The 72,089-nt window shown below is 45.2% G+C and overlaps 1 pseudogene across 1 annotated transcript; it reads left to right on the top strand.

Annotated features, from left to right (window-relative positions):
* The first annotated feature begins 6,829 nt into the window (after positions 1-6,829).
* LOC147667582 (phospholipase A2 inhibitor 25 kDa subunit-like) lies at positions 6,830-58,065 on the top strand (annotated as a pseudogene). The gene is made up of 5 exons (XR_015304165.1): positions 6,830-6,881; positions 11,474-11,593; positions 39,701-39,856; positions 42,772-42,921; positions 57,412-58,065. The product of XR_015304165.1 is annotated as a phospholipase A2 inhibitor 25 kDa subunit-like (transcript).
* The last annotated feature ends 14,024 nt before the right edge of the window (positions 58,066-72,089 follow it).

Raw genomic sequence — 72,089 nt, forward strand, 5'->3', positions numbered from 1 at the left:
AGTATTCTGGTAATAGGGGGTCAAGGTTAGGCTTCTTTACTGCCACTCTCTCGTTCATCACTGCCACCATCTGGTTCGCCACTGCAACTCTCTGGATCATCACTGCCACCCTCTGGTTTATCACTGCCACCCTCTGGTTCGCCACTGCCACCCTCTGGATCATCTCTGTCACCCCATGGTTCATCACTGCCACCCTCTGGTTCATCAAAGCACCCTCTGGTTCACCAGTGCCACCCTCTGGTTCATCACTGCCACCCTCTGGTTCACTACTGCCACCCTCTGGTTCACTTCTGCCAACCTCTGGTTCATCACTGCCACCCTCTGGTACATCACTGCCACCCTCTGGTTCACCACTGCTACCCTCTGGTTCACCACTGCCACCTTCTGGTTCATCACAGCACCCTCTGGTTCACCACTGCCACCCTCTGGTTCACCCCTGCCACCATCTGGTTCATCACTGCCACCCTCTGGTTCATCACAGCACGCACTGGTTCACCACTGCCACCCTCTGGTTCACCACTGACAGCCTCTAGTTCATCACTGCCACCCTCTGGTTCATCACTGCCACCCTCTGGTTCACCACTGCCACCCTCTGGTTCACTTCTGCCAACCTCTGGTTCATCACTGCCATCCTCTGGTACACCACTGCCACCCTCTGGTTCACCACTGCCACCTTTTGGTTCATCACAGATCCCTCTAGTTCACCACTGTAGATTATGGGGAGAAAGCACACCTGTCCAGCCTCAAAAGTTCAAGCTGACTTTTGTAACTCTTTTAGAATGGCGCCAGCAAGCTGTCAGAGCCATTCTAAAATAGTTACAAAAGTCAGCTCCAACAGGAAGCTCTAATAGATAAAGTAAAGCAGGTGCTGCTCAAATTCAGTTACACAATCATTAATCACCCACAAACTTGGGGTGATTAATGATTGTGTAACTTAATTTGACCTTCAACTGGAGCACCTGCTTTACTTTATCTATTAGTGCTTCCTGTTGAAGTTATTTCTAGCTATTTTAGAACGGCGCTGGCAGCTTGCCGGCGCCATTCTAAGTGGGGCTGAGGGCTGAAGGGCACAAAAGTGGGACAGAGGGCAGAAGGGGACAAAAAATGAGTGGGTCAGAGGGCAGAAGGGCACAGAAACAAGTGGTACAGAGGGCAGATGGGCATAAAAAACAAGAGGGTGGCAGTGATCAAGCAGGCAACAAAAAAAAAAGTGAAATTGCAAAGCGCCTCGCAAACACCCGCGAGCACGCAAAGCGCCTCGGGAACACGCAAAAATAAAAAAATCTGCAAATTCGCGAGAATTCTCGAATTTTGCGGATTGCCAATTCGCAAATCCGCAAATTCGCAAATTGCCAATTCGCAAAATTCGCCCATGCTTAGACGATGTATGTCAAAACCGGTCTGTGGTTGCTATTGTTCCCTTCTGGAGGAGACATGGCAGTGTAGGCTGGACTGTTTCCACTTAAGCAGAACCAGCAGTGGTCTGGAAAGTGGCTCCAGACAGTTGTCAGTGGGTGATAATATCTCAAGCATTGCTTCCATCAACTGGTTGTTTTTACAGTAGACACGCAGTGCAGCGGGCATGTTCAGGCATGGATTCCATTCACACTGTGCCACAGAACTCAAGCCACACCTAACGGAGAGACCTAGAAAGTTCAAAAGCAGTCTTGGATGTCTGTATTCCCAACTGAAAGAGACCTGGGCTGGCAGTTTTGGCTGGATGACTCCAAACTGATCAGAACCAAGGCTGATTTACATAAGTCGTGTATCTGTTTAGAATGGTGCAGGGGGGTAAAAAGGGGGGAAAGTGGCCAAAGTGACTGCCCATGGCCGTGATTAACTCAAGCATTCCTTCCATAGCCTTGCTGTTTTTGCGGTAAACGACCTAGTGCAGCAGCTATATGCCCAGATGTGGAGCCTGTGCTCACTGTGCCATAGGTCACAAGCCATAGGACTCAAGCCATACCTCACCAAGAGACCTAAGTAGATTGAAATCAGTCTGGGGTTGCTTGTGTTACCATCTGGTTGGAACCTGGCCCTGTTGTTTGTACTGGACTATTCCCATTGGAACAGGGCCATGACTGATTTGCTTAAGGCGGGCCTCTGTCTAAAATGGCACAAAGTGCAGAAAAAAATGGCATTGACCCCCTTTCACAAGGATCTGGGTTTAATCCATCATTCTTTTGCTCACCACACCACACCAGTGTTGACCCAGCCATGTTCAAATCAGTCTTGACCCAGTCCCTTATGGGAACAGTCCAGCCCGAACTGCCAAGCCAGGTTCTCCCTGGAGCAGAAACAATCATCTTGGGACCGGTTTCAGGGCATCACCCTTCATCATCGGGCTAGCTTGAATTCAGTGGTGTAGTGAGCGTGGGAACCACATTTGGGCATACTCTTCCCACGCAGGACGACATTTGCAAAAGAAACAATTGATGGGCGGAGTGCTGGATAATGCAAACATTCACCCCCAGTCACTAGGATCTGGGGTTAATCCAACATTCTTTTGCTCTCCACACCACCCTAGTTTGGGCCAAGCCATATGCAAATCAGTCTTGACCCTGTTCCTTATTGGAACAGTCAAGCTTGAACTGCCAAGCCAGGTCCTTCCTGGACCTGAAACAAATATCCTAGGACTCAGTCTATTCCAAGCATTTGCTATTTTTCCTCAAGCCTTTAAAAATTATTATCTTATTGAAGTGTTGTCATTTTGGTATTATTGTATTTATCACATTAACTCTATTTGAGTAATTTGGTTTGGGATTTTATTATTTGATGTACTGTTCCTGCACAACACTATGTACTGTTCCTCCAAATCACTTTGTCTACTGCTCCTGTGCAGCACTCTCTACTGTTCCTACACTCTGTACTGTTTTTTGTGCAACACTCTGTACTGTTCCTGCACAGCACTCTGTACTGTGCCTACACAACATGTTGTTCTGTTCCAGCACAGCACCATGAACTGTTCATGCCCAGCACTCTGTACAGATCATGCCCAGCAATTAATACTGTTGCAGCACTCTGTACTGTTCCTTCACAGCACCCTCTACTGTTCCAGCACAACACTCAGTACTGTTCCTGTGCAGCACTCTATACTGTTCCTGCACAACACTCAGTACTGTTCCTTCACAGGAATTTGTATTGTTCCTACACAACACATTGTTCTGTTCCAACACAGCACCATGAACAGTTCATGCACAGCAATCTGTACAGTTCTGCCCTGCGCTCAGCACTGTTCCAGAACTTTGTACTATTCCTGCACATCACTATCTACGTTACCAGCACTTTGTACTGGTAACGTATCACTATGTACAGTTCCTGCAAAGCACTCTACACTGTTCCTGCACAACACTCTGTACTGTTCCAAGCACTCTATACTATTCCTACACAGCACTTTGTACTGTTCCTGCACAGCACTCATTACTGTTCATACACAACACACTGTACTATTCCTGCACAACACTCCAGCACTATGTACTGTTCTTGTGCAGCACTCTGTGCTGTCCCTGCACTGCACCGTTTCTGCACAGCACTCAATAATGTTCCTGCACAGCAATGCATACTGTTATAGCACTTTGTACTGTTGCTGCACAGCACTGTGTACTGTTCCTATGCAGCAGTCTGTACTGTACCCGCAGTCTCTACTGTCCCTGTGCAGCATTCTGTAGTGTTCCTGCTCAGAACACTGGACTCTTCCTGCACTCCGCATTGCTCATTCACAGCGCCCTGTACTGTTCCTGCAGTATTTATTGTTCCTGTGCAGCATATTGTGCTGTTACTGCACATCACTGATCCTGCACAACACTTCTCTGCACAACACTTTGCACTGTTGTCTGCCCAGCATTATGTATTGTTCCTGTACAGCACTCTGTACTGTTCCTGCACACAATTTATACTGTTTCTGCACAGCTAATTTGTAGAATTGTTGCACATCACTGTACCTGCAAAGCACTCTGTACTGTTCCTGCACAGCAATCTCTATTGTTCCTGCACACTACTCTGTACTGTTGTTCATGCAGAGCACATTGTACTGTTCCTCCACAGCACTCCGTATTGTTCTAGCACTCTCTACTGTTCCTGCTCAGTAATCGTTATTGCTCATGCTGAGCACCCTGTACTGTTCCTCTGCAGCACTCTGTACTGTACATGCAATCTCCACTGTCCCTGTGCAGCGCTTTGTACTGTTCTTATGCAGCATTCTGTAATGTTCCTGCTCTGAACTGTGTACTGTTCCAGCACTCTGTGTTGTTCCCTCACGGCACTCTGTACTATTCCTTCGGTCTGTATTGTCCCTGTGCAGCACTTTGTGCTATTCCTGCACATCACTGTTTCTGCAAAGCAATGTTCCTGCACAGGACTCTGTATTGTACCAGCACTCTCTACTGTTCCTGCTCAGTAATTGGTACTGCTCCAGCTGAGCTCTCTGTATTGTTCCTGCACAACACTCTCTACAGCACTCTGTACCTTTCCTGCACAGTACTCTGTACTTTTGTTACATAGCACTATGTACTGCTCCCGTGCAGCACTCTCTACCATACTTCCAGAGCACTCTCTACTGTTCCTGCACAGTACTCTGTACTGTTCCAGATCTGTGTGCTGTTCCTACCCACCACTCTGTACTGTTCCAGGACTCTGTACTGATCCTGCACAGAAATCTGTACTTTTCCTGCACTTCCCTCTGTACTGTTCTTGCATAGCACTCTGTACTGCTACTGTGCAGCACTCTCTATCACACTTCCACAACACTCTCTACTGTTCCTGCACATTTCTTTCTACTCTACCTGCACAGCCCTCTGTAAATTCTGAAATTGTCCCGTCAACCTCCTTTTCTGGCCTTCCAATTTATGCACCCTAGACTGTGCAGCAAATATATGTCCTGATCTCTGAAATTACATTGCCCAGAAATCATTATTGTATTTGAATTTTACTGTGTTAGAGGATTTTGATCTACACGTGAATGACCCTAGCTATGCCCAGGAAGCTCAGTTTGTCTCATCCCTTTCTGGGGCCAATCTGATTCAACACGTTACCCTTCCCACACACAAGGTAGGCCACACTCTTGACCTCTTGTTTTCCAACATCCCGTCCCTGATCACCGAAGTCCCTAGCCGATTGGCTTGGTCTGATCACTGTTTAATTCCATTCTTTTTTAGTTTGGATAAACCTGGTCAGAGCAGGGCTAACCATTATTTTGTTAAAAGAAGTTGGGAAACATTGACAGCTGCATCAGAAGGGTCAGCTCTATAGGCCGGTCAACCACCAGTGTCCAAAGATCCAAATGCAGATACTCTGGCTCTAAATAAGTGGATTGCTGCGGCTGTGGAGTCTGTTGCCCCTGCTAGAGTTACAAGATCAATGAGGCATTGTCCTCGGTAGCTTTTTTCTGGTCCAGGGAAGGCATGGCTTGGCAGTTCGGGCTGGGCTGTTCCCATGAGGCACAGGGTCAGACTGATTTGCATATGGCCATGTCTGAACTGGGGTGGCAGAGTGGGCTAAAGAACGGTGATGGATTAAACCCAGATCAGTTGACTGGGGGTGAGTGCTTGTAAGAGGCTATCAGCAAATGTACATGAAGAAAGGGCAGAGAGGACACAGCTTGGCATGCAATGAAGTTCCTCAGCTGCACAAGAATCATGAACTGTGATGAAGCTAGTGTATATCCAGGGGCAGCCCCTATTGTGAGAGAAAGGAGACAAAGGGGTGGAGGAGGATTGTACAGTATCATTACCAGTGAAGAGGTTCCAGGGATGACCTGGAGGACTAGGAGAAGGCTGCAAGAGGAAAGAAGGAAACAAGACGGAAAAGCAATTGCACAACCACAATGTAACCAGATTGACCAGGAGAGCATAGACAAGCAGGTTTAAGAGTGAAACACCACTACTGAGAGGAGCTATGGAATGGCCATGATGAAGGATGTAACAAATATTAAAACAACTGAAACGTTAAAAGCGAAGTATTCTCAGGTGAGAGTGAATTGAACTTTGATTTAGGACTAATGTATGTGCTGGACCAAACTCATCATATAACATCCCTCTACTCGCCACATGATTAATTACGATGGTGCATTCACAGTGTAGTTTCCCCCTACTACAACAGAACAAATACCAGAGCTGTAGTACTCAGATAGGACAGAAGCGACATCAGCAAAGAGGGCACAGATGCAGATCAATCACCAAGCATATTGAAAAAGCACAATCGAGACTTTAATTACTTCTAACAAAATTGATTACATAATTAAAACCTATATTGTCAGCCAAACATGTCTAAGGACGGTCATCAGATAGCAACTTTAGATGTAAAAACTATAATTATTGACATTCTAAAAAAAAAAACTAAAGTAGAAAAAATACAAAACTGTCTCCTTAACTAATATTTTTAATGAAGCACATTTTGTTCCTGCTTAGTAACCAGAAAGAAGGGCTCTCCAGGTATTTTAGCACTCTGCATCTCAGGTGGAAAAGCCTTAGGTTTTCTTTGAATGGTTTACCTATGAAATATATCAGGGCATTACTGAGGTAACTTACAACAACATTTAAAGGTTACAATGCTGCTAGAAGCCCTCATCTGAAAATAGCTTTTAGGATGTATTTACTCAAGATGTGTGCATTACATCAGCTCACGAACTCTGTTTTGCCGAAGGGCTGTCTGTCTCAGGAGCACACAAATCACAGTGAGGGTCATCAGTTTTTTCACCCTGTGGGCGGTTTGAATAGCCCCTGACCTGCCCCTTTCTGCAGTATAAAAAGCCCTGTCCTTAGCAGTGGATGTGTAGAATACAAGCTAAGCTGCTCCATCTAACACTCTGCCACCCAACCTACTCCAGTGCACCATGAGGACTCTCCTCACAGCCGCGGTGGTGATCTGCGCACTCATTGCTGGAGGTAAGAGGACTCATTCATTCATTCATGTCCCCCACAGTCGCCCAGGAGCTCCAAAGAGACAAATTATTAATTCAGTGATGTCTGAGAAGCTCTTGAGACAGCCAGAGAGGTAGGGTTTCCCTCTCACCCCTTTAGGAACCTTTAAACCTGTACCTCTCATTCATACCCACTTCAAGGTAATGGTGAGTCCTGCCTTTGGCATCCAAAAGGCTCTTTTCAAATTTAAAGCCCCGCCCTTTATATTATGTGAGGGAAAGTCTTTACTCTTGATATGTGCTCCGGCTGAGCTCCCATGGAGTCAAATTAATCTGGCTCCAAGAGGTGAACTGGCGTCAGTGAGGAGTCCAAGCTTACTCTTGGTACTCTGGCTTTATCAAGCCCCCTTTAGGATCACACATGTTGGCCTTGCTTGTCTTGATAAATCACATTTTAAGGGCTATGTTGCTTTTGCACCATGCAACGTGGTGCAAAAGCAACACAACCCTTGATAAATATATGCTGTGACTCTAAATGCCAGGATACCATCACTGGAGACCCCCCAGCACTGCATTGACTTGCATGTCCCTTCACTGTCCACCAGGGAGGGTCCTTCCTGGATGGCACCTCAGACTGATCTGAGCCTGGGTCAGTGGTGTCTAGTTAGCATTCAGTTTCCCGCTTGGAGTAGTTCCCCCTTCATGTGGATGCTTCAGAGTTTGCCTGACATGTGTTGTTGGTGATTTGTGGTTGGTGGGAGCTTAGATCAACTGTTAAAAGTTAATTGTCAATAAATCTCAGTGTAGGATCCATTCGGACTCTCTGACTTATGCTATGTGACTGGTCATGTATATTGTCCAATCCCCATGGGTAGCATTTGTGGACTGCTGAACAGTTCTTCACCCATCACCCTCTTTTCTCTTCCACTCAGACACAATATTTCCCCCCTGCCTCTTTGCTATCTCTTCCATGCTGCCCAACTCTATTCTCACCTGTGAGGCTGGGTTGGTCGAATCAATATTTAAAGTGCAAACATCTGCACGGCTTGAAATATTTTCAGACTTCTCTTCCCCATACATATTTGGACAGGCCTAACCTGCCAGAATCTATCTGGGGAAATAGTGGGGGTGCAGTAATTATCGCACAACTCATAATTCAAGAATAAAATGTACAACCCTGTATGTAATTAGTGCCACAGGCAGTGTACTGCTTAAATAATTCAGGTCTCCAGGGGTCTAATGTTCAGCACCTTCAAAAATCTGTTTCTAACAATGGGCAAAAAATGCAGAATTCGATGCATTATGCACCTAAATCCCTATATCCGGGTATTTCTCATTCATTTTCCACCTGTCATATTTCAGCAGGTTTGAGCTGCTGAATTACAGTGGAGTGTGTGGGGTTTGAAAGTCAGGGCCAGCTCTGGGTCTGTGCGACTGATGCCACCGCACCTGCCGCTGATTTCAGGTGGAGGCACCGTGGGCAACATTTACTAATTATTGGCATAGAGCAGCACCGCAAGCCTTCCTGCACCACTCCCCTCTGTCTAAAGAAAAGAGCAGGAATGCACTGCATAATTAAGAAATGGTCCATTTGTGTTCACTTTTACTCCGCGGGTGCAGAAATGGCTGTTGAGCAACAACGCAGGCACCCTTGCACAATAGTGCATGTGTGTCTGCACTGGAATCAGATTGATTTTGTGCAGAAAGGGACACCTTCCTTCACAAAGACAACTGTTGTGCCACCCCTGAGGAGGCCTAGGCTTTTAATGCAGTCCCAGGTTTACAGCATGTTATAAACCTGGGAATATGTCAAAAGCCAGGGGTGCTATATGGAAACACCCCTGAAAACTTCCATGACATCACTCCCTATCACTATGTGAGGTAATGCAGCAACGTACGCCGCGTTTCCTCACAAAATATCTACGAGGCCATGAAAAGCCACGCAGTGTGGTTTTCAGTGGCTTAGTAGATATGGCTCTGCAGTGTGCGCTGCCGTAGCGTCATTAAAAGTGGCGTTCCGGCAGCATGCGGGGCTTGTAAACAAGCCCTAGTGTCTTTCAATATCCTAATGTTGGGAAAAGGGTTCATTTGGGTAGACATCATTTCTTTTTATAATAGAGAACTCCCAACCATGATGTTGATTTTTAAATTCTGAGTTTGTGCTTCTCCAGACAAAGCACTCTTAAACTATACTGTCTGCCTTGTAGTCCTCTGAATCATGTAACATTTCCTATGAACTGAGTTAAACACAATGGATTCATTGTCTGTGTGTAGTGTGTGTGTGTGATGTATAGTGCTCTGAGACCCTTCACTGGCATGATTGACGCTATAATGCTAACACAATTAATCTGAGAGTGATTATGGAGACTTGAGGGGCTCTGTTAAAGGGTGGTAGTGAGTTAATCTGTGGCAGTGGTGGTTACTGGGGGCGACAACAAACATTGGCGCACTGGGGGCAACTAGCGCTAAAGCCAGCCCTGTTGAAAGTCTGGGACTCTTAACTTCACTACACCTGTTTTACTTGTGTACCCATTTGGAGCAGGGCTTTCAGCTATGATCCCAAACTCATCAGTTGCCTTAGTGACAGGGAATGAGGCATGGTCCAAGGAGGTGCCCACTGATGCCCCGCTGACACCTCTTTTCTTTATCTGTGATTCATTGTTGAATTGTTACAGTTTAAAAAATGTAAGAGTTTCTAATTTGGAACAAAATAGTTTGTAAATGCCCTTTTTTAAGATACATTTTATGTTAGAATAAATAAAAACATTATGTACAGAAATGTAGAAAAATCTTGAAAAAATGATGTTTATGATATACATATTTTACATCTGTCTAGCATTGGCAGATGTAACATCATTAAAATATTATTTTCCCCTACATTTTTATATCTTTTACGCGCAATCCAGCTTGAAATTACCACCAATTGTCTAAAAAAAATTGAAGATCTATTTTCCTGGTTTATCTGGTTTATCTGGGCATACGCTAAGACAAGAAGGGCATATAAGTATCTTTTTTTACCTAGGGAGAGGGGAGGACTGGCTCTACCAAGTATAAGACTCTATTATTGGGCCACTTCACTAGTTTAGTTCTAATGCAAGAGAAGCCAAAAGTTAGCATGTTTGAAGAAGTACTGAGCCCTTTCTAATAATAAGAATCGACATTTTGTAAAGCGCAAACAATCACCCGTAAGGGTCTCTTGGCGCTGGGGGCCATCAGGAAGATTAAGCAAGCTATTGCCCAGAGTCACATGCTGGGCTAATCTGCGGTTGGGGATCGAACCGTAATCCCCAGATTCCAGCGTCAGTTGACCTGCCCGCGGCGCCACACCTCCGCCCTTGAATTTATAATGGGGGTGGAAGCGTGGGGCTGGGCTTGGTGATTCTTAAATGAGAGCCACTGTAAGAAAGTTCGTTTTAAAACTGTACAAGGGCGGCTTAGAATCTGGAAGTCAGTTTGAAAACTAATCAGTATGGGTCGGCTCAATTACTATACACCACTCTGCAATAATCCTAATTTACCAGACATTTTTAAAGACCCAATCATTCAAAGATGGTGCGACGCAGGGCTGACCAAGCTCGGAGCTTTTTTCTCTCTAATAGGTCTGGCCTCTTTCGATAATCCCAACAAATGGTTTGAGCTGGATCGGGGGGATTTTTACAAATACCTCCAAATTAGAGATTTTCTATATAAGAAAGGTGGGGGGCCAATCGGATTTGCTAATAATAATATTATTGATAAATTGAGAAGGAATGGAGACCTATCTATACAAGTAGTTTATAATTTAACTCACAAATGAAACATGGTATGGGGAGTCGAACCTGGAGTCTCAGAAAACCTATTTATTCGCTCAGTCGAATTAGCACCGAATATTTTACTCCCGGCCCGACTCCAGGCTCAATACTAAAAAACATACTTCTTGCTTACATACACCCCTAAAAGAATTGCCAAATGGACGACTGAGGGAGGAACCTTTTCCCCTGGTGTGCCTTATTTCTTGCAGATCTGATTCAGATCGTTGCCTCCCACAATGCCTTTAGTAAACTCAAATAAGAGATTACCAACTTTTCTAAGGAGTCGACTGTGTCCTCTCTCCTACCTTGATAGGACTTGGGTAGCCCAGAACACTCCGGGGAAGCTTGGAGAAGAACTGGTGTTCATCGGTATGGCAATCCTCCATTTATGTCTTGCATACCCCGGGTTCCAGCAATGTCTCTCTCTTTTATTAGCAAACTATATTCTGGAAAAAGCCAAGAAGGGGACTATGCTCCCGAACAAAGGGCCTAAACATCTGGGAACCATTGACCAGATGGATTGAGAAGAAAAGGTCAATTATTAAGTGGAAAACAAGTAAGAATCCAAACTAAGGATAACAGATCGAGGCCAACTCCCACGGGGTGGGTAGAGTGGGGGTTGAGTGGGTGGGTTTTTGTGAGGAGGGCTCAACCAAAAAAAGGGTTTCAAGTGGCGGGGAAGTAATGCATAATTGTGATTTTCCTTGTGCTTTTTCTTTTCAGCTTCTCTCTGACTATGAATCTTAATTGTTCTGTATATTATCATTTACATTTCATTCTTAAAAAAAAATGAAATCTAGAAAATAAGGATTATTTTTCATTTTAGTGAATTGCCTACTTTGTGAGAAGTGTTTCTCTGTGGGCACTGCCACCTGTTCCGGTATTTACAGTCTTTGCCCCGCTGACGTCACTCACTGCGTTCAAGGTCTCGAGAACTCTACAATAGGTAAGTGTCAAGAGCCAAAGAGTGGGTTTGTGAAATGTAGAGGCACCCTTAATGCCGTGCACAGCTCTGCTGCAAGCTCCTGTGTGATATTCAGCATGCACTGCTGCTTATCTGTGTCATGCCTGATGTGATTGGTTGATATGCACTTTGTGGTTGAAATCTTTCCTTTACAGCACACAGTTCTCGCATTACCTCAGGGTGAGGTATTTACTGCACATGGTAAATCTCTCCTATGCCGAGTTTTCAACAAGAAAAGGAGGCATACCGTCAGTAGTCCTCAGCAAGCCACCATCACTGTGATGGCCGCCATTCCTAATGGGTCTTGAATTGTGACCTACCTCATTAATATTCCTGCAAAAGGTCTCTTTGTGACCCATTAGATATCGCTAAATATAAAATTAAGTATGGGCAAAATTTGCGAATTCGCGTTCCGTGAATTCGCGAAAAAACAAATTTGCAATCCGCAAAATCCGCGAATTCGTGCGAATTTGCGGATTTTTGTTTTTTTGCATGTTCGCGGGCCGCTTGCATGGCAAAGTTACCCATGCAGTTGTGTATTGGCACAGCACCCTCTGGTTCTCCACTGCCAGCCTCTGGTTCATCACTGCCACCCTCTAATTCACCACTGCCACCCTCTGGTTCACCCATGCCACCCTCTGGTTCACCCCTGCCACCCTCTTGTTCACCACTGCCCCCCTCTGGTTCAGCACTGCCACTCTCTGGTTCACCCCTGCCACCTTCTGGTTCAGCACTTTCACCCTCTGGTTCAACCCAGCACCTCTGGTTCACGACTGCCACCCTCTGGTTCATCACAGCTCCTCTGATTCACCACTGCCACCCTCTGGTTAACCACTGTCACCCTCTGGTTCAGCCCTGCCACCCTCTGGTTCACCACTGCCACCGTATGGTTCACCCCTGCCACCCTCTGGTTCACCACTGCCTCCCTCTGGTTAATTACAGCACCCTCTGGTTCACCCCTGCCATCCTCTGGTACAGCACTGTCACCCTCTGGTTCACCACTACCACCCTCTGGTTCACGACTGCCAACCTCTGGTTCATCACAGCACCTCTGGTTCACCCCTGCCACCCTCTGGTTAACCACTGTCACCCTCTTTTTCAGCAATTCCACCCTCTGGTTCAACCCTGCCACCCTCTGGTTCACCACTGCCACCCTCTGGTTCATCACAGCACCCTCTGGTTCACCCCTGCCACCCTACGGTACAGCACTGTCACCCTCTGGTTCACGGCTGCCACCCTCTGGTTCACGACTGCCACCCCCTGGTTCATCACAGCACCTCTGGTTCACCACTGCCACCCTCTGGTTAACCACTGTCACCCTCTGGTTCAGCACTGCCACCCTCTGGTTCATCACTGCAACTCTCTGGCTCACCACTGCCACCCTCTGGTTCACCCATGCCACCCTCTGGTTCACCACTGCCACCCTCTGGTTCAGCCCTGCCACCATCTGGTTCATCACTGCCACCCTCTTGTTCACCCCTGCCACCCTCTGGATCAGCACTGCCACCATCTGGTTCATCACTGCCACCCTCTGGTACACCCCTGCCACCCTCTGGTTCAGCACTGCCACCCTCTGGTTTAGCACTGTCACCCTCTGGTTCACCCCTGCCACCCTCTGGTTCATCACTGTCACCCTCTGGTTCATCACTGCCACCCTCTGGTTCACCACTCCCACCCTCTACCGAGACCTGTTGTGACGCAGCAGCAGCACAAAAGATGCACCATGGTGCTGGGTATTAACAACGTGACGCATCTGAGAGATGGGTCACGTTGTAAAGCCCTGCGCCATCAGGAGGCGTTCCGGCGCAGGGGAGGGCGTTCCTGCGCAGGAACGCCTCCTAAAAGTGGCTGAGTGAAATCTACAAGAATTCACTCAGTCACTTTTAGGCCAATGCTGAGTCAAAACCCTGTGCCTGCTTGAAGCAGGCAATGCTTGATGCAGCATTGGGTAGATAGGGCCCCCGAGAGCATTGCTGGAGCTGCGTCGCAAGCTCGAAGCAGCTCCAGCAATGCGCTGCTTTTACGGCACAGATGCTTGACGCATCTGTGCCATTTTCGCCACATGGTGCGCTGCATTGTCAATGCGGCACACCATGGGTGGCGGAGCTGCGGCGCACAATAACTGGCGCATCCCTGGGGATGCGCCAGTTATTGTAAATCTGCCCCTATACATTTAGCCAACGAGGGAGCACTTACTGATTAGACAGTAGAAAGTACTCCAGTTGAGTAGAGGTATTGCACAAAAAGGTGGCATCTTCGTGGACAAACACGCAGGGCCGGATTCATTCTGCCCCCTGTTAGACTCGTTTTTTGTGCCCTTCTGCCCTCTGTTAGACTCGTTTTTACCTTGTTTTTTTGCCCTTCTGCCCTCTGTTAAACTCGTTTTTCCCTTGTTTTTCAGTCCTTCTGCCCCCTGTTAGACTCATTTTTTGTGCCCTTCTGCCCTCTGTTAGACTCATTTTTCCCTTGTTTTTCTGCCCTTCTGCCCTCTGTTAGACTTGTTTTTTGTGCCCTTCTGCCCTCTGTTATTCTCTTGTTTTTGGTGCCCTTCTGCCCTCTGTTAGGCTCGTTTTTCCCTTGTTTTTCTGCCCTTCTGTCCTCTGTTAGACTGGTTTTTTGTGCCCTTCTGCCCTCTGTTAGACTCGTTTTTCCCTTGTTTTTCTGCCCTTCTGCCCTCTGTTAGACCGCTTTTTTTGCCTTTCTACCCTCTGCATCACCACATCATCACTAAGCGCTACCCCAGCATCACTCAGCACCACCACATTATCACTCAGCAGCACCACAGCACCACTTAGTGCCACCACAGCATCACTCAGCGCCACCACATCATCACTCAGCACCACCACAGCATCACTCAGCACCACCACAGCACCAATCAGCACCACCACAACACCACTCAGCACCCCCACAGCATCACTCAGCACCACCACAGCATCACTCAGCACCACCACATCACCACTCTGCACCACCCCAGCATCACTCAGCACCATCGAGTATCATTCAGCACCACCACAGCACCACTCAGCATCAAAACAGCACCACTCAGCACCACCACAGCACCACTCAGCGCCACCCCAGCATCAATCTGCGCAACCATTCAACAACAACTGGTTCAAATATGTTCTCTCAATGTTTCAAACTTTATTACAAATGTCACAAAAAGATGTTAATATTTCACTTGTGTTCTTAGATTTTCGTCACAATAAAATACACTGAACATAATCTTCACAAAAGCTATTTACAAAAGTGTAAGCGATTGCCATTATAAATTAAAATCACTTTTATTGAAGTATTAATTATTTAAACAAATTAAAGGCCATTGTAATTTGTAATATCAATACAGCTAAGTCACGTAAATACAAAACATGTTGCATTACAAATGCTATAGGTGTCACATTTGCAAAAGTTATAACTAATGGCATTGTAAATGACAAAGCTATTAATTTAGCTATTTTCAAAACCAACACATAAATAAAAAAAAATGTCATTTACAAGACCAATAACTCAAACTTTCCTAATGCGAGACCTATTGCATTGCAAATGCTTGTTTTTATATCTATCAGTGCTTCCTGTTGAGGTTTAATTTTCGTGACAGCCGCCTCATTGCCTACTTGTAACTATTCTCTGACCCTGCTTTAAGTGTCAGAGCAGGGTCAGAGAATATTTGTAAGTAGGCAACGAGGCGCCAAGAAGCACTTACAGGCTTACAGCAGCAGGTGCCCAAGTTGAAGTTAATTAGTTTGTAACCCTTTTGTAAAAGGTTACAAAAAATTAGCTTCAACTTTTGCACCTGCTGCTGTAACCCTGTAAATGCTTGGCTGAAAATTCGTCCCCGCTGAGTCGCGGATTTTACCGCGATTTTGTGAGATTCGTGGATCGTGAAATCGCGAAATCGCAAAAAATCTGCAAATTCCGCAAACGGAACAAACTTTCAGCCCATGCATATATAAAATACATGGTTCATACATTAGGAAACGTGATTACCCAATATCCATTTGGAAAAAAAACACCATTTGGAAAATATCGTTCTTAATGTTCCTGCATCTGGCCCTTAAGAATCTTTCCTTGCTGCTGTTCCACTGCTCCACCACTAGGGCACACACAGCTCTGTTAATGCATCTCATCCCTTCCTTACAGCACCTGCTCTATTCCGCCACTGGGACACATGCAGCTCGGTCAACGCATCTCATCCGTTCCCTACAGCAGCAGCTCTGCTGCTCCACCACTGAGACACATGCAGCTCTGCACATGCATCTCTTCCCTTCTCTACTGCAGCAGCTCTGCTACTCCACCGCCAGGACACACGCAGCTCTGCCAATGCATCTCCTCCCTGCTTTGCAGCTGCAGCTCTGCTGCTCCACCACCAGGACACACATAGCTCTGTCCATGCATCTCATCCCTTCCCTACTGCAGCAGCTCTGCTACTCCACGTCCAGGACACACGCAGCTCTGCCAATGCATCTCCTCCCTGCTTTGCAGCTGCAGCTCTGCTGCTCCACCACCAGGACACACACAGCTCTGTCCAGGCATCTCATCCCAGCTTGCAGCTGCAGCTCTGCTGCTCCACCACTGGGACACACGCAGCTCTGCCAATACATCCCATCCCTGCCTTGCAGCTGCGGCTCTGCTCCTCCACCACCAGCACACACACAGCTCTGTCAATGCATCTCATCAATTCCCCACAGCTCTGCTACTCCTCCACCACCAGGACACACACAGCTCTGTCCATGCATCTCCTCCCTTCCCTACTGCAGCAGCTCTGCTACTCCACCGCCAGCACATACGCAGCTCTGCCAATGCATCTCCTCCCTGCCTTGCAGCTGCATCCCTGCTGCTCCATCACTAGGACACACATAGCTCTGCTGAGGCATATCACTGCAGTGCCCCAACTGGAACACACTGTCCTTGTGCACAATAACACTAGAATCCTAACTTGCACTGTCCCTATTATTTCAAGGAAGGGAAACTTGCATGTCCCCTCTTCCAGAGCATCTGACCCCTTTGCCGCCTGGAACCCCTCCTATCCCAGAAGTGGGGCATGTGAACACACTGAGCTATTGGTACACGATAAGTCAGAGCTCCTCTTTTTTGGTTGCGCTCCTGAACCTAATTGGAAATCTTGGTGGCCGCAAGACATGTTTCCCCCCGATAATGTGTCCTCTAAGGCCAAAAACTTGGGAGTGATAGTGGATTGTGAACTATCTTTTGGGCCTCACATCTCGTGTCTTTCAGGAAAATGCTTTGGCATTCTGCGGATGTTGAGGACATTTCTACCCTTAGTATCACTCAAACATAGGAAAATGTTATGTTATGTTATTGCTTATTTGTATAGCGCCTATCACCGCCGGTCTCTAAGCGCTTAGAAACAGAACAACACAACACACTGTTAACCCAAGTAATAATCGTCCAGGCCTTGATTGGCTCTCGACTGGACTACGCAAACGTTCTTTTTCTGGGTCTACCGAAATATCTTTTGACCCGTTTGCACGTAGTTCAGAACTCGGCAGCCCGAGCCATCTATGGACTCCTAACGGAGAGCTGGTGCCACTGTTTTATTGAACACCGTACACTGGCTACCTATCTCAAAGAGAATTCTTTTCAAGAGCCTGACTGTGGCCTTTAAAGCTCTACATGGCACAGGCCCCAAGTATATTGGGAAACGTCTCTCCCGGTACTTACCTAGCAGGACCCTGAGGTCATCCGGTTTGTCCATGATGACAGTTCCAGCAATTCGGCGTGCGAGAATAGGAGGTCGGTCCTTTCGCTATCTAGCACCAAAGGCTTAGAACGATCTACCATTGTCCTTGAGACAAGCTCCTAGTCTTCTTGCTTTCAGGAAAGACCTGAAAACGTGGCTCTACACGAAATAAACTTCTTTTTCATTTGTCTCTGCTTTTTGTTGTTGTGTGGTTGTTTTTTATTTGCTGATATTCTTCGCCAAAGCGCCGGGATGCTCCAAATGGAGTAGCCGTGCGCTATAGAAGAAATAAATTAACATAACATAACATAAAATAACATATTGGGCACTATTTCAGGAAAGACTCAGAGGTTCTGTATGCTAGCCCCCTTATTAACCCAGGAATAGGCAGATAAGGTTGTCGGGTGCACAGTGGTCCTGAGTCCTCAAGATGGGTCTGGCCATGAACTGTTGCTGCAGTGTAACCTAAATCCATTTCAAAGAGTCAGTTTAAAGCATTGCAATATAATGTTTATGAGGGTCGTTCGATTCATTTTCAAATTGAAATTTGTCCAAATAAATTCCTGTCCGGCTGGACAAAGGACATAAATACTATTCCAGTTTGTGTCTATTCTTACCCAGATCACCCAAACTACTAGGGTCCACTGTTTTTTGTAATAAGTTAAACGCCCAAGGTCCCTAGTGTACTACCTTCGGGTTCCCTTGTTTCCTATAAACAAGATCCCATGTATAGCGAGGTCAAGTCTCTTAGCAACGTTTATAAGCAGGAACGAGGCTGCTTTAGTGCTTCTACTAGCTGAGTTTCTACTGTGGACTGTCCTAGGGCCACACAGAAGCAGCATAATCAGTCTGAGATTTGGAAAGTGAAGAGAGTGAGGAGCTCCTGCACATCTCAAGACCAGATTGACAAATCCTGGTCTAGGAGGCTGTAGACTCTGTGTTGTCAGAGCCCAGACACAAGTGCCTGATAGAGGCAGAGGATGAACCTGAGAAGGTTCAAAGGGGAAAATATGTCCAGGGGTCACAGTCCATGACCATATCAGAGACTCCCTCGGTTTTGAGCATAAAAGCCAGCAAGAAGACCGATTTTGTTCCCAATATTGTTTTTAAATGCAGATGAGTTTCCCCACCATCCTATTATCAAGGGCATATTACTGATAGAATAGAAAGATCCAGATTCATCAACCATTCCCCATTTTCTCAACAAGAGATGCCTCTTCACACAATTTGATTCGAAATTTCCTCATACTCCTAAGTTTAATACCATCCTACCTTCTGTGACATCCACCTCAAACCTTGCATCTAAAGAGGCAATACTTTACAGATGTGGCTGATAAGAAAGTTGAATCCTTCTTTAAGAGGACAGCTGATGTGTCTCAATTGTGATTTGAGAAAATGTATGTGCTGCTTATGCCACGCTAGTCCTTCTGAAGTATTTCCAACTCTTGTGATTGTAGTCAAAATGTTGGAAAATATGGAATTGTGTCTAAATTCCTTTCAGATGTCTCTTTTGATAGTCTCTGGGCTTCAAAAGGTTCAGCAGGAGCTGCATTTTCAAGGACATCCACTCCTGTAGTTTCATTTCCTCATTTATCTGGTGTCTCTCTGTTGCCTTATCTTGGTGACTGGATGTTGCCTGCTTCCTCTTTCATGAAGGCTCGGGAGGATGTCCAACTGTTTTTAAAGGTACTTCAAGAACAAGACTTATTGGTGAATTCCCAAAAGAACAAGCTTTAACCATCACAAGAGAACAACTTAATCAGAGCCTACTTCAATACCCGACTTGTTTGTGCTTTTTTTACCTCCATTGAGGATTGTTGTTCCTCAGGACTTACTCAAGAACCTCCTTGCTCAGCCGATGTTTTCAGCAAGAACATGGCTCAGAGTGCACAAAGTGTAAGGACTGATGGCGGCACCAAAGGCAGTGGTTCTTTGGGCATGTTTCCACCTCAAACTGGTGATGAGTCATGTCCACAATTGTTGATTCCCTAACACATGCAATTGAAAAATGTTGAAATATGTCACTCTTCAAATTTGCCAGACCCTAAAACGGGGGTGGGTGTGGGTCTATTTGGAAAGGGTGTATGTTGGGTCCTGATTGGAGCATTCTTTGTAGGATCCTTCTATCAGAATGGAATGGAATGTGGTTGCAGGATATGGTATAAAAGAAGAAGGCAGGTGCTTACCGGTAACACATAAATAAAAATACAAAATTATGATGGACGGAATTCTGAAATTATCAAACACTCACCCACAGTCACAGATCTGTGTTATATCCATTGTTTGTTTTGCTCCCCATCCCACTGCAGTTTGGACCCAGGCGTGTGCAATTCAGTCTTGACTCTGCTCCCCATGAGTACAGTCCAGCCAGAACAGCCAGGCCAGGTTCATCTAGACCAGAAACCAGCATCCTTGGACCGGTATCTAGGGTGTCACCCTTCATCAGCGAGGCTAATTTAAATCCAGTGGCTTAGTGAAGACGGATTCCGTGTCTGGACATACCCTTCCCACCCAGGGTGAATGTAGGAACAGAAGAATATAATAGATGGAATTTTGAACATTGTCAAACATTCACCTCCAGGCACAGATCTGGGTTAAACCCAACCATATGCAAATCATTCTTGACACTGCTGCCCCTGGGAATAGCACAGACCAAACTGCCAGGCCAGGTGTTCCCTGAAACTGAAACAAGCTTCCTGGAACTGATTTTGGGGTACCACCCCTCATCTGCCAGGATAGCTTGAATCCAATGAACATGAGACCACGGTTGGCAGATCTTTCCCACTTGGGGCATCTATAGCATCACAAAAAATCCAGCCCTGCCAGTAGTCTCTAGAACATCAGGAATTACAAAAATTGGCTGTCCTGTGATCTTTCCACACTTTTCAGTTGTGACAAGCTGGCCTACAGTCACATTGTGGCTTTGATCTAATACCAGCTGGTCAGTTGTTGCCCACAGAACGACAAGAGCAGAAAATAGGGAGGCCTGTTTCTTCTCTAGGCACTGCAACCTCGAGTACAAATCAGGATCCTGCACAGGAATTTCCAGATATGTGCATAGAGCAAGGGAGTCCTGGTGCCAGTGTTTTCCCTATAAAATGTGATGTGAGGAGATTAACACCACACTGCAGGCAGCACCATCTTGGATTGGAAGCTGACATGTTTCAAAAGTCAGTTCACAATGGGCCAATTTGCATCACACGCAGTTGAGCGGACGCCGAGCACAGTTGTACGCCATCTTGGATCAGGCATTCTGCTCTATAAGGATGACAGTTTAGAGCTGCATCTTTGATTGGGTGCTCACCATCATCAAGAGCCATCTTTTATTGGGTTTCCACTTTATACATTTGGACATCAGGTGCCACTATTGGGCGTCGAGGGCGTGCGTAGCACCGTTTTGAGGGAGCATTGATACATTAGGTCACTGTGAGCACATCCTTTGGTGATCTGGGCAATCTTCTCGTCATGGCTCAGAATGGACACAGTGACAAAGCTTTAAGCTTTGAGGTGACAGTTATCTCTTTGGTTGAGTCTGATAAACTTCACTGGAAGTGAGAACTCTACATCACCGGTGGTTTACACTCTTAAGATGTACTCTACTACAACAGTGAAGACCTGGGGTTTCTTGTGAGCCACAGATACAAGCAGTGGTGTGGCACCCATTTGCTTACATACTGTTTCTAGTCTTCCCCTGGGAGGACATTTACACTTTCACCATGTGTGGGTAGCAATTAAGCATTAGCTGAAAATTTGTTCAGCTCGCGGAATTTGCGGATTTTCCACGATTTTGCGATCCGCTAATCTCGCGAAATCGCGGTAAAGTCCGAGAATGAGCGGTGACGAATTTTCAGCCAAGCACTTACAGGGTTACAGAAGCAGGTGCAAAAGTTGAAGCAACTTTTTTGTAACCTTTTACAAAAGGGTTACAAAGAAATTAAGTTCAACTTGGGCACCTGCTGCTGTAAGCCTGTAAGTGCTTCCTGTCACCTCGTTGGTTACTTGCAACTATTCTCTGACACTGCTCTGACCCTTGAAGCAGGGTCAGAGAATAGTTACAAGTAGGCAATGAGGCGCCTGTCACGAAAATTAAACCTCAACAGGAAGCACTGACAGATATAAAAACAAGCATTTGCAATGCAATAGGTCTCGCATTAGGAAAGTTTGAGCTATTAGTCTTGCAAATGACATTTTTTTTTAATTTATGTGTTGGTTTTGAAAATAGCTAAATTAATAGCTTTGTCATTTACAATGCCAATAGTTATAACTTTCGCAAATGTGATACCTATAGGATTTGTAATGCAACATGTTTTGTATTTACGTGACTTAGCTGTATTGATATTACAAATGACAATGGCTTTTAATTTTTTTAAATGATTAATACTTAAATAAAAGTGATTTTAATTTATAATGGCAATAGCTTAAACTTTTGTAAATAACTTTTGTGAAGATTATGTTCAGTGTATTTTATTGTGACGAAAATCCAAGAACAGAAGTGAAATATTAAAATCTTTTTGTGACATTTGTAATAAAGTTTGAAACATTGAGAGAACATATTTGAACCAGTTGTTGTTGAATGGTTGTGCAGATTGATGCTGGGGTGGCGCTGAGTGGTGCTGTGGTGGTGTTGAGTGGTGCAGTGGTGATGCTGAGTGGTGATGTGGTGGTGCTGAATGATACTGGTGTGGTGCTGAGTGATGCTGGGGTGGTACTGAGTGGTGCTGTGGTGGTGCTGAGTGATGCGGTAGTGGTGCTGAGTGATGCTGTGGTGGTACTGAGTGGTGCTGCGGTGATGCTGAGCGATAATGTGGTGGTGCTGAGTGATGCTGTGGTGGTGCTGAGTGATGCTGTGGTGGTGCTGAGTGGTGCTGTGGTGGTGCTGATTGGTGCTATGGTGGTGCTGAGTGATGCTGTGGTGGTGCTGAGTGATGCTGTGGCTATGCTGAGTGGTGCTGTGGTGGTGCTCAGTGATAATGTGGTGGCGCTGGATGATGCTGTGGTGGCGCTGAATGATGCTGTGGAGGCGCTGAGTGGTGCTGTGGTGGTGCTGAGTGGTGCTGTGGTGCTGCTGAGTGATGCTGTGGTGGTGCTGAGTGGTGCTCTGGTGGTGCTGAGTGATGCTGTGGTGGTGCTGAGTGATGCTTGGTGGTGCTGAGTGGTGCTGTGGTGGTACTGAATGATAATGTGGCAGTGCTAAGTGATGCTGTAGTGGTGCTGAGTGATGCTGTGGTGGCACTGAGTGGTGCTGTAGTGGTGCTGAGTTGTGCTGTGGCATGCTGAGTGATGCTGTGGTGGTGCTGAGTGATGCTGTGGTGGTGCTGAGTGATAATGTGGTGGTGCTGAGTGATAATGTGGTGGTGCTGAGTGATGCTGGGGTAGCGCTGAGTGATGATGTGGCGATGCAGAGGGCAGAAAGGCACAAAAAGCAGTCTAACAAAGGGCAGAAGGGCAGAAAAACAAGGGAAAAACGAGTCTAACAGAGGACAGAAGGGCACAAAAAACAGTCTAACAGAGGACAGAAGGGCAGAAAAACAAGGGAAAAACAACTCTAACAGAGGGCAGAAGGGCACAAAAAACGAGTCTAACGGGGCAGAAAGGCACAAAAACGAGTCTAATAGAGGGCAGAAGGGCACAACAAACAAGTCTAACAGGGGGCAGAAGGGCAGAACAACAAGGGAAAAACGAGTCTAACAGAGGGCAGAAGGGCACAAAAAACGAGTCTAACAGGGGGCAGAATTAATCCCGCCCTGCGTGTTTGTCCATGAAGATGCCACTTTTTTGTGCAATACCTCTACTCAACTGGAGTACTTTCTACTGTCTAATCAGTAAGAGCTCCCTCGTTGGTTAAATGTATAGGGGCAGATTTACAATAACTGGTGCATCCCCAGGGATGTGCCAGTTATTGTGCGCCGCAGCTCCGCCACCCATGGTGCGCCGCATTTACAATGCACCGCACCATGTAGCAAAAACGGCACAGATGTGTCACGCATCTGTGCCGTAAAAGCAGTGCATTGCTGGAGTTGCGTCACGCTTGAGAAGCAGCTCCAGCAGTGCTCTGGGGGGCCCTATCTCCCCAATGCTGCTTCAAGCATTGTGCCTGCTTCAAGCAGGCGCAGGGTTTTGACGCAGCATTGGCCTAAAAGTGACTGAATGAAATCTTGTAGATTTCACTCAGCCACTTTTAGGAGGCGTTCCTGTGCAGGAACGCCCTCCTCTGCGCCGGAACGCCTCCTGATGGTGCAGGGCTTTACAACGTGACGCATCTCTCAGAATCGTCACGTTGTTAATACCCAGCACCATGGCGCATCTTTTGTGCTGCTGCTGCATCACAAAAGGTCTTGGTAGAGGGTGGCAGTGGTGAACCAGAGGGTGTCAGTGATGAACCAGAGGGTGACAGCCCTGCGAACAAGCAAAAAACCCCTCTAACACGCAAAAAAAACCACGAACACGCAAAAAAAATCCGCAAATTCGCAGATTTTGCGGATTGCGAATTTGATTTCGCGCGAATTCGCCAAACGCGAATTCGCAAATTTCCCCCATACTTAGTAGCAATCTGTTAGGCTAATTTCCTTTGTACTTTGCCATTGTGGAGTTTGCACATCTAGTAGGAGTATGCGTATTCCAGTTTCACCCTGCTATTGGAAATGTAGTAGTGCTAAACAAGATGCAATTCAGTATAGTTTCTCCTCCTATTTGTCATTGCCGGGTAATCCCCTTGTAGAATGGGAACCCTGGTTTGAAGGATTTGAAGCATATCTAGAAGCCATTTAAGGGGAAGTATAGACACAGAAAGAGAAGCTAGCTTTATTGCACCATTCCTTGGGTACTGAAGGGAGGAAAGTAGAAAAACATTTACCATTACAACTGTGATGGGTGAAGGCGATGCAGTGAGCGAATATACCTCTGCCATTAGGATGACGACAGGGGGTTTAGTGAAACATGGAATGTCATAATAGAGAGGCATAAGATTTTCATGAGAAAACATTTACCTTGTGTACAGGTGGAGAGTTTCTTAAGCGATCTCAGGGTGCAAGCTGCAATGTGATCAAAAAACGTGTGAGGATGAGATGATAGGGGATCAGTTGGAGGAAAAGAAAAATAATTGGAAATCTCAGGAGAAATTGTTAACTATTGATATTTTACCTTTCGAGAAAGCTGTGGAAATAGCCCGAAGTGAAGAGACAACAGCAGTATACAGGAAACAAATAGCCTTAGAAGCACAAGTGCATGCTGTGGTGATCGCGAATGTGTTGAAAAAGAATTTGGGAGGAAGGTGAAAGGAAAACAGAAAAGTTTTGTAAGTGATCTTAGTGTGCTATCTGCAGCATATCATTACATGGAAGAAATGGCTTTACAAACATAAGGGCATACTTTGGTGACAGCAAATTTGTTTAATAAAGCAGGGAGGAAGGAAAACAGAAAACCTCTGAGTATTACAAATGTGGTGGCAGAATTCCTTTGGGCAATCTCACCTTTTGTCCTGCAGGGGACAAATGTTGCATGAAATGCAACAGAAGGGGGCATTATGGCAGAGTTTGTGTATCCAAGGTAGCAGGCATTAGACCCCACCCTAAGAAGATTTTCACTATTGAAGTCAATCCTAGTGTTGGGGACTCTGAAGAGGGAAATGTGATGATGGTGAGGAATGAATCTGAGGAGTAATGTCTGACTAAAGGGAGCATACGTGTTGGTGGTATATTGAGAGTGGATATAGGCTTATTCAAAAGACAATTTTTGCCAAAACAAAATTTCAAAGGTTCCTATTTCAATGATAGCAGAATACAGTTAACTTTTCACTCTACTTGGTCCAGAGTAAGCCTGGGCAGAGTTAGCGGGTTCTGCATTAAGGTTATGCCGTTCACAGCGATTTTGAGCACCAGGTGTTTATCCCACGCTGTAAAATCATCACAAACTGCACCATGCACAATGCAACAGAGCGCAGGCTCCTTTCTGCTGCTTGAGAAGATTTCCTACTCAAGTAGCAGCTTTCGCAACCTGCCGCAACCACTCGCATTGAGAAATTCAACTACTAGCGTGAAAAAATCTGACAAGGAAGCTGATTTACCTCGCTTGCCAATTAGACTTTGGCGAGCACGAGCAAGGAAAAATCTTGCCAGGAGATGGATTTTCCTTGCCCGCCAACTTGCCATTGATGAGCGTGAACGAGGATGAAAACTAAGCAGATCAGAGTGTTTGGGAGCTCCGCGTGCTCTGCAGAGTGTAGACAACTCCACATACTTCATGTACATAGTGGCGTTCACCGGCCCATGGTTAGTCCAGAGGAGTGGAAGACATCTGATAATGTCACATTGAGGCAATCTCATGCAAAACCACTTGCCTATGGGAATGAACCAGTGGACGTTTGGGATGAATTTGATGGCACTATGAGTTTCAAAGAAAACAGCAAATATTGCATTATTGATTAATCTAAAGATAGGTCTTGTCTGCTGGAGTGTTTAGGGCAAATGAATTTGGCCTTATTTTTGATCTGAACAGCCCTGAGCAGACCATGTTGAAGAACGAGTGCATGTCTGTGTGGAAGCATTTCTAGAGGTGTTTAGTGAGAAACTTGGTAGGGTAAACAGCTTTTCCTGATGTTTTGTCTGGAATTTTGATGCAGGTGTGGTTGTGCATAAACCTACTCCTCACTAAGAGAGAAAAATTGAGACAGGAGTAGGATTCTTTGTGTGAAGAGAGTATTATCGAGCCCATCGAGGGTTCGGAATGGCTATTGCCAGTGATGTTAACTAGGAAAAGCAATGAGATTCTGAGGAATGAGAGAATATGGGTGGATAGACAATCCCTGCCCAATATCACTGAGATGTTGAGTTCCTTGAAGGGCGCTAGGATTTTTGTGTTAAATTTGTCATCAGCATATCACCAGATTACATAGTGAGAGTCGCCATTTAACATCTTTTGTTACCCGTGCTGGAGCAAAATTTGGTTTGGCATCTGCGATTTTCCAGAGAGCTGTTGAGCTGATGATCAAGAGTGTTTCCCACGTAAAGCGTTTTTAGGACTATACTTTGTTCTTTTGAAGATATGAAGAGTTGCATGACAAAATGTTGGGAGTAGTATTGACCATTTTGATAAAGAGAGTGGTTACTCTGAGGGCTAGTAAGTGTAGGTAACCAAAGTAATCAGTGGATTATCTTGGTAATAAGCTCTCGACCTAAGGTATGGAACCAAAGGAGAATCTTGTTAAAGCAATCAGGGACTTCCCTATACCAGAGACCCGAGATCAATTGCATTTGTTATATAGAATGCTATAATTCTATGCATATTTCATCCCCAACTGTAGTGAGAAGAAAAATCTTATGAGGTCTTGTTGAGCGAGAACTTAAATTTGGAATTTGATTTCATCAAAAAGGAGTTGGTGAATTTGATTCCCTTTAAACAGTTTGAAATACATGAACTGTCAGGTGTGTTGACCAATACCAGTTAACATGGTTTGGAGGTTGTTTTGTGGCAGGTAAGGAAAGAAAGAGAACTGGGGATAGCTTTTGCTTTGCGTGCCATCTGAGGTTATGAGTCGACCTACTCTGTAGTAGAACGTGAGGTATTGGCTAGCTGGTCGGGCTTGGGACACTTTTGAAAGTACTTGGAAGGATCAGATTTTACCTTTCGCATGGTTCATAAACTGTTGCTTAGCTAGTTTACAATTAAGGGGCCAGCAAAGCAACTTCCTGCATTGCCGAAAGGCATTATAGGCAGCAAGAATTTCAGTTCTATTTGGAATACATACAAGGTGTGAAGAATATTTTCACAGGTTTTCAATTAAGGAGGAGGGGGAGGTGAAGGATATGCTTCCCCTTCACCCGTCACACATACAGGAGTCACAGAGAGCAATGATATGGAAGAAATTTCCTCAAAACATGTTTTTTATACATATGCATGGATTTGATGATCCACTGCGGCGCTCATCGCAGCTCCCTTGTGATTTGGCAATGAATTTTCAAATCCTGCCTTAATGAAAAAAACACCCAGTCAACACACACTCACAGACCCACTCAAACTTCGCCAATGCACTGCCAATGTACTGCCAGTGGACAATATCCTGCACCAGGACTGGCCCTCCCGCCACCTGACAGTACACTGCTAGGATTTCCTGTGCCAGGACCCCGGACATTGACACAGTTGTATCTCCTCCTCCCCATGATCCACCAAAGGACTATTCACCTGCCGATACTGCCACTTCTCCTGTGACAAATAACCCTCCGGCCCACAAGACCAAGAGCACCCTGTAACCGCTCCACTGTATCCTTCTCAAATCCCGCTCACTTTGCAAACACGCCACAGAAATCTGGAACACCATCAGCACTCTCTCCATGGTTGTTGACTTCATCAATGAAACACGGCTCAACCCCTCCTTGAAACCTGACATCACCACCGCCACTCCAGAAGGCTATAGGATGATACACCATGACTGCACCAACAAAAGAGGTAGAGTCATCCCCGGCATCTTCAGGAAAACCATCAGATGCACCATAACCAATGATATCCCCACACCTCTCATAGAACACCTCAACTTCCTACTACCAATGGACATGAAGATCACGATAAGAAGCACACTAGCCTACAGACCCCCAGGACTAAGAGTACTTTCTGTTAAGCCATCCCAAATCTCATCAACTCCTCTCCAAGCAATTGACTTACATCACCAACTTCTACTCGGCAGTTCAACTTCCACATTGACTAACCCAACAGCGCCAACTCCGTACCCGCCTGGAGAACCTGAACAGCATCTGCCTCAACCAATGGGTCACTGAACCCATGCACAAAGCTGAACACACACTCAACACTGTCTTCACGTCCAGCAACAGAATTGAATTAAGCCACACGACAGAACTCAACTGAACTGATCACACCTTGTACACTTCACCCTCTCCGACGCCTAAGCACCTGTAAACCTGGGGCCTCAACAGACTTTGACCAGGCTGTGCAGAACTTTTCCACCTGGATCATCGACTGTACCGACATAGTCACCCCGCTGAAACCTACAAAAACAAATAAGAGCCCCAAACATGCCAGCTGGTTCATTTCAAATCTCAGGACCTCGCTGCACACTAAACAACCCCCCAGCAACTATCACTGGCACATCAATGAAGCCAAGAAAGCAGCCATCACCACCCACATCAACTTTGCTTGCAACCATACAAAGAAACTCTTCAAAATAGTCAAATAATTCTCCAACCTGACAGCCATGGAAAACGCCATCCACCCCTCCCAAGAACTCTGTGACACCCTCTCATTCTACTTCCACCGCAATATCACCAACAATTTCAACATCCAACCTGCCGTCATCAACCCAGATGAGGTAATTCAACCAGCAAAGACCAGCCAAACCATCACCAACTTGTCACCGCTCACCGCACTGACAACTGGACAATATCCTGCGCCAGGACTGGCCCTGGTGATGGACGGAGCATCTGAATCAATCATAAGTGTGGCAGGGTATGTTCAGACGTGAGTCCCTTGCTCACTTTGCCACTGGATTCAAGCAAGCCGGGCTGAAGACGTCTGGAATGCCAGACACCGGTCCTCGGAAGCTTGTTTCCGGTCCAGGGAAGGCATGGCTTGGCAGTTCGGGCTCGACTGTTCCCATGAGGCAAAGGGTCAGACTGATTTGCATATAGCCATGTCTGAACTTGGGTGGCAGAGTGGGCTAAAGAACGGTGATGGATTAAACCCAGATCTTTTGACTGGGTGTGAGTGTTTTTGATTGGTTCAGATGCTCCATTCATTACCACCCCCTTTTGTACCGCTTACTAAAGCCTGGGCTGAATTGTTGCTAAAACACAAAGTCGATACTTCCCTACAGTGTCTCAGTGATTGTTCCCGAAAGACGGATCAGTAGGCGGCGTCGGTCGGTAGCAAAGAATGGGCAGCAGCAAAGCAGATGGAGCCTGGACTCGTGTATGTAATTGCAAAGCCTGCAAATGGGCTGCTCCTTCCACCAAGCCCACTGTGGGTTAAAGTCAAAGATTGGTAGGGCTAGCAGCCTCATGTATAATATTTTGTTGCGAGACTGGGGATTGATGGAGTAGTTAAAGTATAGCTGAGGTTTCCCTTTGATATATGATTCATTCAAAGCGGTGAAAAGTTCGTTTTTAGATAGCCCGGCAACGTCTGTCTGAAATGAAACTGAGATGAGTGTTTTTGATTGGTTCAGATGCTCCATTCATTACCACCCCCTTTTGTACCGCTTACTAAAGCCTGGGCTGAATTGTTGCTATAACACAAAGTCGATACTTCCCTACAGTGTCTCAGTGATTGTTCCCGAAAGACGGATCAGTAGGCGGCATCGGTCGGTAGCAAAGAATGGGCAGCAGCAAAGCAGATGGAGCCTGGACTCGTGTATGTAATTGCAAAGCCTGCAAATGGGCTGCTCCTTCCACCAAGCCCACTGTGGGTTAAAGTCAAAGATTGGTAGGGCTAGCAGCCTCATGTATAATATTTTGTTGCGAGACTGGGGATTGAGGGAGTAGTTAAAGTATAGCTGAGGTTTCCCTTTGATATATGATTCATTCAAAGCGGTGAAAAGTTCGTTTTTAGATAGCCCGGCAACGTCTGTCTGAAATGAAACTGAGATGATTTGTTTTGTTATTGTTTTTTCCACACTGACAGGGGGATAGTTGGGTTACTGAGAGAGGTTGGTTCAATCTTTAGTGTGGAACTGGCGAGGTGCAACTGTTTATGCCAAAGGGAGTGTTCGTCCTTGAACACAGCTTGTAGTTGCTCTTTCAGAGATTGTCCTGGTGCTCATAAGGTGTGTATGTAGAATTTGATTAGGTCTCACAGGCAGTAAAGGTTTGCACATGTCAGTCCCAGCTCGAGTCTCATCCTCGATCTCCTCGCGTTCTGCGGGACAGAGAAGATTTTCTTATAAGCTTTTATTTGTAAGTTTCCCAGAAATGCATCCATTTTCCCGGGAAAGGCCAAATGGCCGTAGGTCACTGCAGGTAGTAGTTTGGCCCGTAGCACCCTTAGGATTGGTTCGGTTGAAGGGCTGTGCAAATGACGATTCAAGCGCCTCAGGCTGTGAATGATCCCCATACCCTTAGGCCTTAAGTGTCTAAGGTGTGCTGCTTGGTTTGCCCTGGCGTTGAAACAAAAACTCCTAAGTAGTTGTAGCTGGTGATGGTCACTATTTGTGATCCCCCTGCTCTCCAAGTAAAATTTTTCTTTTTTTTTAGCTCCCAAAGATAAAAATTTTGGTTTTGGATTTGTTCATCACGAGATGGTTCTTTGTATTATATTTATTGAGAGCAGTGAGCGATCTTTGCAATCTGATTTTCGTGTGGTCCATGATGATGATGTCGTCGGCATATTGCATTGTCTGTAGACGCAGCCCGCCCAGTTTTGGGGCAGCCAGGGCTGCACCTGCTAATTCCTTTGGTAAGTCAGCGGTGTAGAGGTTGAATAGTAGCGGGGCAAGTACACAGCCTTGTTTTCGGCCGGTTTCAGTTGCAATTTTTTAGATAATGTTTGTGCGCTAGTTTTAATCCTAACCCAGGTTTTCTGGTGCAAGGATATCAAGGCTAGAGAAGAGGAGATGGGATTCCCCAGGAATTTAATTTGTTCCACAGCGTCCCTCGATTGACTCTGTTGAAGGCTGCGCTGTAGTCCATGAAGCAGCAGAATAAAGTTAGCTGGTTAGCCAGGGTAGCTTTCCGCGACAGGTAGGACAGTGCTATTATGTTGTCCTTCGTGGAGCAGCCTGCTCTAAAGCCTGACTGGGAGTGAGTCAGGATGTTATTTTCGCTGGCCCAATTTTCTAGTTCCGTAAGTAAAACGCGGGCGTAAGCTTTGGCTTCAATGTCCAGCAAGGCTATTAGTCTATAATTGGCCGGATTTGAGAGATTGCCCTTTTTGTAGATTGGGTGTAGAATTGAGCCCTGCCAAGAAGGTGGAATTTTGGCTGTGAGAAAAGCATGTGCAAAAAGGGGTGTAAGGAGTTCTACCCAAAACTGCTGACATTTTTTGAAGACTGCTGCAGGTATTCCATTTGGCCCTGGTGCCCCATCGTTCTTCATGCGGCTGATGATCTTACTTACTGCGTTTTCAGGTAAGGCCAGACCCAGGGTATTTCCGTTGAGTGGGAATAGAGGCGTAGAGATGGATGAACGATCCCTTACCCCACCATTGTAAAGTTGATTAATATGCTCCACCCATACGTTTTCAGGAACTCCGTTTTCTCCAGTGTGGCCGTTGTTACTGAGCTGATTGATATACCTCCAAAATTGATCTGGATTTCTTTCCTTTAGGAGGAAGAACATTTTTTGCCAGGCTTCCTCTATGCGTTTGTTCCGTTGGGCTCTTGAGCGTTTCTTGCGAGCTGCTCTATGTGGCCCTTTTGTGGTTTGCTGGGCAGCTCTTTCTACTTTTTTCGTACTATTTAGGCCAATTTGCCTCTTTCGTTTGTTTTCAGATGTTTCCTCATTAGAGGGTTGATTGAGAGCCTTTGACGTCCGCTTTTTTTGAGCGGCGGATGAGCCCCACAGAGCCTGATGCAAATCACTCAGGAGAGTTGGCCAATGATTTAAAATGGCTTCTGGGCCAATAACGCTTTTTAGTTGAGCGTTTTTCGTTACCCAATCGGCCAGTTTTGAGTCTAAGTTGATAGACCATTTAATCCTGCATGGAGATTGCTCATTTTCCTCGCCTGTGGGTTCGCCAATTGGTGTGAATCTGCAGGATGCGGTGAGGGAGAGACTGAAGGAAGCTCTTAAAGGCGTGTGATCGCTCTTAGTTCGGTGATCGATGTTAAAATCACTTAGGTAGAGGGCAAGCGTGTTTCCGATGAACAAATAGTCGATAGTGGAGATGTTTCTATAAGTTGGAGGGGGTGTCCATGTGTAGTAGTTTGCTTTTGTTATGTTGGCTTAAAATAGAGCTTGTAGAAGCGCAACCTCTTTGGCGGAATTGTTTTCATTTTCTAATTTATCAAGCAATCTGTTATTGAAGTCCCCAGCTATAAGAGGGTTGTGGTTGGGGTATTTAATGAGAACGTCTCCGATTGTGGCTGCCAGGGCGTCCAGAGCTTGGTTCCTCGGCTGCAGGGCAGGATTGACATAGCAGTTGAAGAGAAGCAAACGAAGCGGGTTGTTATAGTTTTTTAGTCCGTTAATGCATACTACTTGGTTTCCGGATGATTCAGATCCTACCATAGTTGCTTCCAGTCTGCAAGAGTGCTTGATGTAAACCGAGAGACCGCCCATTGGCCGCCCAAAGATGTTCCGTCTCGTAGCTGGGACATGGAATTCGTAATATCCTGGAAAGGCGGTAGTGGTGGTTGAATAGAAGCATCCTCTGGTTAGGGGATGACCCTCGGGGCACAACTCTTGATCCGATATATAGCGTGTAAATCTTGAATCAAATAATTCGATGAGGATCTTTCTTTAGATGAACCTATTGTGTTTATTCAGAAGTAAATTGTATTCATTAACTTCTTATATAATATCTTATTTTCCATTCGTCTTTGTTCTGAGTAGAAATTATACTTTTCCGCATTCATCCACAAGGCATTCCCAATGCATTTCGTGCACTAAGTGCACTTCGTCAGGGGAATATCTAAACAGAAAAAGGCAATGATCTCATTTAGAGGATATCTTCCTACAAAAGTGTAGGTATACAATGTTATAATCTGACTTAAGAAATCTGACACAAAAAATAATAATGAGGTTCATTTGTTGCTAATAAAGTTTGAGAAAGTGATTGAAGAAGAGTGAACGCGGTAAATAAACGAGTGAATCCTGTGTGATTATCAGAATCGGGTCATTATCTCTGGGTGGTGGTGAATAATACAATCGGTGTGTGTACCAAGGTATAAATTAAAAATAATGTTGGTGTTGTAGAAAGTGGAGTGTGTTGTTAGTCTATGGTCATACTAAAGTTAGAACATGCCAGTGTTTACGAGCAGAATGATTTCTAGTGTATTGTGTCCATCGAATAAACTAACGTAAGAACACGATGTGTCTTACCTGCCATCGTATGGTGAAGCGTTTAGTGTGGAATTCTCCAGCGCGGTCAAGTCGGAGTCGGACACGAACCGGCTTTCACTCTGATTAGATTGTTTGGAGAGCAAGATAGAACTGGTTAGTGTTGAAATGTTAGTATGAGCGCCATCTTAGAATGGTGAAGGAATGAGAGTATTAGTAAATGGTAATCATTGTGTGAAGATTATCAAAATACAATCAAAATCTGGTCTATGATTCTAAACATGCTGCAATATAACTGTGTAATGAAATAAAATCAAATGAATTAAATGTATTAAATTAAAGGCATTGTGAAATGTGATAAAAACAATCAAGACATGTCATTCATTGGGTACCTATTAATCCAGGGTTAAAGATAGCATGCAAATTCTAATCTGTCATTGAGTCCGTTCGGTTTCATAGAATTGAGAAAATATATCCAATGATTTTCTCTTTGTAGTAGAGTTCTGTTTATGTCTCTTCCTGGAACTTTCATGACAGTTTCAAGTACAGCAAATTTCAATTGGCTTATGTTGTGGTGTCTTTCATTGAAATGTGTCGCAACTGTGGATCGAATATTGTTCGATCTGATATTACTCTTGTGTGTTGATACACGAATCGTGATTTTCCTAATGGTTTTGCCCATATATATCAGTCCACAGGGACATTTGAGATAGTATATTACATTTTGTGAATCACAAGTGGCTGTAGTTCTTAATTTGATGGTAGTTCCTTTCATGGGGTGTGTCATCGTGTTACCCTTAATGATGTTATTACAGCAACTGCAGTTATAACACGGTATGGTACCTTCGTAATTCTCTGTCCCTGTTTCACCACTTTTTTTTAGAATGTCCTGAATGATTTTGCTGCGTGTAAAACCGCATCCTCAGCGGCCCTCCGGTCTTTGCAAGAGCCACATCCTCAGCGGCCCTCCGGTCTTTGCATTGGCTCCCGATCAGAAGCAGGGTAGAATTCAAAGCACTATGCACGTGCCTTCGGATCATCAATGGGAGGTCTCCTCTCCCTTTGAAAGGACTGCTGACGTCTTACGAGCCGTCCCGCTCTTTGAGATCTTCCGGCTCAGGACTCCTGGCTATCCCCAAGGTGTCTAAAGCACGGATGGGCGGAAGATCCTTTAGGTACCTTGCAGCCTCTAGATGGAACAAACTACCCATGGCATTGCGATTAGAACCATCAGAACTAATCTTTAGAGCCAAGCTTAAAACTGCACTATTCGTACAGTAAGGTATTCCGCTTCTGTAGGTTCCAGTAAGTATCTGCTCCTCAGCGCGGGGACACGCCGCTGTGCGTCACCAAGCGCTTTACAAAACCCCCTAAATAGAAAATAAATAGAAATAAAACCAAATGTGGGCTGTTGGGCAATCATGGTTTGAAAATCGGGTTCATTCGTGAGGAGTGGCCAGTGGTTCTTTATAATTTTCTTGTACTGATGACTATGAGTAGAGTATTTCGATATTATTACAGTTTTGAGAGCTTTGCTTTTTACTGTTGGTTTCAAAATTTCGGTTCTGGTTTTAGATGTGCATTTTTGTAAGGCTTTATCCAAGACAGCTTTGGGGTATCCTCTGTCTTCGAACCTCGATATCATATTTTTCATCTGAATTTGTAATTCTTCTTCCTCAGATACAATTCTCTTTACTCTGTAAAGTTGAGAAGTTGGTAAGTTATCTTTGAGTGGAGTTTGGTGGAAGCTTCTGTAATGAAGTAGGTTATTGTGATCTGTGGGTTTTTTGTACAAAGTGGTTTCTATCCTGTTTCTTTTACATATGAGTAGTACATCCAAGTATGCAATTGATCCTTTGTCAATGGTGTAAGTAATGGAATTGAGTTGGATGATTGCTGTCTGTAGATCTTGAAAAGTACCTTGCCAAAGTATAAAAATGTCATCAACGAATCTTAAAAATACTAGTGCATTTTTCTTCCAGGTTTCTTGGTTGAGGATGTATTTGTTTTCAAAAACGTTCATGAAACTATCGCCTGTGCGCCAACCCAATAACTTTATTGGTCGTGGTGGTTGCCCATGTTTCCTGAAGGCAGATTAGGTCGCGCTTTGAAGGTACTCCACAGCCGGGGATTCCAGGATATGATTGTAAGATCATTAATTTGATTATTCCAAATGTAATCTGTTTTGCCTTTGAGGCAGTCAAAGATACCATCGGGCTGACTGTCGACCGTTTTCGACCTGATGTCCTGATTGGTTGATGACCTGAGAGCTGGAAAGGACCCTTCTCTGGTTACTGGAGCAAATGATCCTCAGATGATCTTGCTGATGAGGAATATTGGCCAGATAGTGTCCGGGGCCCGGGTCTTCTCCGCACTTTAGGATGGAATAAGTGTTTTGGGGATTTTCAGCCAGGACATGAGGGTATCTGTCTTACGGTTGGGGCCTGATCTCTATGCCCCAGTCTGCAAGTTGATTTGCTTCGCGTAGCTTTGCAGTCAAGTGTATCTGTTGATTTAGCCCCACCATTGTTGACTCGTCGTGGGAATCGCCAGGCAGACTTAAAAATTTCACCCAGGCGATGTCTGCAGATCGTATATGATTCAGGGATGGAATGTGGTTAAACAGACGCAAAATGTTACCTCTGTTCAAAACGTTGTGGTTGCCTTTAGCGTGGTATCTTGGAGTGAGTACGGCGGTCGCCTCTTCTGGTTTTAGGCGGCTGCTGATCCTTGAGGTGCCAGATGTAGCTTGGCTATCAGGCACAGATGTTGGTCTGTGTATTGAGAGGGTACTGATAGCCGTGGGTCCGAGAAGGGATGTTGCCGTCTGTTGGTACTCCATATTTGTGTTATATGTAATAGTAGAGGGTGGTTGCTCAGTGACCTCCGGATAGGCCTTAGGAGGGTAGTTGATGTTGGTGGTCCGGGAGCAGGGCTTTTCCCTGCACCTGGGACTACTGCATGTTCAAGGCCAGTAGGCGGGGAGCAGACCTCGCCTTTTGATTTGTTGTGGGAGTGAATTAGAGAGGCGGTAAGGGGAGGCGCCTCGCTGGTTGGGTCTTCAGCAGGACTCTTGATCTTTAGTGATTTTGGTTGTAAGTTAATTGGTGCCACTTCTTCGTCTTTCTTACTTAATGTTTTTTTCATGAAGATTGGATACAGCTTAGCTGAGCTGGTGGGTGGGTTGGTTATGTGTGTACGGGTGGTGAAAGATGCTACTCAGTGTTTAGATTTTTCCCTCTTTTGTGCTTTCTTTAGCTTTTTCTTTGCTTTCCTAGAAAGTGGGGCTGCCTTTTGGTTGAGCACTAAGGCTGCTTCAAGTTCTTCTATTGTTTGACAGCTAGTTTAGGGATGTGATGCAGTAGGTGTGATCTGTGTTGAGAGTGTTGGGCTAGAAGCAGCAAGTACGATCAGCTGCGGATTTTTTGTTGTGCTGACTGTGAGGTCTACGGGTCGGTTGACTAAGTTGTTAGTTGATTCCGTGTGTGAGTTAGTTGAAGCCGGTAGTGAGGAAGGTCCAGTAGGGAATCTTGAAACGCGAACTGAGTCAGCTAAGGTGGTCAGAACGGCAGGTAGATTTGCCCATTGGTCCACAATAGCCGCACATGAGCATGAACAGGTAGTTTGAGAGTTGGAAATCTGGTTTGCGATATAGTCCATTTTTCCTTTTAGCTCAGATAGGCGTGTTGCTATTGTCTGTAACAGGTCCATTTGTAGCTCCATCTTAGAGGATTGCCAGAGTAAGGCTTTAGCCGTCAGATATTGTGGATTAATGATTTTTGGTGATTCTGGGGCACCCATGAAGCTGGAGTTCTCTGTGTTTTCAGGGGTGTGGTGTTGATAATTTGTCCCACTGGATAATCTGTACAGCTGTGGGGTAGACTCCAAGGTTTGCTCGATTTTGATTTCGAGTTGCTGTAAAAAGGATGCTGAAAGTTCTCCCGGGGCTTGTTTTTTTGAAGCAACGGGAGAGCATGTAGCTACATTCGGTGAAGAGGCTTGCCTAATAGGTGAATGGGGTTGATGTATTAATGCCTCAGTTGTTGTAGTTCTGGTAGTAGTTGATGGGGGAATCCTGGGGCAGATCCTGTGGTGGTGTAAAAAGCCAAGTCGGGCCCGACCACAGTGTGGTGGGATTGTTGGTAATAGCCATGTTATGGTGAGGGAGCGATTGGCTATTAGTCTCCGTTTGGCAAGGGCCCTGAGTAATTGTTGGAGTAGGAGAAGAATCGTCCCAGACACTTGGGCTGTTTCCTAAGTGGTCTGTCCTGTCGTTGACTGATAGGTTGTTTAGAGACCTTGGAAGCAGGTAGTTGGTTATGAGGCCTGAGTTGGTGTATTTTTGGTTATTCGGTACCTTAGAGGCCCCGGGGAGGTTGCCTGGATTCGGGGCGTTTGTACAATGTGTACTTGGATCGTTCATTATACGTCCTGCTGAAGCTTCGCCGCTGTGGGCATCTGCGGCTGATTTTGATCTTGTAACTGGGATCTGTGTTGACATCTTGTTGCAGATGCAGCTTGGTTGGTGGTTGGTTAAGCCTACGATGGTGAGGGAGGCTTTTAGGTGACCTTGAGTTGTGGGCTCACAAGGAGGAGGGATCCAGTTCGGGTTCGCTTGTTGTGCCCCAATGCGCTCCTGCTGCTGCTTGCTCTCGCGCTCCTATTGCTTCTCAACTCACTCCTCCCACGGCGCTGGAGGTGAACTTGCTGCTCCTGCCGCACCGGAGTGCACTGGAAGGCAGTTCGTAGCTCCCGCTGCGTTGTGGGCTGGCTCACGGCTCTCCGCCATGCTGTGGATCAACTTGCGGCTCTCCGCCGTGCTCAGGCGTGTCACGTGTACAGTGGGGCGGATCTCCGCCGCTCTGTGGGGCAAGTTGCAGATCTCCACCGCGCTGTAGGGTGACTCGTAGCTCTCTGCGGCTCTCCGCCGCGCTCAGACGTGTCCGGGGGTTTTGATGCATTGAAGGAAGTTTGCGCCTCCTTTGAGGGGATTGTGAGGCCCAGCCGCGGGGCACACGGAGCTCGCAGGGGAGCGCTCCACTGCCAGCTGCGGCGACGCTAACTTCTGGCATTCTGGTATGTCAGAGAGGCCGGTAGAGGTGGGTTCAGTGGGGGTAGAGATGAATATTCAGGCCGCTAATGCCGCTGATAGTGCTCGCGGCTCAGACTACCCTCTTGCGACCCCTGCCTCACCTCTCTTTGCTCCCACGGCATAGCTGCTCCCTCCTCGCGGCTCCACACAGGTAGCAGCTTGCACGCGCCGCTGACTCCTCGCTGGTCGCGGCTCGTTACGCTGCTGCCACTGCCGCTTGCCATTTGCCGTAATCAGGCTGTGTCTCACGAGGGAGTGAGAAGGGGGGGAATAATTGCTGGCTGTGTCCACTGGACCCCCCGCGCTGCGCTGTACCTCGGTGACGGTGGCGGTGTACGCTTCTCTCTCCACTCCTCTCAGCACTCTTCGAATCTGAGTCATCTCAACTGCGTCTCAACAGCACCTCATTCACCAATGACTACGCATGCAACCTCTGTATCATCCACAACAGCCAATTGACTATGAACCTCCCCAAATTAGCCCACATTGTCCCCCACTTGAGAGACCTCCACTGGATCCCCCTAGGAAATATACTAGTTTAAGATCCACATGCACACCTATTAAGCCCTCCATGACCTTGGACCAGCCATCAATTAAACTTGCAGCAACCCACCAGACACCTACGCTTCTCTTCAATCACCCTCACAGTCACACAACCTCTCCATCTGCCACATCCACAGTGATGGCTGTTTCTTCTCCTACAACACAGCCAAGACCTGGAATAACCTTCCCCTCCAGATCCGTCTGCTCCCCTTTGCTGACAGACTTCCGAAAAAGACTCCAGATCCTGGTTCTTCGACTGAGACACAGAGCCCAGATACCCCTGGGGTGACAGTGTTGCGCTTTATAAATGCTGACTGATTGAATGATTGATTTATTTTGATTCTATGTGTAGCATAAAGTTTGTGTGCCTTAAAATGCTTTAGAAAAAATAACTTTAAACATAAAAACAATGAGTAGATAAATATGTATTGAGTTTTATTCTGTGAATTATTGAGTTTTGAGTTTCCGACCCATGCCACCTTCTAGAACGAGCCTTGGACTGTTCTCAGAGTGAGGAAGGGCAGCTCAAGGAACTCTCCAAGGACCTCTGGAAGCCACTGGTTTAATATCCTCAGGCCAAAGAGATCCTCCCCATGTTCAAATAACATTCTGAGAGAACAAACAAATGTTTTACCCAAAAAATTAGATTAATTGAAAATATTAATTATGTGCAGAGTGTTTGTACTTTGAAAATAAGCATATAAGAAACCTGCATGAAATTCTAAAATACTGGTAACATCAGATCAGCCATACATGTCCAGATCGCATCCGGCAGATTAAATCTTTTTGCTAATTGAAAAATATATGCTTTCTTACAGGGAGCAAGAACGCTCTAACTGCATTTAAGGATTGCGGTACTCCCTCCAGCAGAACTGCCTGTGGTAAAACCCTCTCCTTCAGGGCATCCATCACTGCGGTTCGGATAAGTAGAACATGCTGCGACTCTGACTACTGCAACGGTGGAGCTATACAGGGTACGTACAGGCTGAGGCTTTAACTACAATAACACTGCAGATATACAGGGTACGTACAGGCTGAGACTCCGATTATTAATATGCTGCAGAAATACAGGGTATGAACAGGCTGAGGCTCCGATTACTATAACATTGCAAATATACAGGGTACGTACAGGCTGAGACTCTGACTGCGATAACACTGCAGATATACAGGGTAAATACAGGCTGAGACTCCGACTATAATAATGCTGCAGACATACATGATATCTGCAGTCAGAGACTCTACCTACCTTAATACAGTATACATCATGGTATGTACAGGCCGAGACTCCAACTAACATAACACTGCGGATATACAGGGTATGTACAAGCTGATACGCAGAATGGTTTGGATCAGTAGACCATAGTACAACTCTGACTAATGTAATGGTGGATATAAATAAGGTACGTACAAGCTAAGACTCCGACTACCATTGCGCTGCAGACATACATGGTACAAGCAGGCCGAGATTCCGACAACCATAACACTGCAGATATGCAGGGTACATACAGGCTGAGACTCTGACTACCATAAAGCTGTGGACACACAAGCTATGTACAAACTGAGACTCTGAATACCATAATACTGTGGACACACAGGGTATGTAGAGGCTGAGACTCATACTACTATAATATTGCAGACATTCAAGGTACGCACAGTATAAGAATCTGAATACCATAATGCAGGTGACATACAGGGTATGTACCGGCTGTGACTGTGAGCACCATAACCCTGCAGATGTACAGGGTGCATACAGCCTGAGACTCTGGCTGCACTACACTGCAGACATACAGACTATGTTCAGTGAATCCTACAAAACCCAACCAGAGCTCCAAATAATGCAAGCAGGTACACACCAGAAAGCAGGACCAGAAAGCCGGACCACAAAGCGCAACTGCCATCAATTGGAGAAACTATGGTGTGGCACCAAGAGCCCTGTTGACAGAGTAGCTCACAAAACAGTACTATCACCAGCACATCAAAGAAGCCAAGACAACAGCCATCACAACCTACATCAACTCCGCTGCCAACCACACAATGAAACTGTTCAAAATAGCCATAGAGAACACCTTCCTCCCCTCCCAAAAACTCTGCAACATCCTCTCAGACTGCTCCCAAAGCAAGGTCAACAACATCTACAATATTTTCAACATTCAACTCACCACACTTAACCCCGATGACCTCAATTCACCCGTGAGCACCACCTAAACCATCACCACATGGTCACCACACTCCGCCCTTACCATCTCAGCCAATATGTCTACCATTCACTCCAGAGCTCCCACCGACCACTGCCCCCACCACCTCTACAACCTTGCAATGAACCTAATCAGCACGCAACTCACCAGCCTACTCAATACCTTCATCTCCACAGCAACCTATCTGAACAGATGGAAACATGCAGATGTCAGACCCCTCCTAAAAAAACCCTCCGCTGACCCCGACAACATCAAACATTATTGTCCGATCTCCCTGTGCCCTTACCCATCCAAAGGTCTCAAAAAGCCATTAACCAGTCATCAACCAGCAGTTCACTAAAATCCTGGTCGAACCCACCAACTGAATGCCATTTTATCAAGATTCCATGCCAACCACAGCACTGAGACCAAGTTGAATGCCTCCACAAATGACGTCTGAACACTCCTCGACCATGGAGAACCTGTGGACCTGAATCTAATCAGCCTCTCCGTGGCATTCAAAATAGTCTCCCACAACACTCTCATTAACAGACTCCACAACATAGGCATACAGCAAGACTCCCTCCAGTGGATCACCATCTTCCTTACAGAACATACACAGAGCATCTGACTGCTCTCCTTCATCTCCACACCAAAAGACATAATTTGTGTCATACTGCAAGGATCATCCCTCTGCCCCACCCTGTTCAACATCTACATGACCCCTCATGGACTCAACATAATCTCCTACGCAGACAACATTCAATTGAGTGTCTCACTTACTGAGGACTCCTCCAATCCAAAACCAACTACTACAACATCAAGATCAATGTAAACACATGGATGAGAGACAACTGCCTCCAACTAAACTCTGACAAAACTGAAGTAATGATTTAGAGGAAAAACACCTCCACATGGGACCACAGGTGATGGCATTCAGAACTCGAACCCACGCCCACACTGACCGACCATGCATGCAGCCTCAGCATCATCCTCAACAGCCAACTGATCATCAAATGACAAGTCAATGCAGTCATCTCCTACTGCTGCCACACACTACGCTTTCTCCACAGAATCCTCAGATGAATCCCAACCAAAATCAGAAAGCTCATCACTCTGACCCTCGTCACCTGCCACCTCGACTACAGCTATGCCCTCTACGCAGGCATCTCCACCCAGCTACTCACAAGACTCCAGACCATACAGAATGTTGCAGCCAGACTCATCCAGAACCTCCCCAAGTGAACTTGCATCTCCTCCCACCTGAGAGATCTTCACAGGCCCCATAAATAAAAAAGACCATTTCAATATCCTCAAACACACCTACAATGCCCTCCATGACCTAGGAACGGCCCACCTCAACCATTGACTGAACTTCCACCAAACCGATAGACACCTGCACTCCTCTTCGCATACACATTCATGCCTCCTGCATCCATCGCAGCCGCAGCGTTGACTACTTCTTCTACACTGTTGCCAAGACTTGTAACCGCCTCCCCTTCACCCAGCTCCATACAGCCCCCTTACTGGCAGACGTCAGAATGAGAACCAATACCTGGCACTTTGACAGACACACAGAGCCCAAATTCCACAAATGGTTACAGTGATGCGCTTTACAAATGAGGTTTAGCTGATTGATTAACTTTATAGAATTTCAAGAGATATAACCTGCACAGTACTTGTCTTCTCATTTGCTCCACTCTCTGTTGTTTTAGCACCCGCTGTCGATGAACGCCCCAATGGATATAAATGTAGAGAGTGCTTCAATTACCATTCCGCAGATGCCTGCACAACCGAAAAGGAGATTCTGTGCACTGGGGAGGAAAAGGCATGTGGCTTCTTCTCTGGAAAAGCGGCCTTGCCAGGTGACTTATACCGTTTTCTTGAAATTTTGAGTTTCTTAAAGCCACTAAATGTCCAAACTAAGTAGCATTTTGTACAATTGAAATGCTTCTCCTATTCTCACAATTATGGATAATAGCTGGTTTTCCAGAAGAATATATTCCTTTTGGAAGTCTGGATAAAGCCAGCTAGGTTTTTTGTTCTCATAAATACTGGTTGAACATTGCAGAATAAGCAGGGATGGACACAACTCGTGTATTTCAATGTAGAGTAATCATGCAGAAAATAATGCATAATCAATTACTGGTGAGAAGAGTCATTCTATAATTAGCGCTATTTCTTAGCCCGAATATGCCCCCTCGCATTCAAAATGGGTGTGAGAATTTTCCTTCACGAGATAACGCTTAGGGACCGATTCCAATGTCAGATGGAGAGGAGTCTGTCCGGCATCAGTTGGGAACTGGAAGTGAATGATCTTCTGTCATCAGTTCCATCCCAGCAAGTAAGATGCAAAAAAAATGTCTATACTTTACAATGGGAGCATGCATTCCAAATGGAATGCATGCTCTCATAGTAAAGAGCAGGGGTGCCGTTCATCCCTGTACCCCATTTCAGGTACCTCAAGCTGCCTGCCGCCTGGTGCAGGGATCAACAGGAGGGAACCATAAGTGCTTTCTAGTCTACCATTGAGCGCCTTGCACCTAAGACAGATCAATCAGGAGTGACGTCTGGCCTAATAGCCCTGGAGCAAAATCCCTCTCTCACATATGGTTTCTCTGAGTTTTTATACTATCTGACTGCTGATGCTATCTTATATTTTGAAAACATTAATGCAACCCTTGACCTTCCATGTAGAACGCTCCCCCCGCTGCAGCTCCACCTGTGCTTGTGCCCACATCTTGGTCTGTTTCTGCCCATTCCTGGGCGCTGCTCTTTCCCTCGCCCCCATGCCCACTGCTCATTTCCCGCCACTGATGCCCCTGTGGCCCTGCCCCCTCCGCGCCCATTCGCAGTCCCCTGCCTCCCACCTCCCAGCTGCTTCTCCCTCCCAACTCCCCTTCAAAAGGCGGCAGCTGCACGGTGAGGAGTGCGACCTTTGACCTTCCAGGTAGGTCGCTCCCACCCCTGCAGCTCCACCTGCGCTTGTGCCTGCATCTTTGTCTGTTTCTGCCCATTCCTGGGTGCTGTTCTTTCCCTCGTCCCACCCCGTGCCCACTGCTCATTTCCTGCCGCTGCTGCCCCTGCGGCGCCGCCCCCCACGCCCATTTGCAGTCCCCTGCCTCCTGCCAGCTGCTCCTTCCTCCCAGCTCCCCTTCAAATGGCGACAGTGCAGCGAATGCACCAAGCGGGCTCGCCGCTGGCGCACTGGCCGTCTGCGCCTGTCCACGCCTGGACCGCGCCCAGCACAGAACCCCTGGACCCCAAGAACGCCACAACACCAGACACCACTACAATGCCAGCAGCCTCCACACACTCAACGCCGGCCAAAACCACACCTGCTTCCAGGCCACCCTGAATCGGACCCAAGGACCCTTCTCCTGCTGCACCTGGAGCTTCACCTGCGACAGAACCACGAAACCTCCAAGGACTGGACCCAACCACCTCCGCTGCATACTCCTCAACACCCGCTCCGCTCACAAACATGCCATCGAGCGCTAGGATCTGCCCGACACCTCTGCCCCAGAAGTGGCCTTTCTGACCGAGACCTGGTGGTTTGTTTGAAAAAGCTTATCTCAGTTCTGGGTAGGTGTGGCTTAGAGCAATCAGGCTTTATTACAGGAATAAGCATGAAGCATTAAGAAGTACCAAAACAGTTGAATAAGAAGAAAATGCAACACAATAAAAATCTACCTCTAATGTATAAAAAAAGGTAGTAATGTCATCCTTAAATAGACACTTGGAAATATGACTTTCCAAACAAACATTACATCAAATATGTTCCCTTAAGCAACAAATCATTGGAAACTACTGCAACCTGCGATTTAGGTTTAGTCATGAAAAGTAACCTGAATACAACTATATAGGCACATTTGTGGCAACCAGCTCAGGCATGGAGATGACCAATAAGATCAGATACAGTGGTGACTCCTCTGCAGTGGCGTAGGAGCATTGCGCCATTGCCAGGCTCAGAGCTAGCAAATGTAAATTAAAACAATGTTCTTGCATCGTTTTAATATTCAATTGTCAGTACTTAACCAGCGCTGTTGCGAGGAGCGGGCCGAGGTATTGGAGGGGGAGGAGGAGTGCTAGTGCATGCCACTCTCTAAGTGCACATATGTATTTTGGCCCGCCGTCTCAGGCTGACTAAAACACACATGCGCACTTAGGTTTTCTCCAGCCATTTGCATTGAGCAGCCAGGTGGAGAAATCCCACAGATTTCCTCGGCTGAGCAGGGTGTTTTTTCTGCCTGCTTAGACCAATCCCTACACTGCTCGGGGATTGGACAGGGAGTCTGTCCCATGGCCTGCTGGGACCAGCAGACAGAAAGAGGAGAGGCAGCACAAGGAGATGCAAAACTGGAGCTGCAGGCAGCAAAGGTAAGTATTATTTTTTTAATATTCAATGCCCCCAAACTCCCTGCAACGCCTCCCATGTTACTGCATCCACCCCACCATCCTATGTTTATGGTGGCTGCTGCTAATCAGATAGCTTTCCGTCAAAGCAGTTTCTAGTCCAATTCCATGCTCCATGGTAGGCCTGGACTTAACTCACTGAGTTTCCCTTAGTGGAGTTCCACGTAGTCACCCAAAAACTCTTCCCTTGAGTTCCGCGAGCAGCAGAGCTGCAGTAAGTTGTGATGCATGCAATGATTTTTAGCCCTGGGAGATCGCCCACACTGTAAAATCACAGGACGCGATGCCACATGGTGCGCCAGAGAGTGCTGCTTCTTTCTTACCCTTGAGTGGATTTTCTACGCAAGTGAGAGCTTTCACAGCACTAGTGCCAGCTGTCTTAACGCAAGCGGCAGTAAGGTGGCCTAGTGCTTAATTTTCTTGATTGCCAACTTCTTGGTGCAAGCAAGAAAAACATCTACCTCACACATGTTGGAGTTTTTTTTAATTCCGTGCTCCAAGCAGAGCGTGGAGTGGGCAAAACTTACATCTATGGTTGAACTGCCATAGACATCAATGGAGTGGTCCTGATGCCAGGGATGCAGGATGCTTAAGATGCTCAAGGATGTTGAGGATGCGGAGCCGGCATTGGGGGACTTCCTGAGAACCACCCATCTGTCCAATTACACTGTGGGGCAAGTCTGTGTGAAGTCCAGTCAAAAACAGTTGCCAATGGTCTACTGGTCTCCAGTTACTGCGAAACTACCCTTCTTGCGGAACTGGTAGCAATGTTTTCCATCCAATGCCTTTCTCAGGTCCAGTAGACTCAGGTGCAATGTTTGAGAGTCAGGACTCGTTCTCCCACGCTACACTTTGGAGGTTAGTGGTGATCAGGTGTTCTTAGCTACCCACTCACCAAGACAGGTCTCTTCAGCTTTTATGCCCTTTGGCTATAAAAGGGTGTCCCCATCTGCCGTTACAAATCCTAAAGGCTAAAAATAGCTCTCTCTAAATTGATTGTGTTCCTCTTCCTCAAGGAATACCAACTAAGGCCTGAATCTAATAGAATTTACAGGTAGAAAAAATTATGTACTTTACTCACGCTGTGCCTGCTGGCTGAAACCCCATAGGATCTAGTGGTCTAGGACCCAACAATAATAACATGGGACTTTTTTAAGTTTGCTGCCTGGTCTATGCTATCCATAAAATTAATAAAATGATCTAAAAGGTGCTGGAGACTCTATGCCATGAATGCAATTAAAACTGTGTCATCTGTGTCTACAAAAGCAGAGAGCAATCTGCCACCCACCTCCAGGACATCTCACCCATGCTCACATAAAACCTGTTCCAAACGATTAATATAAACAAAAAGAAAAGGAGTCAGGATACAGCCTTGGTGCACACCTCTATTTAATTTCAAACTACCATGTGCATTCTTCAGAGGGTACATACCTTACAGTTGTTAATAGACCCACGTGGAGATCCCTCTGAAGACCAAGAAGCTCACCATGCTTGACCTTCCTTCCAGGAGAAGGTCACAACTCCTGCCTTGAGAGATCCTTTGTGTTCTTTCCTGAGAATCGTTCACATCTTCCCCAGTAGAGCAAAAGGCTATCTGGAGGCCAGCTTGTGTGCAACCTTAAAAGGCCACTGAAAAACTTTACGCAATAACCTTCTCAAGCTGCCATTTGTACAAAAGTTACATTAAGGCGAGGGAACTCACAGGCTGTTCCCCAGGATTTCGATTTGGATTGGATATAGTACAACAAGCGAGGCTCATCAGCCGAGGGAGCAGCTCCATCTACACCACGCACCCCGGAGACCTTTGCCAAATGACATCGGAGTCCTGAGTGGCAAGGGGCAGACCAAGGGGATTATGTCAGTGAAGAGCTAGAGAGCATCAGGAGCCTGCACTGACAGGAGCTGCCTGGGCCGCTCTACCGACAAGTGCTTGGAATCCAGCTTGTTGGATACTGATGGGCCTGATGAGATGACCCTCTTTCACAAGAGATGTCATCTGGCTGGGGGACTGCCCAAGGGCGACACTAACTGGAGAGGGCCCCCTGAGTTTCCCGCATCAGAGGTAGGCCACAATCTCACGGGAGCCATGTGTGTATTCTCTTACTATTGTTGGAGTTGCTCCAGAGCAACAAGAGGGGTGACATCAGCATTTTCTGTTTTGTGGGGGATAATCTGTCCCATAGTTCACATTTCTGTCTCTGGCGAGGAGAAGGGGCCAACACCACAATCCATTAAAAAGCACTTGCTAAGGCCCAAGGCATGCTTGATGACTGCCTGACGGAGGCTGGGCTGGGTCACTCCCTTTGGCTCCACATTACATCTTAAGAAGTTATGTGATTCTCAAATACCCTACGCTGCCTTTGTTGTGCATTTTCTAACACTCCTGAATGTCTTGTTCAACCCTGAAGTGGCTTCCCATTAGAGAGCGTAGTAGATGGGAAGCTTAGAAGTAGGAGTTTCACTAGGGATAAAGCTGACTCCCCACTACTGGCTTGATTAATCCTTCAATTCACATCACTCTGAATATGGAAGATGTGATTGAAGAGTGTAGTATTCCCATGTTATGCTGTAATGTTCCCTTTCACCTTGTTCCTATCTGCTCAGCCAGTGTTATTGTTCCTTGTAGAATGTTGGTGTGATTGACATATGTAGAATGCTTTGGTGCCTGGTGTGAGTGTTGTCAGTTGGAAGATGGGATAAGCAGCTAGCAGGCTGCTCCTGGTAGGGCTTGCTATAAATACTTCTTAAGGACTTAATAAACTACATGAAATACATCTTGGCTATGCCTACTATGTCTCCTGAACATGTGGTTCCAGCCCACTACATTTTGGTGACGAGAATGGGATGAATGATAAGTTCAGGACCATTGTAAGGGAGGGATAGCATGCAAGTTGACAATGGTATCCATGCTTCAAAGGGGCCTGCAGAGCTACTGCAAAATCCACTTCTATAAAATAATCGTCCATCCCTAGTCATTTAAATAATGACAAAGAAGAATATGTGGGCGGTAATTTCTACTCCTCTGGCTGAGTTTGTGGAGTTTTGACTACTTACCGCTCCACTTGGAGTGCAGAGTTCTGAAAAAACTCCTACAACCACTGCAGTAAGTTGGTGATCGCAAATGAGAAAATCAAATGCTAGACCACCTCCTGCTGATATTTCTCCAATTACATGATTGTAGCAGGTTGCTACCACTCACATTGAGAACGTTGCTGCTCGCATTGAGAATGCCACTTAAGTAGATGAAGTACTCGAGTGACAGAAGGAAGCAGCACCCTCTGGCACACTGTGTGGTATCAATTGCACTGAATTTACAGAGAAGCTGCTGGCACTAAAAATCAGCACAAGCAGCGTGTTGTACAAAACCTCTGCCGCTCGCCAAACTCCACAAAACCTCACAGAGATTTTGGTTAATTCCACGGTACACCACAGAGAGAAGCTCTGCAAGGTTCACCCACCCCAACAAAGAAGCTAACAACAGATGCTTGTATCCGATGAGTCTAGTGAACTCAGGTCTTGATCGAATGAAGGAGGTGTTTAGGGTTTGTTCTAGGTAGCTCAGAGAGTGTATGAAGAGCTTAGGGCTTCCAGCCAGAGTGACTGAGGACCTCAGAGCCTGCATATGGTGAGTTTAGTGATTTTAGACTCACCTGATACAAACTCTCAGACCCTGATGCACTCCAGCTGTAAACCCTAAGCGCCTCAGACACTCACTGAGCTACCGGGGACAAGCCTTAAGCACCTCTTGCATCCCAGAAACAAGACCTGTTCTCCCTAGACTAACCATATACAAGCTCTCTGGTCCTCCTGCACTCACGCTGGAAATCCTAATTTTCTCGGACACTCTCCGGGCTACCTGGAACAAACCCTAAGCTCCTCCTGCATTTCAGCAACAATGTCTCTGTTCTGTCAATGCCCTAAGAGGACTCTCTCAGTTTCCCAGGCTCCATATATAAGCCAAGAAAGCCCCATGAACATGATGAACATGTTGGTTGACCCCAAAAGAACACCTCAGCTCCTAAGTCATATCAGAAAGACACTTGGGCTTCCAGTTGTCCTAGGAGAGGGTTTGCATGTCTGGGTGCAGTGCTTTTCAAATTTATACCTTGGTTCCACAAGTTTGGTTGCTGTAGGAATCTCTAATATGTAAAGTATAATGCTTTGCTTGGAAGAAAGTATATTCTTGGTGATGTACTACCGCTTGCATCAACAGTTTAATACATTGAGTGTACATGTCTTGTAAAGAGCTACGACCTTGTCCATTCTTTATGTGTTCATCTTTATCGCAGCATTAGCCAATCACTAGATACATAAACATACTTATGAATTGAATATGCTTTTCAGGATGTTTCTTTGTTTTGTTAAACTCATGAGCAAAGAGGGGATGTGGGAGTAAAAATCTGGGCTTAAAACCAAGAATTCTGCTCTCCGTCACATTTTGCTTCTCTCTATTGTCTCTTGCAGTGATTACCTCTTCTCTGGTTATTTTATGTGTATTTGTAAAGCATATTCTCAATCGTGAGGGTATACTGGCGCTGAGCATGCATGTGTGCCTAGTTCTGCCAATGGTTTACAGCCAATCTTCTCCATTTCTCCTGGTTCCGAGATTTTCCATTCCTTCCTTCAAGTTTATGAACCCGTTGTATAAGAGATATTATAATACATGGGATCCTTTTGTAAATGCCAGTCTCTAATTTATTTATAATCATAAACTTGTGACGCACCAAGTTGTCGATTATAAAGGAAAGATGTCAGAACTCATCTGTATTACAGTTGAGCTCTGCTGCCTGTTAGACCTGGCACCTTGGCGTGAGTCTCCCTTCCACTTTTTGGTGATGTGCCTCAGATGTTTTTGCTGGTGTTCGATGCTCAGGGCACTGCGCCATGGCCGATCTATGCCGCAGTGCCAGTGCTCCCAATATAAAGTGTATCCGTAATTGATTTCCATGATTGGCTTATTTGGTTTACTGTCAGTCCCCAGTAACGTGCACCAGGAGTGCCGGGGCTTGTAGATACAAATGCTGCTAGTGGGCCTGCAGCGCTTGTTGCGCCACCCACAGAAGCGGCCTAGTAAAAGATGTCTCGTGTCCGCCATTGCAGACTACGCGTACAGTCTGGTACTGTCACGCTGACTATGCCAGTGCCCACACTTGCCAGTCCCTAAACCTTAACTAACCTTCATATCAGTCACCCCTATGGTAGGCCCACGGACAGGGTGCATTGTAAGCGTAAGGTAGGACAAGCCCTGATGTGTGTGGCATGTCCTAGTAGTGAATTACCGCCCTTTTTCGTTCTTCACTATTGAAGGGCTGCCTGTTCTCTTAGGCCAAGGTGAGCAGCTGGAACTATTACACGCTATAGTCCCGGCCGGCTCAGGGAACGCGGTGGCAGGTCGTGTCTGGTATGCCTAAACTCAGAATAATAAAATACTTCCTTTAGCAAGGTTTATTTTAATATCCTGTGTTTGCAACTGCTACTTTTAGAAAGGTAGCATTTGCTCTCCTGACTATTTCAGCCCGCCTCTGCCAGGGTGTGTACCTGCTGTCTGGGTTTGTGTGAGTGACAGGGCTGGGGAATTCCCAGGGACAGTCGGGGTGACCAGGTGGTGAATAGAGTGCTTACACCAGGATGGGTTGGCGGAGTAGTCCTTGACTCTGAATATGGTTGTGCTCCACCACCACAATGCTGGCTCCACCTCCTGTGGAGCGTCTGATGTCCCTGCCCTGCACCCTAAAAGAAGACTGCAGCATCCTGTAAACAGAGTACTTCAAAACCGGGTTGAACCAGGCTCAGGCCCCCTGGCCTCCCAAGACAAAAGAAATAGAGTATAAAGGAAGGAGCACTGCTCATAAGAAATCAGATCCAGTTTTGACCATGATGAACCTCGTCCCGACTAGAAGGACCAAGAGAAGCTGAGAAGAAGGAATCCTGCAGTGGTGTTTGCTGAGAATGGAGAGGAAAAGACCAGAAAGGACTTTGAAGACTTGTGCCTGAAACTATCTCCAAGGGCTTGATCATGAGCTTGCCCCCTGAACAGAACCCCAGGACCATTGGGTTCTATTCTGCCTGTGCCCGTTTGCTGTTGCGCCTTTAGTTCTTATTCCCTCGCCAGAGTTGTGACTCGGGTGCCTTCGCCCTCCAAGGTCGAGACAGCTCGGAGCCTGGTCACCCTGCTGCAGAGAGCCCCGCTCAAGCTTGAGTCGCTCTCCGCTTCAGTGCCGGGCCACCCGCTCTCCTGTCACCTTGCCTGCTACGGAGCAAACTGTGCGCCTCTCATCTTCTCTCGCCAGAATCTGCACGGAGCGCATCTGATAGCATTGGACGGTCCGTACGTTGTAACATAACCGACTGTCTCCCTTTGCCCTCCTGCATACCAAGGTTGTGCCGCACCTCAAGAAGGTCTTCCGTACTGTGGTACCTAAGCTCCGGTGCTGCACCCGTCTGCCCGAGAACGCGACGCCCCACAAAGATCCACAGGTACGAACGGGTGTGCTAAGAAGTAGTACGCCCCGCAGGCCTGAACAGCGCCTCGCCCCGTGAGCTGCATCAGATCCCGGATCGCCACAACCCTCCACACCGTCCCGCTCACCCACCTCGCACCTCGAGGGGGCTCCGAGCCGGTTAGATCTTTCAGAGAACCGTTGGCCTCCTCCAGGGACCGCCCTCACCAGTAGCCATGCCTGAAACGCCTCGGACACTCATCGCAGGGTACATTGGAACTCTATCCCGAGTTTGCATCTGATCCAGGGTCCGCAACATTTGTTTTCCCTGCCATCGTACCTTGCTAACCAAGAACACTTTCGAACAATTGCCTATTTAAATCTGGTGGCCTTCATTCGCTAAACGTTATATGGTCTTGTGATAAATCTGCATCTATTTTTACATAAAGTTTACGTATTTTTGATACAATCCTACGACTGGTGTCCGTTTGTGGTGGGTCAGTGGATTTCCTGTATGTGATCACAAATGCTTAACTAACTATAGCCCTGAAGATTAGCCTTGTCTGCTCGCGCCACACTACCTAGAGGGTGAGCAAGGGTTATTTCTAAAGGAGTAGTTCACTTACCCTGACTAGAGAAGAGGGTCCCTGTTTGTCACAAGTGCATACCTCTGCCAACCGGATACCCCGAGTCTAACACTGCCAGAGCCAGCATCCACGGTGAAAGGCAGGTCAGGTGACAGAGCAGCTGTTTAATGCAATGAAAATGAAATGTTGCTTATCTTTCTTCTGCTATATTTTTCAATCAATCAATCAATCAATCATTTGTAAAGCGCACTACATTCCAGCGAGGGTCTCAATGCGCTGGGGAGGGAGGGGGGCACTACTGGTCGAACAGCCAGGTCTTGTGTATCCTCCTGAAGGTCAGTAGGTCTTGGGTCTGTCGTAGGCTCAGTGGGAGGGTGTTCCATTTTAGGGCGGCAAGGTGGGAGACGGACTTTCCGCCGGAGGTTGTTCTTCGAATGCGTGGAACGGTGGCGAGTAAGAGGTCAGTAGAGCGTAGCTGGTGGTTGGGGATGTAGAAGGTCTGTTGAGGTAGGCTCACCGGTCTTGTGGAGTGCTTTGTGTTCATGGATGAGGAGCTTGAAGGATATCCTCTTCTTGACGGGGAGCCATTGCAGGTTTCTCAAGTGAGGGGTGATGTGACCATGTCGAGGTACTGCGATGATCAGTTGTGCTGAGGCATTTTGGAAGCATTGTAGTCGTTTGATGAGCTTAGTTGGGGCTCCCGCTTAGAGGACGTTTCCGTAGTCGAGTTTGCTGCTGACGAGGGCCTCGGTCACTGTGGTTATTGTATCTGTTGGGATCCATCTGTAGATCTTGCGGAGCATGCAGAAGGTGTTGAAGCAGGAGGAGAAGACGGTGTTAACTTGCTTGGTCATTGAGAGCGTTGAGCCAAAAATGATTCCCAGGTTGTGGGCGCAGTAGGTAGGTCTCAGGAATTACCTCAGTGCCATCAGCCACCAGGAGTCATACTAAGCTGAAAGGTTGGAGCCGAGGATGAGGCCGTATGTCTTGTCCGAGTTCATCTTCAGACGGATGATCTTCATCCAGTTGGCAATGGCCTTTAATCCGTCATGGAGGTTGGCTTTGGCGGTGATTTGATTCCAAATGATCAAAATAGCGAACAGTCTTTCTTCTCCTGTGGCGGTAGGTCAGGGTGTTCCTCAAGGCTCTATACTTGCACCTACATTGTTCAATCTCTACTTAGAACCACTGGGAAACCTCCTAAGCAAATCCGGGATTCACTATTATCTCTATGCAGACGATACTCAACTCTACCTCAAGGTTGCCTCCACTCATGATCTCTCCTTCCTAAGCTCTACTCTGGACTCCATCCAAAACTGGATGTCAACTCATCAACTGATTCTGAATCCCTCCAAAACTGAATTCCTCCTCTTCTCCTCCTCACTCTCTCCTCCCCCGGTCCAATCATGGATGGATCAGATGAATCTACTAAACAATAAACCCAGCATTGTCGACAGCGCTAAATCCCTTGGAGTCATTCTAGACAAAAAACTCAACCTAACTCCCCACATCAATTCTATTGCTAAATCTGCTCTTTACCAACTGCGCCTTCTTTGGGGAATCCGACGCTTCTTCCCGGAGCAGGATCTCATCACCCTGGTGCAATCGCTGGTCCTCTCCAGACTTGACTACTGCAATTCTCTTCTTACTGGCCTCCCCAAATCTCACCTGTCCCCACTTAAGTCTGTTTTCCATTCTGCAGCTCGCTTCATTTATGGGGCCAAAAGAAGCGATCACATCACACCAATGTTATCCACCCTCCGCTGGCTTCCCTTCGAGGCTAGAGCTATCTACAAGACCGCTTGTATCACCCACAAAGCCTTGCACTTCTCCTCTCCTCGCTACCTGGCGAATAAACTGAAACTCTCTGGAGGCTCTAGACCTTCACGCAATGCGGAGAATCTACTACTTGAACCTCCCACTTTCAAGAAGGAGAGAACAATGGTCCAATCCTTTTCAGGCAACGCAGTGAGAATCTGGAACTCCCTTCCACCTCAGCTCCGGACCACCGCCTCCTCCCAGGCCTTCAAAAGGAACCTCAAAGTTCTCCTCCTCCAGAGACACCTCCAAAAGTAATTCACGTCCTCTTGTTATTTGGAGGAAGGCTTCCCACTACTGATAATTTCCACGACCATGGAAGTGCCTTCCCAGTGTATTCCTGGGGTTGGAGTGTCTGCCTCTTTGGAGTATTTTCCATGTACCTGTGTTTTGTGCCCTTTTGTAACATGCACCCACCACTTTGCCCTTGTAACACACGATTTGCGACCTCTCACATGTTTTTACCTTTGATACTGGCACAAGTGCCACCTCTGCCTACATAACACTTGTTCTTGTGCCGGAGTGTCTAGCACCTTTTGCAGTATTATACCCCAAATGATACTTTGTCTTCTCTTGTAACTGCACACTTGTCACTTTTTCCTCCTGTGCACTTTTTACTACCTTAAGTATTTTTGGATGCGCACAATTTTTACTACCTCATGTATTTTGTTTGCTCACAATTGTCACTATTACCTTTACTACCTCATGTATTTTTGACTGCTCACAATTTTTACTACCTCATGTATTTTGTTTGCTCACAAATGTCACTATTACCTTATGTACTGTAACGTATGCGTTTGCAATCTGTTCTTTTGTAATGTTTCTCATTATGTTTCATTTCTGTTCCTTATGTGAAGCACTCTGACACCTTCGGGTAAAGTCCGCGCTATATAAAAATGCATAAATAAATAAATAAATAAATAAATTGGTGAGGGAGAGAATCATTTGAGTGTCGTTGGAGTAGGAGATTATATTGAGGTCTTGATGTAGGGCGACGTGTGCGAGCGGGGCCATGTAAATGATGAACAGTGTCAGGCTGAGGGAGGATCCCTGGACTACGTCGCAGATGATCTCGGAGGCTTTGGAACAGAATGGGGGTAGGCAAATGCTCTGGGTTCTGCCGGAGTGTAAGGAGGTGGTCCATTCCAGAACCTTGTCTCGGATCCCTGCGTCGTGGGGGCATGCAGTGGCAGACGGTGTCGAGGGGGGTAGAGAGGTCAAGGAGGATGACAGTGACAAGCAGAAAGAACATATTTATTTTTGCACTACCGGGATAATTATAGTAAAGTTAGAATCTTGCTGCATGTTTTTACACATTCCAAGCTATTGCAGCTTTTTTTAACTGACTTGTATTGCACTAGTATATAGTTGCAACAAATATCTAATCATTTTTTGATGTGTTTTATTATGCACTAGAGGCACTATTTTTATTCTTCATGTTTGCAACCGTTTTACTCTCTTTCATGAGAAATAGCCATCCACCAAGGTAAATGGTTTGTGGAAAAGATGATGGTGAGCCCTTGTATTATATGGAATAAAGTAGCCCCTTGTGTATGTGATAAGAATTTTGTGAGTCACCTCAGAGTGCCAGAACCTTATAAAGGAACTCCACCTTCAGCCTCTTTTCTCTATATGGGTATGGAACTCCTTGGTGATTTGCAGTTTCCCTATACTTTGTGGCAGGGGGTAAGTTATCCCTTATATTGCAACTTTTGTCAAAAAGGCAGATGTTCTGCCTGCCCTCCCCTGAAATATATTTCCTTATCTGAGGGTTGAAGATGGTAATACCAGCTCTGCCATTGGTTACTCCTTTGTGGTAGATTGAGCATCACCGTCACCAGTGTTACTGCTGTGCAAGGCTGCCACAGTCGCCATGTAGAACTCAACAAAGGAAACAGGAAACTCCATTCATGAGGTGGGTTGAATGTGGGTCCTTGAAACTTAACCAGAGTTTAGGGGAGCATGTCCAGGACCAGCATTTGTTATGGCATTTCATCCATGCTGCTAAAGCATGGTAGACCTGTTCTGCTGACTTTTCCCCTAAAGTGCGTCCACCATGGACCAGGCTAGCAACATATTGCAGATTTTTCAGCCTGTTCATTGCATGTCTGGTGGAGGTGAGGCCACTACCCCACCGGCATATTAGAGTGACCCCTCAAATGTTACATCCTTCTGCCCCTCCAACCCTCTGGCAGTTTTCTGCTTGTGTCCCATCTCTCTTCTCATCATTGCTCATCTCTTTTTTTGTCCAAACTTACCCTCTTCTTTCTACATCTGGTGTTCACTTATCTCTTTCTTGTCTCAAGCTATCACCATCAAGTTCTTCTTCATTCTCAGAGGCACAGCGATGGCCCAATTCAGGCCACATCTGCCCTCTCTAATCCATTGAAGCCCGCCTCTTTTCATTATTCCTTCATCCTGCTTTCACTTATCTCTTTCTTCATTTCATTTTGTCTTAAGCTATCCCAAACTCCCTCAAGTTCTTCTCCATTCTCTGAGGCACTGCAGTGGGTCCATTCAAGCCCCATCTGCCATGTTTACTCCATTGATTCCCTGCACCTTTCCATTCTTCCTTCCTCTTCTTTGAACCCCCCCCAGTGGAATTAAAATGCCACCCCATTTGATGATGTTACTTTTAATGGCCTGCTCATTTACCGCTCCCCCATTTGCTCGCCCACATATGTTGTAAGACTCCCTCCTATTCAGTGTCACTGGTGACTCCATCAACCTCTTCCAGGCGCCCCTCCTTTTGTCCTTGGCACCAGACAGGGCTGTGTAGAGGCGAAGGTGCTGCTCTAGGTCTTTACTGCAAAGGTGCCCCTGTACCCCCAAAACCACCTCACTGGTTGGAATCAGGAGCCTCTTTTAGAGGTAGTTATTAACCATGGAAAACCAGATGTCCAGGATGAGCGGACTGAGGGCTGGACCGGGGTCTGCCCACGTTCCGCCTACTGGCATTATGGATTATCCTGCATAATAATTATGTGGACCCCAAAAAGGGGCATGTGGGATGGCAACATATACCTCAATTATGAAACACCTGTATCCAACAGTGCTGCTCACTTCTGACTGTGTCTTATCTTTTCTTCTGCAGGTGATACTGTGAAAGAGTACAGTGCATCAGGATGCACGACCAGAAATTTCTGAAGAAAAGGCGCTTTCAACCTTCGAGGTCTACAACTGCTGAATTATGATTTTAAGTGTTCACCTGCCATCAAAGTTTGAGACTACCTTTTGCACCATCAACATGCCCATGTGCCAGCCGAGTGTGTCCTATTACATCCGGTACACATGTATATGTATGTGCATGGCCAATTACCATGCCTCTGCATTCTTAGACACTAGCTGATTCTAGTGCTACAGGCCCCCTTAAGCAACGCCACTGCCATTGTCTACTCTGTGTCTTCTCAGAGCAGCTCCTACTGATCCAGGTCGGTTCCAGAATCAATCAGAGTTGTGTCAGGGCCTTAGAAGCAAGCTGTCTTTGATATAATACTAAAACGACATGACATGATCTGGTTCCCCCTCCCATACCACAGGGGATGACGTCATCTGCTGCCTCCTCCCATCCCACAGGGATGGCCATTCAGTAACGGCTCCCAGTGGTCTGCCCATGAACTGTTGTTTCTTAGGTGACCTCCAAGCTGCTTCTGTGAGTTAGTCCTTACCAGACTCTACTGGTACCCACCGACTCCATCAACAGTGGTCCACCACACTTGTGTTGACAAAATCCAGTAGTGAGCTGGCATTCTCTGTCACAAATACTTTAAATGACAATGTGTAGATTTGCATGACACTGTAAATTAATCAAAATTAATAAATATTCATTTTAACTAATGGAACTTCGACTCAGTATTTGTAGTTATTTAATATCAACATTTTAAAAGGGTAATCCAGTTAAAAATAAATAAATTAGACCAGTGGTTGTTTATTGCCTGAAGATGCTGATGTCTAAGATACAACATCTAAAGAGTGGCCGCCCTGCTATTGAGTGCAACATGAAGACTGCAAGTTTGTGAATGAACCACTCTCTCTGACGTACATGAGTCCCAGGGATGTGATCAGTGGCGGCTCCTCTGCTATGGCGGAGGAGCATCGCCCGCTGCTCTGCCAGCAGTAGTTAAAAGAAAACTAAAATGATAACATGAACATCCAACGTGTTTTGTTCAAACAAAATGACTTCCTCACCACCACTGTTGATCTCATCCATCACGGACACTCTGACATTGTATGTCAGGAGGGCTTCATTGATGCCCTGAAGAAGACCTTTTATTTGGACGAAACGCGTCGGCTGTTCATGTCAACTTGACCATTTTTAAACTTTTTGAATAAATGAAGAATTTAAAGAAACAACTCTGAACAGAGAACTGATAATTTGATGTGTGTTTACTTACCTTTTAGTGGTGCACCTTTTGTCCTTATTATAACTTGTTAATTCCAGTATTGGATTGCACCTTGTCAGTGGGTGGGCTAACTGCATGTACACACTACCTTGGGTACTTCCCAATATATGCATAAGAAATAGGGATAGCAAGTTAGGTGCTAGTTCTGAGTACGGTTCCACTGTCTACGGTTGTATTTTTCAGTATTGTGTACTGTGTAGGAACAATTACACAATGCTGTGCATGAACGGTTGGGAGTGCTGTGCTGGAACAGTACAAAGTGTTGTGTAGGAACAGTACAGATTCCTGCGCAGGAAAAGTACAGAGAGCTTTCAACAGTACAGAGTGCAGCTTAGTAACAATATTGAATGTTGTGCATAAACAGTACAGAGTGCTTTGCAGGAGCAGTATTCCAAGTGCTGTGCAAGAACAGTACAGAGTGCAGAAAAAGTACAGAGTGTTGTGCAGGAACAGTACAGAGTGCTGGAACAATATTGAGTGCTATTCAGAAACAGTGCAGGAACAGCACACAGTGCTGCACAGGAACAGTACATAATGCTGGAACAGTGTAGAGTGCAGTGCAGGAATAGTACAGAATGCTGAAACAGTAATGAGTTCTGCACAGAATGGGCACTGTGCAAGAACAGCACAGAGTGATGTATTACTAGAGTGGTGAGAAGGAACCTTACAGAGTGCAGTGCAGGAACACCACAGAGTGCTGGGTAGGAGCAGTACAGGGTGCTGGAACAGTAGACTAGTGATGTGCAGGAATGGTACAGAGTGTTGGAAAACTACTGAGTGCTATGCAGGAACTGTACAGAGTGCTGTGCATGAACAGTTCAGAGTGATGTGCTGGAACAGTACAAAGTATTGTGTAGCAAAAACAACAGATTCCTGTGCAGGAACAGTACAGTGTGCTGAAACAGTATTGAGTGTTTTACAGATACAGTGCAGTGCAGGAACAGCACAGAGTGCTGCACAGGAACAGTACATAGTGCTGGAACAGTAGAGGGCTGTGCAGGAGCAGTACAGAGCACCGGAACCGTACAGAGTTCTATGTAAGAAAAGTACGGAGTGCTGCACAGGGACAGCACAGACTGCAGGTACAGCACAGGGTGCTGCACAGGAACAGTACAGAGTGCTGCACAGGAACAATTCAGAGTGCTGTTCAGGTACAGCGCAAAGTGCAATACAGCAGCAGTGCAGAGTCATGTGCAGGAACAGTAGAGTGCTGTGCAGTGACAGTACAGAGTGCTGCACAGGAACAGTACATAATGCTAGAACAGTATGGAGTGCTGTGCAGGAACAGTACAGAATGCTGCACAAGAACAGTACAGAGTGCTGGAATAGTAGAATGTTGTGCAGTAATGGTACATAGTGCTGTGTAGGAACAGCACAGAGTGTTGGAACAGTAGAGAGTTCTCTGCAGGAATGGTACAGAGTACTGGACAGTATTGAGTACTCTGCAGGAACTGTACAGAGTGATGTGCATGAACAGTTCAGAGTGCTTGGAGCAGTATAGAGTGTTGTGCAGGGACAGTATACACTGCTGCACAGGATCAGAACAGAGTGCCGCGCAGGAACAGTACAGAGTGCTAGAACAGTATTGAGTACTGTGTAGGAACTGTACAGAGTGATGTGCATGAACAGTTCAGAGTGCTTGGAGCAGTATAGAGTGTTGTGCAGGGACAATATACACTGCTGCACAGGATCAGAACAGAGTGCCGTGCAGGAACAGTACAGAGTGCTGGAACGGTATTGAGTACTGTGTAGGAACTGTACAGAGTGTTGTGTAGGAACAGTACAGAGTGCAGTGCAGTAACAATATAGAATGATGTGCAAGAACAGTACAGAGTGCTGGGAAGAAACAGTACACAGAGTGCTACAGAGAAACAGTACAGAGTGCAGGAACAGTACAGAGTGCTGTGTGGAAACAGCACAGAGTTCTGCAGAGGAGCAGAACAGAGTGCTGTGCAGAAACAATTCAGAGTGCAGGAACAGTACCGAGTACAGAATATGAACAGTATACAGAGTGCTGTGTGTTATAACAATTCAGAGTGCAGGAACAGTACCGAGTACAGAATATGAACAGTATACAGAGTGCTGTGTGTTATAACAATTCAGAGTGCAGGAACAGTACCGAGTACAGAATATGAACAGTATATGTAGTGCTGTGCAAAAACAGTAGATAGTGTTGTGCAGGAACAGTACAGAGTGCTTGAACAATATAGAGTGCTGTGCAGGAACAGTACAGTTTGCTGAAACAGTGTTGAGTGCTGTGCAGGAACAGTGCAGTGCAGGCACAGCTTAGAGTGCTGCACAGGAACAGATCAGAGTTCTGGAACAGTAGAGTGCAGTGCAGGAAGTGTACATGAACAGTATAGAGTTGTCAGATCTCAGATTAGTTCCCAGCACACAGCCACTAACCTTCAGGAACAACTCCAGCAGGGGCGATGTACAGTTTCCAATTCCCCCTAGCACTACCACCCAGGAAACTTGTCACACCCTTCCTCTGCGGAGCAGCAGGCAAAGGGAAAGTGGAAATGGGGATAAAGTAACAAAAGGGAGATGCCCACTACTTAAAGAGCTTTTTCGATCCTCATCTGTTAAGAAGCAAACCTCCTTACTTGAAAATCCCACAACCACTGGAGGCACCATTCACATGGAAGAAAGGACAGTAGTTACTCCCATCAGACTATCAGATGTGCCCAAGTAGAGCTAGAGAAGTGGTACCAACTCCCTACCACCCCAACAAACCTACTTACAAGCTGTACCATGATGAAGTGGTGTATGATAGTCAACCTGGCGTGGAATAAAACAAACTGGAATCCAAGGTACAGACGATCCAGAGTCAAAAGACCCCAAAAGAAATAAATGTGTGGAACTCACTCTCTTCTTGAGATTGCGCGCTTGCCTCACAAAAGAATCCTGAATCCACAGCAGCAAGCCAAGCGTGATTAGTCTCTCAAACTACTGGTAGGATATTTATAATGCTGGGAAAAATGTAATGAACAAATAGAGAAGATATTCATCAGCCAGGGAGTGAATAGACAGACTCAATACAGGAAAGGGTGACACAATCCAAGAGGGCTTTGTGACCCAACACAGACGCATGCCAGGAAGGGTCACACTTAAGTCTACTATGGTGCAAAAATCAAGATAAGACTGGTGCTCCTATCCTTGGAGAAGACCCGTACAAAATTAGTCATGAGTGGCTCAAGCAAGCTTACCAAGAGTGCTTCGGTTTTCCTGTCCTGTCTATGGAAGTGTCAGCAGAGTACTGGCAACAGCGAGGTGGCAGTGCTACTGCGGAACTCCAAAATTAATTTTATTCAACACTTACCATTTCCCTGAAACCTCTGAACACACATTCATTCGTCAGTGGGGCCCATAACACTGCACACTTACTCTTTTCACTTAACTCAGTTTCAAGGTTTTGGTGAAAACGCAAAGGAGTAATGCTGTAACATTTGTGTTTAAACCTCTTTAATAAGTTACTATTTACACCTACAGTTTTAAACACTTTACCATGGTTTAAATCAAACATGAATTTTATTCAGACACACCACCATAGTGGCAATGGATCTGCTAGAAAGAAAATTAGGCGTAGGAAAATCACAAGACCAGCTTTTAATATTCCATTTTCCGAATTTTATTAAAAGCAAAACTTTAATATGTCTGACATTTAGGCTTTGATGAATTCTCTATTCAGTAAAATCTTAAACTTTATTTTTAAAAAATGATTCAGAGCTCAGAAAATAGTAATTTATTTAAAGATCAGTTAAAAGTCTAGCAAAGAACAGATAGTTCCAAAATCATTCTCTCCTAACATCCCTAGCTAACACCCTCATCTTATCCTTTCAGTCCTGCAAGGAAACAAGAAATAAGTCTCTTAGATCCAGGAATCGATCTGCAATCCAACAGCCCTTTGAAAGGAAATCGGGAAAGCAACTACTTATAAGCAAAATCAGGGGTTTTATACACTAATTTCTTAACTTAATCTATCTGAAAAGTATCTAACATCGCCAACTTGGGTTCTGATTGGACAATTTGGAGTGGGTGAGCATCTCCTCACCATTACAACATCATATTCACAGTGAATCAGCAAAACCATAATGCAGTATTGTTTAGGACAGTCTTTGGCCTGGTCACTTCCTTGACTCACAACATTGAGCTATATTCCCACGTTCAGATCATTTGTCCGTCCATGCTTTGACAATCATCCTGACTTCAGGGCAAAGCAGCCTTGATCTTCCCATCGGAGTACAGGCAGCTCACTCTCGTTGGCAGGCTTTGGGCACGCATGCGCAGTCCAGCACTTACTCACAGTTAGCCAGAGTAACAAGATTTTGTAGGCCTCAGAGGCCGCTTTTGGAACTATCATAGAACCAAACACAAATTCATGTTAAATATGGAACTAAAGCCCTTCTGTTTACCTCCCACCATACTAATGTTTCCCTACTAGTTATTACCTAACAGGTAAGCCACATGAATGCATTTTATACTTACATATCCGACGACTTTTGAGCACAGTAACCGGTACAATAAGCACATTCATATTGCGTTTATTCATACAATAACAATACAAATTAGTTAATTATATTGCTTCATGCAAGCAAAAATTAGTATTCCCACGTGTTCATGTATGTGCATCCTTTACTAATTGTTGATTAATACACCACAACACACCATTAGTAAATGTTAATGTTATGGAACATTGCTTTCACAAGGGGTACACAAAATGTTGTTTTGCCGCCTTGCTCCATCAATACCCTGATCTGGTGATTTTATCACCAAACATCACTCAAAATTTTGGAAAATATAGCAAACATGTTTCGAATTCTTCAGTTTAGTACCATCTACACTCTAGTATCTTTCTCCTTTGAATCTTTGAAAATCTTCGCTCTGATTTCTTCCATTTCTATTTCAATCTTTTTTCTTTCCTTGCTTTTCGTTCTTGATTTGTTCTCTTTATCGCTTTTCTAAAATCTCTCCTCCCTTTATATATGCAACATAATCTTATCAGGAAAATCACTATCACTAAAATCGTTATTGAATTATTATTTCACCTATAATTGAACTACCTATTTCTTGGAACCAATGCTTAATTGCTGAGAAACTTTTACCTAACTTTTCAAGGACACCTTCAACCACCAGTGGTTCAATGTCTTTATGTAAATCTGTTATATTTATAATGTACTTTTCAAGATTCTGACTTTTATCTGGAATGTAAGTACAACAATGTTGCACTTTTAAAATTTCAAAGACTCCTCCCTCTTTTGCTAAAATTATATCAAGGGTAAGTGGATTTTGCATTACCATTGCTCTCATAGAAACCATTTCAGTATTAACCATCAGGAATCCTCCTGCGGTATCTGTTGACAATCGATCAACCATTGTGGACAATTTTCTGATTCTATTTGCATTAAACGAAATTCCCACTGCTGGTATCAGTGCTCTGAAGACATCAGCTAATTTTTCCATCACACTCTCTCTTCTTTTTCCACTTAAGAATGTACTTATCTCATGCTTTCCATTAGCACCTCTATCTACATATCTGGAATGTAAGTACAACAATGTTGCACTTTTAAAATTTCAAAGACTCCTCCCTCTTTTGCTAAAATTATATCAAGGGTAAGTGGATTTTGCATTACCATTGCTCTCATAGAAACCATTTCAGTATTAACCATCAGGAATCCTCCTGCGGTATCTGTTGACAATCGATCAACCATTGTGGACAATTTTCTGATTCTATTTGCATTAAACGAAATTCCCACTGCTGGTATCAGTGCTCTGAAGACATCAGCTAATTTTTCCATCACACTCTCTCTTCTTTTTCCACTTAAGAATGTACTTATCTCATGCTTTCCATTAGCACCTCTATCTACATGGAAAATTTTAGGAAAGACCAAGCCCACATAATAGGTCCTATACCAATGGTCTAGTAACCTATACTAAGCTCTATTCCCACAAATAAAATAAATTCCAGGAAAAACAGGATCATCTCCTCCTTTAAATCCCCAACCCCCTATAATTCTATAGGTGTCTTTACATTGACTTGCACCCACAAAATAATTATCATACATAGAATTGTCTCTTCTAATACAAAATCTCCTAACATTGGAGCATCTATATTTATACCCACATTCACATTTTTGTCATCAAGATTCTCATCATCATATGTCCAATATTTGGATTTTGCATGTTTCACTTTTTCACTTTGTTTGTAAGCAACCCTTCTTTCCTCAACCATATTCAGGAACGCTTTCTCTTCAATTTTCATTTTACGTGTCAAATTATTATTAAAAGTATATTCATGTGTCAACTCATCTAATTCTAAGAAATACTCTCCCATCTCTTTTGCAGGTTTCCTTTTTGTCAATGCACCATCAATTTTCAATTTTGCAAATATCTCATCTACATTGGAGTAATGTTATTCCAGTTTCCCAGTCTTATAAAACAAACTTACAATTACACCACAAGTCACTCCATATCTGACACTGATGCGGGCAATTTTACACAATCATAAACATCATCAACATTTATAGTTTTAATATACTCAAGTAATAACTTTGAAAATGTATTTTTAATGTAGTCAAGTCACTAATTGACCTATCTTGATGCACCTCTGGTTAATACACATGAGTTTCCTGAACTTTTTCTTTCTCACTTTGCTTATTTGAACTCACATTAGGTTTCAATTTCATTAAATTGTCTTGGAAAGGAATAAAAATAGCTAACATTACCCATAATATTATCAACAATCCCATGCATATTGAGCATCAGCTACACCATTTTCTAAAAATAGAACATTTCTTTTTATGGTTACTTATTGTCATATTTCTCTAACACAGTTTCTTCGACCGTATGTCACTTACAAGTTGTACACCACTTAATTCACTAACAAGTATTCTTCAACCTTGTGTCAGTTCTATTCTAGATTGTACTATAGTTACGTTTTCTAACAAGTTTTCTTCGACCTAATGTCAACTCCGACCTCTTATATATTTACAATATCTGTCTCACAGGACTTCAGAATTTTTTTACTTATTATCATATACTTTGAGCACCTATCTTTTTTCTCCAAAGTTGACTTCTTTACTCACTTTTCCCAATCGTCTTTGGGTTGTACAGGTTTTCTTGACTGCTATTAACCTCAACAATTGGTGGTAGGACGATGTACGTCCACTCAGGAGATTTATACCTCTGGTTTGGATGTCTTTCTCTTTTTGGCCTTTGAATAGTCTCTATTTTCTTTCCCAGTGTTTCTTTCTAGCTAGTGATCTCATTCACTTGCTCTTCTGGTTCTTTTGTTTTGTTCACTATTTTAAATCTCAATCCACTAGTTTCTTTAGGCCAATTGTCTCCTTTACATACTTTCTTAATGTTTGGTTCTACTGTGTTATGCTCCACTCTCTAAGCTCTTTTTCTTGGGCTTTTTCTTAATGGAGTTTCGTCTGCACTGTCATCAGTTTCACTTTCAGTATCTTCAACTGTATCATAGATTATGATTTTCACAATGTCTAGGTCTTCATCAAACTCAGCTTTCTCTTCTGTTACTCTGTTAGGAACACCTTCGTAACTGGTACTTGGAATTTCATCCTTATCGTGAATTACTTCCTCTTCCCCAGTCTCAGGATTTCCGTTCCTGCTTTCAGAGTTTCCAGATTGATCTTCAGTTTTCTCCTCTTCAACAACGTTGTCTTCACTTTCTTTTGCATCTCTACTGGTGTCTGTCTTTACCAATTCTCGATCATCAGATTGATCTTCTGAATCTGATATCTCCACAACCTCCCCTTCACCTTTACCTTCAGATGCAGAACTGGCTTCTAATACTTCCAGATGTCGACGTTCCTGTCGATCTTCAGTATCTGGAGTTTTTTCTGGTTCAGCTTCAGAAACAGAGTCAGTTGTACTTTCACCGTCTTATGGGTATTCAGGTGCAAGCACACAAATGGTGTGGCTAGCATGAACCCACCTTTTCAATCCAGCAAACTTAACTGCAGTAGTACTGACCAAGATAACTTGACGTGGCTTTTGCCACCGAGGTACCAAGCAATTTTTCCTGTGATGCACTTTCACTCGAACCCAGTCTCCAGGGACTAGATCATGAGCTGGATTTTTCTCTTTGGAATTTGACTCAGTTCCCACCTGGTGGAGCACAGAAGTTACCACATCAGACAGATTTTTGCAGTAATCCAGTATGATGTCATCATTAATTGTCAACAACTTATCAACAGGTACATAGGCCTGCCTCATCATCCTGCCCATCAAAATCTCATGTGGACTTAGTCCAGTTTTCCTGTCAGGTATGCTTCTTAGTGTCATTAAGACAAGCAGCAAGGCATCGGGCCACTTAAGTCCTGTTGCCAGACACATTTTTGAAATTCTGTTTTTAATTGTTCCTTTCACCTTTTCCACTACTCCTGAAGCCTCAGGTCTGTAAGCACAATGCAGCTTCTGGCGAATGTCCAGAGCTTCACAGATCATCTGCATTAGTTCATTTTGGAAATTAGGGCCTCGGTCTGACTCAATTGACACCGGGAACCCGAAACGTGGTATTATCTCACGTAAGAACAGTTTAGCAACTGCTATTTCATTGTATCTTCTCGTGAGGAAAGCTTTCACCCTTTGGGAGAACAAACAGATTATAACAAGAACATACCTAAGCCTATTACATGGGGGCAACTCTACAAAATCCATCTGAACTCTTGTAAATGGACCACCCTCCCGTCCTATGGTTCCCAAACTTACAATAGTTCTTCTGTTTTGATTGAATTACTGACACAACAAACATCATTAGCACAGGCTTTCGGCAATCATTCTGAACTTGGGATTATACCAAGTCTGTCTAAAGAGACAAATCATAGCATCTCTACCAATGTGGGCCTGACCATGGTACATTCAGGCCATGTCTGAGATCAAGCTATCGGGCATTACTGGTCTTTCATCTTTGTAAACCCAGTTTTCATCTTCCTCTCTTTGTCTGCATCCTAATTTTAGCCAAATATCCTTTTCTTTTGCTTCTACCTCTTCCTGTATCTGTTTCACTTCCTGCCAAGGGGCCGATTCTGATCTGGTAAAAAGCGATCCGAATTGCCATTTGGCGCATTTTTCCCATACGAATCGTACCCTGCAACGTCCCCCGTACGTACGACGAAGTACGATCCGCACAAGGAGCTGGACTCCGTACGAATCGTACAGGGACCGTACAAATCAAATCCCTGTACGAATCTCCCTCGAAACCCGCTGTACGCGACATCTGTACGGATCGCTGCTGCTTTTTCCGACTCGGCAAGTATGATTCGTGTCGGGTACGCACCGTACGACCCTTTTCCTACGAGAGCTGAAAACAGCCGTAAAAGCAGAGTACGCCCTGAAACAGGTACGGAACGCCCTCCCCCCGGGTACAGCGCATACCCCCCATGATCACAGGGGTTCGGCGTGTACCCCTGCAATCATGGGGGGTACGCGCCGTACCCCACAATCTCAGGGTGTGCACACCGTACCCCATGTTCGCTGGGTGTACGGTGCGTACACCCTGCGATCGCGGGGTACGGCGCGTATCCCCCATGATCGCACGGGCACGCGCCGTACCACGGAGATCATGGGGTACACGCCATACGGTGTGTATGTGATTGTGCGCTTTTCCGTATGAATCCCCCTTACCTGACGTGGACTGTATGAATCACGTCCTGATTCCCCGGTCAGGATCATACTCATCGGGTCGTACGGCGTGTTTACGAGTCGTACGGTTCACGGTTTCAGCCTTGCAATACGTACGGATCGGGACGACTCGGACGGATTCACGGAATGTGGATCGTACTACGCGATTCGGATGGACGGGTACGATTCATACGGAAACGGTTCCAGATACGAATCATACGGACAGTTTTTTACCAGGATTGGAATTGACTCCCAAGTCTCAACTCCAGTGGTTAGCATTAAAGGACTCGGAACATGTTCTTTCAACTTTTCTTGATTGATTGAAATTTGATTTTTAGCACAATGCTTTGCAATTGCATCTACATAATTGCTTCCATGGGTAATGTAATCCTCACTCTTTTTATGGGCTGAACATTTCACAACAGCTATCTTCTCAGGTAAATGGATCACATCTATTAGTTTTTTCACAAATTCAGCATTCCGAATAGGTGTTCCTGCTGAAGTAAAATAACCTCTTTGGGACCGGAGCGTTCCATAATCATGAACAACTCCGTAACCATATTGACTGTCAGTCACTATAGTTACTTTCACCTCTTTTCCTAATTCACATGCTCGTATCAAAGCAATTAACTCTGCTACTTGAGCAGAATGAACTCCTTTTGGATAAGATGCTTCCAACACTTCTGCCACAGTACAAACGGCATATGCAGCACTTAGAACACCGCTCTCTGCTCTCAGGCATGATCCATCCACAAACATCACAAAATCTGATTCAGGTAAAGGTTCATCTCTGATATCTGGTCTAGGTCTTGTGCAGTATTCAAAAAAATCCAAACCTTTGTGATCAAGCTCACTTTTCACTTCTGCCTCAATGGTGTCAGGTAACAATGTTGAAGGATTAACGTTCACACATCTGGTAATGGTCACAGTCTCCGCTCCCAAAATAATTTTCTCATAATGGGTCATTCTGCTGTTGGTCATATACTGTGTTTTGCTCTAGTGAGGAGAATCTCCACAGAATGAGGTAAAAATACCCTCACAGGAAATCCCATCACTATTCCTTAACTTTGCTCCAGACTTACATGAGTAGCTGCTACTGCTTTCAGACAACCTAGCAAAGCTTTTGCAACAGGGTCCAAAACAGCTGAGAAATACGCAATTGGTTTTCTTAATTTTCCATGTCTCTGAACCAACACTGACAATGCACATCCTTCTCGGTCACTGCAGTACAGTTCAAATTCTTTCTCATAATCAGGCATTCCAAAAGCTGGTGCTTCACATAGTTTAGTTTTCAGCTGTTCAAATGCTTCCATCTCTGTTTGGTCAGAACAATGGGATCTCTAATGTCCGCTTTTGTCAGCCTCTGTAATGGTTTTACAATCAATGAAAATCCACTAATCCACTGTCTACAATAACCTACCATTCCCAAGAACATTCTCCCCTGTCTTTGAGTTTTAGGTGGCTGCATTCCTTGTATCATTTTGATTCTCTCTATCGTAACTTGCCTAATTCATTTAGCAATCTTGTGACCTAGATATTGCACTTCATTTTGACAAAACTGCAATTTTGATGGAGACACTTTATGTCCCTCTTTTGCCAAATGATTCAGCAATGCTACAGTGTCAGTTACACATGCATCTTTTGTTTTTGATTCAATCAAAAGATCATCAATGTATTGTACTAACACAGACTCTCCAGGCATGCTCAATTTTTCTTTTTACCTGTTAACCTCCGCTGAATCCTGTCTCTGCACTGTATCTCTGCTGGTCAGGCGCTGGTTGTGGCACCTGACTTTGCTGATTTGCTATCTGCTGTCGCTGCGGTTGCTGTTGATTTACCTCAAACTGCACCTGCGGATTCAATGATGTATTTTCTCCATTAAGTCAAGGCGGACATTTACACTCTTTCTTCCAATGCCCTAACTTGCCGCAACTGAAACATTGGAATTTCTTCTTCAATTCATTGATATAACCTACTAATTTAGGTTTACTTTTAAAACGACATTGATTCCCTGTAGATTTTACTCTCCATTTGCACCACTTGCTGTTCTGCTACTTTCACTTGTGCCCACATGGCTTTCTCTTTTCAGCTTTTTCTGTTTTGCATCAATTTCTTCACTGCAATATTTTGCCTGTCTCAGTACTTTATCTACTGAGCTCGATTGCCATCCTATCATGCTGTGTCTAATCATGTCTGAAATTTCTGGTCTCAAACCATATACAAATCTATATATGAAATGACTCATGTCCTTTTCATTCAGTTCCTCATAACCACTATACTGTTTGAAAACTAACAACTGGTGATGGGGCTCCTGTTACTTTATCTCTGGGATACTCTTACCTTGGCTACAGATATTTTGCATTCTGTCCATAGGTCTGCTGGCACCACTATGTCAAACAGTCCATCCAAATCGGTCCATAAAACTTTTCACACTTTTACAAATCTGTCTACCTGTCGATACCATTCCACTGGTTTCTCTCTCAACCTAGGAAAATCATTTGTGAATTACAATATGTCTTGTCTGCTCCAAGGAACATGCACATATCCTCCTCCAGGTATCTCTCTCATGCAAAACTCAGTTGTCACTGTTTCCTTTTCTCTGATTGGAAAAGCTAATGTGGATTTGTCACTGTTCTCTTCTTTCTTCTTTGCCCACTTGACCCTCCATTTACTTACTTCTCCCCATTTTCACAACAACACAATCAAGTCTTTTATTTGTGCTAATCTTCCAGCAGTACTCATGTTCTCAATCTCTCTTTCTTCAAAATCTACTCGATATGTTTTCTGCAATGATTTTATTTTTGTAAATTCTATTCCATATTCACTTTCCACTTCTTCCAACTGATCATACATTGTTTTTGCCTTCCATGTTATGCTTTTACATACAAAACATGAGTTCATCATCCTGATATATTTTTAGTCTGTCTGTTCCAATAGTTGCAATTATTAATTCTTCCATGTCTACTTTTAATTTGGCTACATCCAGTACTTTTGATTTCTGCTCTTTTAATTGTAAAGTTTTAATTCAATCACTCAATTCTTTATCTGATGGTCCAACAGGTGTTTGCGTTAGATCTATTTTATCTACACTTCTCTCTGGGGTTGCAGAGTCAGATTCTGCTCCCATTGGGTATCTGCATAATTAATTCTGATTAAAAGTACATTCAGGTGGATTCACATTTTTATTACGCCTTATGTCTGACAAATAAGGATAAATATTCTCTTTTACTTTCTGCAGACTCTGTTGCAATGGAATGGTTAAACTTTGCTCTTTTATTCTTTGATTTTCGAATACTGGTATTACAGGGCCTATTGTCACTGGGAGAGCTACTGCTTCCATATTCTTCGTAAGATTTTGGATCAATTCATGTGCAGAACGATCATAATCAGAAATATCTGGCTGTACATTACTTGTTTTTCTGTACTTAGCACAGTTCTGTGTGAATCATTTATTTGTACAGGAGTACCTGTATTTCTAGCCACCCCAATCGGTGTACTTGGAATATATCTCGTTTCTACTCTTTCAGGGAATTCTCAGAAATTTGATGGTTGTCTCGGAGTTTCACTAACTCTCTCATCTGCTATTGGAGCATTTGGGGTAGTCCATAAAAAACCTGGCTGATATGGTGGCAGTCTCCTATTTAATTTTTCCTCCAGTACAGCATCCTCTGATTCACTTTCACCATAACCTTGGTTCCCTGTCTCCACATTCTATTTCTTTTCT

This window comes from Lissotriton vulgaris, unplaced genomic scaffold (genome assembly GCF_964263255.1).
Source record: "Lissotriton vulgaris unplaced genomic scaffold, aLisVul1.2 SCAFFOLD_353, whole genome shotgun sequence".
Taxonomy (NCBI): Eukaryota; Metazoa; Chordata; class Amphibia; order Caudata; family Salamandridae; genus Lissotriton; species Lissotriton vulgaris.